This window comes from Dendrobates tinctorius, unplaced genomic scaffold, assembly GCF_039654945.1.
Source record: "Dendrobates tinctorius isolate UK_male_01 unplaced genomic scaffold, ASM3965494v1 ptg000064l, whole genome shotgun sequence".
Classification (NCBI taxonomy): domain Eukaryota; kingdom Metazoa; phylum Chordata; class Amphibia; order Anura; family Dendrobatidae; genus Dendrobates; species Dendrobates tinctorius.
In genome coordinates this window covers 17,227,991-17,300,079 of record NW_027361732.1, presented here as the reverse complement: position 1 = coordinate 17,300,079, position 72,089 = coordinate 17,227,991, and positions in this window count along the sequence as shown.

Genomic DNA, 72,089 nt, shown 5'->3' with positions numbered 1-72,089 from the left:
TCATTGTCCCATCTTTGTGGGAGGGTTTTGTAGTATGTTATCCCATAGAAAATGTAGATTTTGAAAGAAAACTAAAGATTTTCTGACAAATCTGTTGAGGTTATGCTGAGAACTGTATGATAGTCTTTTTTAGCCTCTTGCAACTCAATGGATCACAACTAAATTGCCTAAGGTAGCAAATGTAATTTTGCACATTGCAGAATATGGCATTAACAAGAAAAGGATCTCATGAGTATGGACTCAACCAACTGGGCTTTGCTATAATACGTTACAGCTGTAACATAATATGGTACGGCACAATTAATCAGCGCACTGTATAACCAAAAATTGCAGCAGCTATTTTGTTGTGAATCTGTGAGAGGACATCACAACTAGATTTGAACAAATTTGATCGAGTTAGTATTTATTTGGCAAGCTATAGCTATATTACTGAATAAGCTGCAGAGGGAACTGATGAGCCTGCACCTTTTCCAGCACATGACAGCTGATCTGATCAGCTGTCATGTGCCCCTAACAGCTGATCTGATCAGCTGTCATGTGCCCCTAACAGCTGATCTGATCAGCTGTCATGTGCCCCTAACAGCTGCAGATGGAATCGCAATCCGCCCCTGGCTGTTAACGTGTTAAATGACTCTGTCAAACTCTGATAGCGGCATTTAACATGCATACGTGTGAAGCGCGTCATTAACCCCGCCCATCGGCACCCCTGTCACACGACCACAGGTCGCCGACGGGTTGACATGACAACCCGAGGTCTGCAGGAGACCCCTGTCATTGTCATAGCCAGATAGCTGTGAGCTCCACCCAGTGGTCAGCGCTCATAGCAAGTGAGAGTTTCTGCTACATAGAGCAGTGCTGCAGCCCTGCTCTATGTAGCACAAGAGATCAGACGATTGTAGCTTCTAGTCTCACATGGAGACTATTGATGCAAGTAGAAAGTAAAAAAAAAATGTTTTTAAAAATAAAATAAAAGTTCGAATCACCCCCTTTCACCCCATTCAAAATAAATCATTAAAAAAATCAAATATACATATATTTGGTATCGCTGACTTCAGAATCATCTGATCTATCAATATTTAAAGAGAGAAAAAAATCAAAACACCAGAATTATGTTTTTTTTGGTCGCCGCAACATTGCATTAAAACAGTCAATCAAAAGATTGTATCCACACCAAAAACGACAGCTCGGCAAGCAAAAATAAGCCCTCACCCTGCCCCAGATCACAAAGAATGGAGACGTACGGGTCTCTGAAAATGGCGACATTTTATTTTTTTACAAAATTTGGATTTTTTTTTCATCACTTAAATAAAAAAGAACCTAGTGATGTTTGGTGTCTGTGAACTAACGACCGGGAAAATCATAATTGACAGGTCAGTTTTAGCATTTAGTGAACATGGTAAAAAAAATCCAAAAAACAATTGTGGAATTGCACTTTTTTTTGCATTTTCACCGCACTTGATTTTTTTTCCTGTATTCAAGTACACAATATGGTAAAATCAATGGTACCATTTAAAAGTACAACTCGTCCCGCAGAAAACAAGCCCTCACATGACCATATTGATGTAAAAATAAAAAAGTTATGACTGTGGGAAGAAGGGGCAAAAAATGGAAGCGCAAAAAACGAAATACCCTGGTCCTTCAGGGGTTAAAAGAGTTTCATATTTTTAGGAGCCTGGCATATTTAAACAATTTGCCTTTTGATTTGGTTGAATTGCCTATAAAGGCTGCCACCATTTTCCACATAGCAGAAGAATTATTGACCAGTCTACGTCGAGTAAAAGATCAAGAGTAAAACAATCATTTACAGTATATCAATGTTCTGTTGGCTTTTCCATACTTTTAATATGAGAAAATAACATACCATAGTGCGAAGCTCTGAGGTTGTGGGTTGAAATAATACAGGGGCGTACACAGACTGTAGTGGGCCCCTGTGCAAGAAATTTTTCAGGCCCCCCCCTACTAGCAGCAGATCCGGCAGACTTCCGCACCTCTGCCACCTAACGGGCGACTTGTGGCACCGATCCGGCACGCCCCATTCATTCTCTATCGGGCTTGTGGCCGGTCGCGGCAAGTGCAGTTGTGCTAGATCCGCGTTACATGGTGCCACTAAAATATACAGCAGATATGCTGCATTTTTTTAGAGCGGCAAAATCTACACAATGTCAATTTTTGCTGCGGATTTTCCCACCGTAAATGTATTGTATATCTAATATTGAGGCTATGCAGGGCTGGATATAATATCTGTAGGGTGCTGCTGGGCTGTATTTATTATTTTCCAGTTACAGCCTCCAAATAACATACAGTCATGGCCAAAAGTATTGACACCCCTGCAATTCTGTCAGATAATACTCAGTTTCTTCCTGAAAATGATTGCAAACACAAATTCTTTGGTATTATTATCTTCATTTAATTTGTCTTAAATGAAAAAACACAAAAAGAATTGTCCTAAAGCCAAATTGGATATAATTCCACACCAAACATAAAAAAGAGGGTGGACAAAAGTATTGGCACTGTGCGAAAAATCATGTGATGCTTCTCTAATTTGTGTAATTAACAGCACCTGTAACTTACCTGTGGAACCTAACAGGTGTTGGCAATAACTAAATCACACTTGCAGCCAGTTGACATGGATTAAAGTTGACTCAACCTCTGTCCTGTGTCCTTGTGTGCACCACATTGAGCATGGAGAAAAGAAAGAAGACCAAAGAACTGTCTGAGGACTTGAGAAACCAAATTGTGAGGAAGCATGAGCAATCTCAAGGCTACAAGTCCATCTCCAAAGACCTGAATGTTCCTGTGTCTACCGTGCGCAGTGTCATCAAGAAGTTTAAAGCCCATGGCACTGTGGCTAACCTCCCTAGATGTGGCCGGAAAAGAAAAATTGACAAGAGATTTCAACGCAAGATTGTGCGGATGTTGGATAAAGAACCTCCACTAACATCCAAACAAGTTCAAGCTGCCCTGCAGTCCGAGGGTACAACAGTGTCAACCCATACTATCCGTCGGCAACTGAATGAAAAGGGACTGTATGGTAGGAGACCCAGGAAGACTCCACTTCTTACCCCGAGACATAAAAAAGCCAGGCTGGAGTTTGCCAAAACTTACCTGAAAAAGCCTAAAACATTTTGGAAGAATGTTCTTTGGTCAGATGAGACAAAAGTAGAGCTTTTAGGGCAAAAGCATCAACATAGAGTTTACAGGAGAAAAAAGAGGCATTCAAAGAAAAGTACACGGTCCCTACAGTCAAACATGGCGGAGGTTCCCTGATGTTTTGGGGTTGCTTTGCTGCCTCTGGCACTGGACTGCTTGACCGTGTGCATGGCATTATGAAGTCAGAAGACTACCAACAAATTTTGCAGCATAATTTAGGGCCCAGTGTGAGAAAGCTGGGTCTACCTCAGAGGTCATGGGTCTTCCAGCAGGACAATAACCCAAAACACACTTCAAAAAGCACTAGAAAATGGTTTGAGAGAAAGCACTGGAGACTTCTAAGGTGGCCAGCAATGAGTCCAGACCTGAATCCCATAGAACACCTGTGGAGAGATCTAAAAATGGCAGTTTGGAGAAGGCACCCTTCAAATATCAGGGACCCGGAGTAGTTTGCCAAAGAAGAATGGTCTAAAATTCCAGCAGAGCATTGTAAGAAACTCATTGATGGTTACCGGAAGCGGTTGGTCGCAGTTATTTTGGCTAAAGGTTGTGCAACCAAGTATTAGGCTGAGGGTGCCAATACTTTTGTCCGGCCCATTTTTGGAGTTTTGTGTGAAATGATCAATGTTTTGCTTTTTGCTTCATTCTCTTTTGTGTTTTTTCATTTAAGACAAATTAAATGAAGATAATAACACCAAAGAATTTGTGTTTGCAATCATTTTCAGGAAGAAACTGAATATTATCTGACAGAATTGCAGGGGTGTCAATACTTTTGGCCATGACTGTATATAGCCCACTAGCCCAGCATTGCCTCTAGTTGTTAATATATACAGCCCAGCACAGCCTCCAAATAAAATATGGTATACAGCCCAGCATAGCCTTCAGTTAATATATACAGCCCAGCACAGCCTTCAGGTAATATATACAGCCCACCACAGCCTCCAGGTGATATATACAGCCCAGCACAGCCTCCAGTTAATATATACAGCCCAGCACAGCCTCCAAATAAAATATGGTATACAGCCCAGCATAGCCTTCAGTTAATATATACAGCCCAGCACAGCCTTCAGGTAATATATACAGCCCACCACAGCCTCCAGGTGATATATACAGCCCAGCACAGCCTCCAGTTAATATATACAGCCCAGCACAGACTCCAGTTAATATATACAGTACAGCAACGGCCTTCAGGTAATATATACAGCGCCCAGCACAGACTCCAGGTAATATTTAATACAGCCCAGCAAACCCTCCAGTTAATATATACAGTTCAGCATAGCTTTAAGGTAATAAATGCAGTCCAGCATAGCCTTCAGGTAATATATACAGCCCACCACAGCCTCCAGGTGATATATACAGTCCAGCATAGCCTCCACTCCAGGTAATATATACAGTTCAGCATAGCTTTAAGGTAATAGATACAGTCCAGCATAGCCTTCAGGTAATATATACAGCCCAGCATCGCCTCTAAATAATATATATAGCCCAAGACAGCCTCCAGGTAATATGTATAGGCACCCCCGTTTCCCTTTGTTTCATAATGCTCTTCCCCAAATGCAGTCTACTTTTGGCATAGTGCTTCTCGCCCTATGTGGCACCCCCAGTTTATGCTGCTTCTCCCCATGTGCCCCCCCCAGTTTATGCTGCTTCTCCCCCTATGTGGGCCGCCTGATTCAGGTTTCTTCTCCCCCCATGAGCCGCCCCATTCATGAGCAGCCAAGCATCTCTCTCAAGGGCTCACCATTCATGAGCAGCCAAGCATCTCCCCCAGGGCCCCCCCATTCATGAGCAGCCAAGGCCATGCTTCTCCCCAGGCCAGGGCCCCCCCATTCATGAGTAGCCAATGCCATGCTTCTCCCCAGGCCAGGGGCCCCCCATTCATGAGCAGCCAGGCCATGCTTCTCCCCAGGGGCCCCCCCATTCATGAGCAGCCAATGCCATGCTTCTCCCCAGGCCAGGGGCCCCCCCATTCATGAGCAGCCAGGCCATGCTTCTCCCCAGGCCAGGGCCCCCCCCATTCATGAGCAGCCAAGCATCTCCCCCAGGGCCCCCTATTCATGAGCAGCCATGCTTCTCCCCAGGGGCCCCCCATTCATGAGCAGCCAATGCCATGCTTCTCCCCAGGCCAGGGCCCCCCCATTCATGAGTAGCCAATGCCATGCTTCTCCCCAGGCCAAGGGCCCCCCATTCATGAGCAGCCAGGCCATGCTTCTCCCCAGGGGCCCCCCATTCATGAGCAGCCAAGGCCATGCCTCTCCACAGGTCAGGGCCCCCCCATTCATGAGAAGCCAGGCCATGCTTCTCCCAAGGCCAGGGCCCCCCCATTCATGAGCAACCAGGCCATCATGCTTCAGTTCTCCCCCAGGACTGAGTCCCCCAAAATCATGCCTGCCATGCTTCAGTTTTCTCCCCCACCCAAGTAGCCCCCCAAAATCATGCCTGCCTCCTCGGTCCCAGTCCCTCAGTCCTGCTCAGCTCTGGTACTCTTACCTTGTGCAGGCAGGGCAGGCTAGAGGCCAGACCAAGAGGATCCACACTGTGTACACTCCACCCTCCAGTCATAGTGTCTGCACTCTGCACATTCCTCCTGACTGAGCTGCTGCTATGGGCAGGGCAGGGCATGGCCACACAGACTCAGACAGACACGTGATGTCACACACTGAACTGCAGCCACCGTCTGGCCGGCGTCACAGGGCAGGCAGTGTGAGTGACAGTCAGACAGTCTGTCTTCCCTCCTCTCCTCCCCAACGGCACTGACGCTGCTGGCTGATCTCTGATGATCTCTCACCTCAGCCCTCAGGGCTGGCTCCTCTGCACTGGGCTGCGCTGGTACGCAGCCTCAGGAGGATTGAGACCCTCCCATTGCCTCCTGCAGGGGGCTGCTCTCCTCTCCTTGCTGGCTCTGCGGGGCTCGCGCTCCACAAGCCCACATGGCTAATTTGCATGAATAATTAGCCATGTGGTGCTGGAGGGGATACCCTCTCCCCCGGGGCCCCATGCAATGAACCAGCTGCACGGGCGGTAGGTCCGCCCTTGAAATAATAACCTAGGCAGGTTTACAATGCAACTATTTTTTCTATTTCTTACGTCCATGGTCTTACAGCAATTCCGGGTAGATGGGACCAATGCAATGTCCCCAGCGCACAAGATCCCATCCTGGTGCTGATAGTTTCACTGCCCCCATACCAGGCGATATCCACTGTCTCCTAACAAGCAAATCTCTAATAAAACACAACAAGATCGACATAACCAGTGCTCCGTGCTGGAAAAAGTCTGCATTGGTCCAATAGTCTTTAGAACAAGGCCAGCTCCTCACACTCCTCCCCCACTTTTTCAGCATGGATATGGATTTAAGAGGTTTCACCTTCATGAGAACGAAACTTTGTGTCATCCAATTTGCTCAAAGCATATTCCATGTATTCCTTGTGAATAAAATCTACAATCCCCAGCATAACAGACATCTCCAGATTCTTTCATATGATTTTTCAGATCCTGCCAACTCCCCGATGGGGGAAGCCCTGAGACTAGGATTCTATAATCAGTTTGCCAGGACGGGGGTCTGTTGCTCACACAGGGTCCCCCATATTCACCCTCTGATCTCCGGTTTGACCTGGGAATCTCCACCAACGAGAACCAAACCTTTTCTTTTGTGTCCAAACACGGCGTGCTCCACATCCTGTGGCTCCTGGAAGCTGTTGAAGGCAAATGATGTAGCACCGCTCCTCCTCCCTTGTGAGTAAGGCTCTGGAGTCACGTAGCCCTGCAACCTCCACCTTTACTCAGACCAGCTACAGATGCTAGTTCATGGTCACTGAGGTGTCCCATTTAGTCCGGGACACTTGTCCTTGTACCTCATATGCCTCTTCCTGTCGAGGTAATGGGATCCTCTCTCCCACATCATTCCAGCCTCTATTGCAGCAGTGTTTACTGGTAGGGGACACTGATGATATGGGATAGAACGTTCCTGGCATTCCCTGGCAACGTGTCCCATGCGTCCACAATTAGGTTAGCTTAACCCCCCCTTGCTCTGAAGTGGGAAGCACTAAGAGGTTGGGAAACCACCCCCTCTTTGTGAAGTTCCTCTTCTCAATGGTCCGTGGGTCTTGCTGGCCTCCCTGTAACCTCATGTTCGCAACTCATTGGGATAGTTTTCATATCCTGGATCAACTGGTTGGCCAATCATCAGCCAATCTTGCAGCCTCATTCAGATTGCGTGGTTTTCTATTCGCCACCCATTCTCTTAAGTCACCTGGGAGCTTGGACATCATGCTGGAACAATTTAATACATCCAAGACAGGTTTTGCTTCAACAGCCCCCAGTCCTTCTATCCACTGAGAGCATGCTGTGCGTAATGTGTTGCCAAATTCCCATTGCCTGTGTGCACTGTGCTTGTCAGTCTCCCGAAACTACCTCCGGTAGGTTTCAGCTGTGATGGCAAATCTCTCTAGTAATGTGCTGCAAACGGTAAAGTAATATCTCTGATCACCGGAAGACAAGTTATTTAAAGCTTCTCTTGCTTTTCCAGTCAGACTAATGCTCAAAAATCTTGGCCAGTCACTGACCCATGCAGCAGGCAGAGGTTCGTAAATAACCGGAGAGATTAATCAATATCTGAGGTGTCCTCATTGAACTGTGATATGTCCAGGAACCTTAAAGATGTGTGCTCCTCTTTCCTGTTATCCACTGTCATCTGCACTGTGGTGGGTGTGGGTACTGCTACTTGCACACCACACCCAGATATTTGCTTACCACTGATGCCCACTCTATCTCCGTGGTCCACTCTCCTAGTGCTGCCAGCATCCACCTCAACTCAGTCGGTTGATCTTCCGCCATCTGGATAACAGCACTGGGCTGTGGTCCCTCCACAAAGCTGACCTCTATGTCTGAACTGACCTCCTCATGTGCGTGTTCTCGTTCCCAGTCGGCCAAGTGTTGTATTAGGGTCTTCCAGTTGTCCTCCCACAACCACTCTAGCTCTCTCCAAGAGCAAAGGGCTCTCTCCTTGAGCCTCTTGTAGATGAAGATTGCAATGTATTCTGCCAAGTCACTGATTAGTAACTCTCCCTGGTATGCTGACCAGTGATAGGTGATCCCACAGCTGTCACCACTTGTGACGATCTAAGGTAGTGGGTTGTAGTAATCACCTAGGCAGGTTAACAATGGAACTATTTTTGTATTATTATTATTAATTATTATAGCGCCATTTATTCCATGGCGCTTTACATGTGAGGAGGGGTATGCATAATACATACAGGTACAGTAATCTTAAACAATACATTTTACGACTGGTACAGGATGAGAGAGGACCCTGCCTGCGAGGGCTCACAATCTACAAAGGGATGGGTGAGGATACAGTAGGTGAGGGTAGAGCTGGTCATGCAGCGGTTTGGTGGATCGGTGGTTACTGCAGGTTGTAGGCTTGTCGGAAGAGGTAGTTCTTCAGGTTCTTTTTGAAGGTTTCCATGGTGGCGAGAGTCTGATATGTTGTGGTAGAGAGTTCCAGAGTAGAGGGGATGCGCGGGAGAAATCTTGTATGCGATTGTGGGAAGAGAAGATAAGAGGGGAGTACAGAAGGAGATCTTGTGAGGATCGGAGGTTTCGTGCAGGTAAGTATCGGGAGACGAGGTCACAGATGTATGGAGAACATGTAAATCAACAGCCGTGCAGACACCATCACATGTTTCTCAACGCAAGCAATGACTAACCAGGTCTTTCAACCGGGAAGGAACCACCACGGGAAGGGCAGTCTCCAATGAAGGAAACCACCTATGCCAAAACATGGTATCCATCCACAGACAGCTGTTTCGGGGTATTGCCCCTCATCAGTGTGGAGTAGGAAACTGGCTAGTAGGAGCAATGCCTAGTAAAAGACTGTGAAAATGAGGATGAGTGACCTCATGGATATCAACATCCAACACTGCGGAGACACCATCACATGTTTCTCAACGCAGTGATGCTAGAGCAATGCCCCCATCCCTTATGGGAAATATGCAAAACATGTAAATCAACAGCCGCGGAGACACCATCACGTTTCTCAACGCAAGCAATGACTAGCCAGGTCTTTCACCGGGAAGGAACAACCACGGGAAGGGCAGTCTCCAATAAAGGAAACCACCTATGCCAAAACATGGTATCCATCCACAGACAGCTGTTTCGGCGTATTGCCCCTCATCAGTGTGGAGTAGGAAACTGGCTAGTAGGAGCATTGCCTAGTAAAAGACTGTGAAAATGAGGATGAGTGACCTCATGGAGATCAACGTCCAACACTGCAGAGGCACCATCACATGTTTCTCAACGCAGTGATGCTAGAGCAATGCCCCCATCCCTTATGGGAAGTATGCAAAACATGTAAATCAACAGCCGCAGAGACACCATCACGTTTCTCAACGCAAGAATGAAGGAAACCACCTATGCCAAAACATGGTATCCATCCACAGACAGACTCCACACTGATGAGGGGCAATACCCCGAAACAGAAGTCTGTGGATGGATACCATGTTTTGGCATAGGTGGTTTCCTTCATTGGAGACTGTCCTTCCCGTGGTTGTTCCTTCCCGGTGAAAGACTTGGCTAGTCATTGCTTGCGTTGAGAAACATGTGATGGTGTCTCCGCGGCTGTTGATTTACATGCTTTGCATATTTCCCATAAGGGATGGGGGCATTGCTCTAGCATCACTGCGTTGAGAAACATGTGATGGTGTCTCCGCAGTGTTGGATGTTGATCTCCATGAGGTCACTCATCCTCATTTTCACAGATGTATGGAGGACTCAGGTTGTGGATGACTTTGTATGTCATGGTTAGGGATTTGAACTGGAGTCTTTGGGTAATGGGAAGCCAGTGTAGGGATTGACAGAGGGGAGAGGCCGGTGAATAGCGGGGGGACAGGTGGATTAGTCGGGCAGCAGAGTTAAGAATAGATTGGAGGGGTGTGAGAGTGTTAGAGGGGAGGCCACAGAGCAGGAGGTTGCAGTAGTTAAGGCGGGAGATGATGAGGGCATGGACTAGGGTTTTTGCAGATTCTTGGTTGAGGAATGCACAGATACGTGAAATATTTTTGAGTTGAAATTGGCAGGAAGCGGAAAGGGCTTGGATATGTGGTTTGAAAGAGAGATCAGTGTCAAGGATAACCCCGAGGCAGCGAGCTTGTGGGACTGGAGAGAGTGGGCAGCCGTTTACTTTAATGGATAGGTCCGTTGGGGGGGTCACGTGAGATGGGTGAAAGATGATTAATTCTGTTTTGTCCATATTAAGTTTTAGAAATCTAGCAGAGAAGAAGCGTGAAATAGCAGACAGACAATGAGAGATTCTGTTTAGTAGGGAGGTGATTTCTGATCCAGAGATGTAGATCTGTGTGTCATCAGCATAGAGGTGATTCTGAAAGCCATGAGATTCTATGAGCTGTCTGAGGCCGAAGGTGTAAATGGAGAAGAGCAGGGGCCCTAGGACTGAACCTTGCGGGACTCCGACGGATACGGGGCGCGGTGAGGAGGTGGTGTGTGAGTGGGAGACCCTGAATGTCTGGTCTGTTAGGTATAAGGGTACCATTACACATAGCGATGCACCAGCGATCCCGACAACGATATGGATCGCTGGTGCATCGCTAAGTAGTCGCTAGTGAGCTGCCACACAGGCAGATCTCACCAGCAACATCGCTGGGGTCGGGGGTCGCTACTTACCTGTCAGACGCGGCGATCCTGACGTCCTCCCGCCCGAGTCCACGCATCGCTCGTCGGCGCCACAGGAAGCCCAGCAGGAAGTGGCCGACGAGAAATGATCCAGGACCTTCTCGCGCGACCAACGATGAATAGCGGGGGAGCCGATCGGAGGTAAGTATCCCATGCAGCGATATCGCTAGCAATATCGCTGCAACGTCACAAAATCGGTGACTTTACAGCAATATTGCTAGCGATATCACAGTGTGTAACGGGGGCTTAACGCAATCCAAGATATGGCCAAGTCTGTGATACCAAGAGATAAGAGGGTCTGTAGTAATAGGGAATGGTCCACTGTGTCAAAGGCAGAGGACAGATCCAGGAGGAGGAGGACAGAGTAGTGTCGCTTGGCCTTGGCGGCTAGTAGGTCATTGGTGACCTTAGTTAGGGCAGTTTCAGTGGAGTAGTGTGGCCGGAAGCCGGATTGCAAGTGGTCAAGCAGGGAGCAAAAAGAGAGGTGGGAGGACAGTTCAAGATGGACGTGTTGTCCAAGTAGTTTTGAGGCATAGTGGAGAAGTGATATAGGGCGATAGCTAGATACAGAGGATGGGTCAAGAGAGGGCTTATTGAGGATAGGTGTTAAGGTAAGGTATTCCTTATGTCCATGGTCTTACAGCAATTCTTGACAGATGGTCACAAGGCAATGTCCCCAGTCCACAAGATCTCAACCTGGGGTTGATAGTTCCACTGCCCCATACCAGCTGATAATAATAATAATAATACAAATAATAATACATTTTATTTCTATAGCGCCGACATATTCCGCAGCACTTTACATTTCAGATATACACTGTCTCCCAATTTTTGGTTGACCCACAGGTTTTTGTATCTCCCGCTGATATACAGTAGTCTGCAATCACAGCCCATGCTCTTTCAGATGATGGATATCACAACCGTAACACATGTATCCACCTCCAGCCAGTAACAACCCCTCCATTTCCTTGTCAGTGTCCTAAATACCCAAGCCGCCCCCAGAAATTGATTCTGGCCCTAGGGAACACTCCCAAAGCTAACTGTGCATTGGGGAGGTACTTTTCTTAGGCCGAGCCCCATCACCTGGGACTGCATTTGAGACCCCCTGTGGTGATGGCTGCACTGGATCTACTATCCCCATCCACGTAATAGGACTAGTGACTGGAAGAACAATGGCTTGAGGCCCCTGAGACACTAACTAGAGTAATGTATTGATTCTCTTACCCGCTTACCAATCTGGTGTCTGGCCTCATATATGTATAAGATCCAGCCCACACGTCTTTCTCTACTTACTGTCACTAAATGGAAACATTGATTCCTGAGGCTGAACTGAAGAGCAAGCATCTCTAATAAAATACAATAATCAGATCAACATAATCGGTGCTCCTTGCTGGAAAAAGTCTGTATCCCTAAGAGTCATAGATTCCGTTCTTCTTTGCATTGGTCCAATAGTCTTTAGAACAAGGCCAGCTCCTCACACATATCATCTTGCAATAAGAATGTAGTAGCCGCATATAGCAACACCACCACCAAAGCTCTATCTTTGTCTCATCTATCAACAAGATGCTTTCTCAGAAGGATTTTGACTAAAGGTACTGTCACACTTAGCGATGTACCAGCGATCCCGACCAGCGATATGACGCGGTCAGGATCGCTGGTACATCGCTAAGTGGTCGCTAGTGAGCTGCCACACAGGCAGATCTCACTAGCGACATCGCTGGGGACGGGGGTCGCCACTTACCTGTCACACCAGGCGATCCTGCGTCCTCCCGCCCGGCTCCACGCGTCGCTCGTCGTCACAGCAGGAAGCGCCGCAGGAAGCTGACGACGAGAAACAGTCCTGGACGTTCTCGCGCGATCAGCGATAACCAGCGGGGGAGCCGGTCGTAGGTAAGTATCAGACACAGCGATATCACTAGCAATATCGCTATAACGTCACAAGTTATAGCGATATTGCTAGCGATATCGCTTAGTGTGACATGCCCTTTACTCACATACATTTTGGCAAACTGCAGTCTAGCTTTTTATGTCTCTGTGTCAGCAGTGGAGTCCTCCTAGGTCTCCTGCCATAGCGTTTCATTTCAATGAAATGTCGTTGTATAGTTTGCACTGACACTGATGCACCCTGACCTTGCAGGATAGCTGGAAATTGTTTAGCACTTGATGGGGATGTGTATCCACCATACGGACTTTCCTGTGTTGCAACCTTTCTTCAATTTTTCTCTGCCTTTCACGTCCAGGGAGATTAGCTACAGTGCCATGGATTGTAATTGTAAACCATTAAATATGTTGCACTCTGTCGAAAAAGGAACATCAACATCTCTGGAGATGGGACCATTTGCAGACAGTTGTATGGCTACTGGCAGTGGCAGCCGAGCTGTGTATGGCACTGAGTCAAGGCAAATCTAAAGTTGGGAATTGGGGGAGTAAGGCAAGAAGGACATTTCCCACACCGAGACAATGGCTAGCCAAAACAGAGATGAGATGCTTTGCAGAGCTGGGATCCTGGTTTCAAATCTCCCACACTCCAAATACATACTTGATGGTAATAACGATAGTATTGATAATGTCTGTAAAGTTCTGTGAAATTAATTAATTTAAAAAAATTAATGAAAACTGATGCCTAGACAATGGTAAAAATGCATCTGCTGTCATCAGGTCCCCAGGCTGACACCTTTGTGGTGTAACAACTGATTGAATATAGTTTTTTTTTATGACAGCATAAAAAAAAGCTTTGTACTAAAAAATAATTAACCCTTTTCCATCCCTTGTTTTAGCTGAAAACTCCAATGGAAACTACTAATCAATAGTGGATATATGTGCAATTTGCCTAAATAGCCTACCACGATTGATAGAAAGTGAAGTGTGCCAAGACAAAAATGGAATACAGCCTTTAAAAACTATGAATATGCTTTTCGCATAAAGCATTATTATGTTATAGATTTTTAAAGGAAACGTTTCGTAACGCTGTATGTTACAAATTAATAAATATTAAGATCTAAGCATTTAGTACTCCACCTAATATTCCTAGTTTTCATTATTTTTCATTTATCGTTGATTCATTCAAACTTTAATTTTCTACTGAGAAAATATTTATTTTCACTGCATCTACATAAAATAATGTCAAATAATCCCTACGATGTGGAATGCAGTGTCAGGAATTTGGAAATCCAAATCCATTCATAGATCCATTTGGGATCTATGGGCGGCTGAATCCTCATTTTCTTTGCAATCATTACATGCATTGTAAACACTTCATTTAAACTTCTATGTCCTGAGATTCTAGAGTATCACTTCTGCCCTGTGCAAAAAAGGAAAAAAAAACGATCAGAGATTTTCATGCAGAATTTGCTCCAGTTCGCTGCCTTTATATAAAGAATAATAGCTTCCAAGACTGAATGAACCATTTTGGAAGAACATTAAGTGGAAATCATTAATTCCCAAGGTTTTGAGAAGAATAGCCCAAGAGCACACATGTAACATTCAAACAGCGGCAACACAGATCAGGAAAGTAAAAAAGCACAGCATAAAAACACCGGGGGAACAACTACTCCTCTGCTGAGGTGCTCCTGTATTCAGGGTAATAAATCCTATATTCATTAAATGTGCACCGCATATGCGCGGCTCACTTTTGTGCCTGTTCATAATGTGCGCGGAAGAATATGCTCAGAAACTAGAGAACATAAACATGATAATGTTTCTCAGTTGGCTACTGTTCTAACATCACATTAATGTTCTAGTCAATTAAGAGATGGAACACCATGGAGCACGAGGGTCAAAAGAAACATTGTCTGGGGTCTGGCAGTGCAAGGCAAGATACAGAGTGCCGGATGCCTCAAATTAAACAATTCCCACTGATAAGGAATTTAATGATTTGATTAATTTAATATAGATTTTTATTGAGTTTGTCTCACTTCTGAAACTTAGAGACTTTAAAAAGCGCTTCCTTCATGTGCTGTGTTAATAGTTTGCCAATGTAAAGGTCTATGGCTGGTAATGTAATATATCTTCCTGCTGTAATAAACCTCTAATGTTTCCATAGAGATCAACAAAAGATGTTAAAGGGGTTGTCTGGTCTTCTGATAAAAGTCTACTATAGACTTCAGACTTCTGAATCCTTACAGCGTGTGCTTTGCACACTGTCAGGATTCACGGGTGTCGCCGGTGAGAGTGGATGATCACATGACCGCAAGAATGTGACTTAAATACATGCGGTCACATGCCAACTATACACACTCGGCCTCACACAATTCACTTGCATACAAGTCAATACAGCAAGGCCAAGTATGTCTAGTCGGTATGTGGCCGAAAGTATGCAAATCGCATACATACAATCACATGACTGCCCACTCTCACTTGTGACACTGGAGAATCTTTACACCGTGAAGTGTGCACACTGTAAGGATTCAAATGTCTACAGTCGTAAGACCAGACAACTTCTTTTAAATGGAAGCTGTTAGCATGTTTTTACTTATGGAAGTAGTGGTATAGATGTATAGACATTTTTCCTCAAATAATAAAAATTATATGTTATTGTAGAGCTGCAATCTGCCATTCATGAGAAATTTAGCATACAATAGGTTAAAGCACTTGGAGGAAGTTATATTGAAATTCCCCCTTTCCACTGTGATTTGCATACGGATTCTACGCTAGATTTCTCATGAGTGGCACGAGAGATCTTTAAAAAATGGTATAATTTTGTGTCCCTTGGAAAGTGTGCCTCAGTGTTATCATCTGACTGATAGATGTGAGGCGTCTGTGTCCGGGGGGAAAGACCTGCCCCCCGGACAAACTAGAGGTATGAGTGACAAATTTATAAAAACAATTCTTTCAGCGGTGAAAGGGACCCCAACTAAAAGAGCCACCTTGACAGAATGCAGCATTAGTGCTGCACAAGGTGGCTCTTTTAGTTAAAAACTCCTGGGGGGGGTGACAGGTTCCCTTTAAATAAAGTTGTCCATGTGCTTCCTTATAATAATGCCACCAGTGTGCCTCTTTATTCTACTATAGAAAAAGCCCCTAATTTGTCTCATTATATTAATGTCCCAATTTTGCCTTTTTATTGTAACAATGCCCTTCATTATGCCTCATTATAGCAATGACCTCAATTGTGTTGCCTTATAATAATGCCCCCTCTGTGACTTTTTATTCTGATAATGCCCTCCTTTGTGGCTTCTTATAGTGATGTCCCCATTGTATCTCATTATAATAATGTCCCCCTTTTATCTTGCTATTGTAATGATGCTCTCCACTGCATTATAATGCCTTCATTGCACCTTTTACAATAATACCATCTATTGTACATTATTTTAGTAATGCACTCCATTGTACCTTCTTGTAGGTGCCAACCTTTTTGCCTCCCCTGTAGTAATGTCACCATTGTACCTCCTTATTGTCGAAACACCACGCCTATTGTGCATTTTTATTGTAATATTGACCCTATTGTGCCAAATTGTTGAAATATTGCCCTGATTGTGCTTCCTCATTGTTAAAGTATTGCACCCCACCTTCCATTTACATTGTGCCTTGGCAAAGAATAAATAAAACTAATAGCCACCTCACCTGGCTTCTATGCCAAGCTGTGTGATGCACTTCTTTGGAAGCTCTTAGGGAATGCTAATCTCTCCAATGCAGGGCTTCACTAAGTCATTATAGATAAGGCCTCACGTGGCCTAGCCGACGATGCTGTATACTAGATTGTCCACATTGAGTCAACTCATGTCAAGCCAAACAACAGTCACCAACAACAGATCCAGAGTCACACTGCCCTATCCAGACTCTTCAATAATGCGCAGCTTCACTTCCATCTGGACTCTCCTTCGACTCCTCCCAACCACCAAAAACAGTCCCCCACTCCGACCTCTTGACTCTGCCTTCTACTGACCAGATCATATATCACATCACAAATCTCCAACGATACAGTAAGCTGTGAATTACCCTTACAAAACTAACATTACACTTTTATCCCACCCACTAAACAATAAAAAATGGATGACATCCATCTGAAGTCCATTTATTTCAGAGACCTATTGACTTGGTTTTGATCTGTAAATTGGATCACAAATACATGTAGAAAAAAAAGAAAAGAGTGAGGAAATATAAGCTCACCTTCCTTGATTCAATTGCATGGACTCCCACGGTGCAGCAGGGAAAATTTATCAAGAAAAGACAAAGTCCAACATGTTGAACATCTTTTAAAAGTCTATTTTCATTAGCAAAAATAAGACTAAAAAGGATGTATGATCCATCTCAGGAGTACAGTAAAACTGGAGTTAAAATAGCAAGTTCACAGCGACGCGTTTCGATCTGAAAAGATCTTAGTCCATGCTATACCATACTGCTATGTCGAGAGGAAAGAACACGGCGTGTGACATCACATCCTGCATACTATTTGAATCATTCTCATCATCTAGCACCTATGTTGATAATCGCTTCTAATTTGACTATGTATCCACGATCTGAAAGTAGAGGCATTTTGGACTTACCGTATTTTCACTTCATCCAAAACGCTGCATTCTATTGAACACAGGTAAATCCGCAAGTGTTCACTGAACCATGCAGATTTACAGTATCCAATAAATTCTATTGATGAAATTTCTGTTGCGGAGACTGGTGACTCCCCAAGAGAAGTTATCATGCTGTGGATCTGAAAGATGTGCCACATGTCAGTTTCCGTGGGTGATCCGCAGGTGCATATACAAGCATAATGTACATGGTATTTCTAGAAATCCCAACCACTATGCTGTAACATCTGGCCGCTGCGATTTTGATGCTGCATAAATACGCAGCATCAAAACTGCAGCAATTTCTGATCGTGGGTACGTACCCTTAAGAGCAAACTTTGGTTGAGCTCTTGAAAATGCCTGTGCAACAAAGGAAACACACATAGGGGAACATCTTACACAGGAGAAAGAATAAAAAAGAACCACAGTGTGAAGAAAAATGTCACCTGCAAAAAAACTTCCCTTTTTTGAGATGGAAATTTCATTCTCCAGCAGGACTTGGCACCTGTCCACACTGCCAAAAGTACCAATACCTGGTTTAAAAACAATAGTATCATTGTGCGCGATTGGCCAGCAAACTCAACCTGCATGAGAAACAAATCCTCCAATAGACTTTTTCATATATAAACTAATTTTTATTGAACAATGTCATTACAATTTAAAAAAGGGATGATGACACACAGAAAAACCAATGCAAAACATTGTGCAGAAGGATAAGTTTTTTTGCCCTATATATAATAGTAAACACCAAAGCCCAGATTTCCTAAAAATGATGAATGCAATAGTAAAGGATAGAACAGGTGGGATTTGGAGGTTGTAAAAATAACTAAGAGCTCAGAAACAAATCCAAAGGACAAATTGTAGGGTTAAATATTTGTGCAAACTTGCAAAAGAAAAAAATGCATTGGTTAATATTCAACAAATATGATGACGAGCCTGAAGAGAATTCCGAAAGCTGGATTTTTTTGCACACCATGGTCAAACCACATGTAAATAACCCTCATGATTTTAGAAAAACAACAGTGGTACAGCTTGAATAATAGACAAGAGGCTAAAGGGTGCAAATATTTACCCAATGTCCATGACCGCCACAATGTACCCCCTTGACGCGTGTTTCGATTTCCTCATGAGGATTATTTGCATGTGGTTTGACCATGGTGTGCAAAAAAATGCAGCTTTAGGAATTCTCTTCAGGCTCTTCATCATATTTGTTGAATATTAACCGCTGCATTTTTTCTCTTGCAAGTTTACACAAAAATTTAACCCTACAATTTGTCCTTTGGATTTGTTTCTGAGCTCTTAGTTATTTTTACAACCTCCAAATCCCACCTGTTCTATCTTTTACTATTGCATTCATCATTTTTAGGAAATCTGGGCTTTAGTGTTTACTATTATATATAGGGCAAAAAAACTTATCCATCCGCAGAATGTTTTGCATTGGTTTTTCTGTGTGTCATCATCCCTTTTTTAAATTGTAATGACATTGTTCAATAAAAATTTGTTTTTTATATGAAAAGTCCATTGGAGGATTTGTTTCTCATGTAGGTTGTCTGTTGTTCACGGTCCTCCGTTATTATTTCTTTTGGGGCCTTAACCCCATAGAGAATCTATGGGGTATTGTCAAGAAGAAGATCAGAAACACCAGACCCAACAATGCAGTCGAGCAGGAGGCTGCTATCAAAGCAACCTGGGCTTCCATAACACATCAGCAGTGCCACAGGCTGATCGCCTTCATGAAACGCTGCATTGATGCAATAATTCATGCAAAAGGAGCCCCGACCAGTATTGAGTGCATTTACTGAGCATGCATTTTAGTAGGCCAACATTTCGGATTTTAAAATCATTTTTCAAGCGGGAGTTATAAAGTATTCTAATTAACTGAGATAATGACATTTGGGTTTTCATTGGCTGTAAGCCATAATCATCAACATTAACAGAAATAAACACTTGAAATAGGTCACTTTGTTTGTAATGACTCTATGTAACACCTCCAGAATTGGTCCCTCGAGCAGTGGAAACATGTGATATTCTCAGACGAATTATCATTTACCCTATTTCCGACCTCCGGCCGAGTGTACGTTTGGAGACAGCCGAAAGAGGCATTCCATCCAGACTGCCTTCTCCCAACCGTAAAACATGGCGGAGTTTCTGTGATGATCTGAGGTGCTATTTCATGGAGATCCGCCGGGCCAATGATATCCCTTCATGGAAGAATTAATAGCCGAGATAATTTAAACATTTTGGGCGACCAAGTGAATCCTATGGTTCAAGCACTGTTCCCGGAGGGGAACGCCATCTTTCAGGATGATAATGCACCAATTCATACAGCTAGAATCGTTAAAGCATGGCACGAGGAACATTCTAATGAAGTTGAGCATCTCATCTGTCCCCCACAATCCCCAGACCTCTACATTATTGAGCATTTATGGTCGATTTTAGAGATTCAAGTAAGACGTCGATTTCCGTCGCCATCGTCGCTTAAAGAACTGGAGGGTGTTTTAACTGAGGAATGGGCTAAAATTCCTTTGAAAACAATTCACACCTTGTATGAATCCATACCTCGGAGAAAAGGTGGACCTACACCATATTAAACTAACTTTTGTTGATGTTTCCAGGTGTTTCCATTATTTTGTCCAACCCCTGTATGAGTTTCACTTTTTGTATGGAAAAACAGAAATAAATTAAGTTTTTGATGATAATCTAATTTAGTGAGAAGCACATATACGGCAAGACCTCATCTACCACTATGAATAACCTGCCTCCCTGCACAAGTTTGCTCTGTTATACAGAAATGGTTTAACATGTTCGGTATTTCTTTACTGCAAATGTTACTTTGTGCATTTTTTCTGGAGTTTTTTAATGTGTATCCATTTTTTCTCCCTTGTAGTATGTGTGTAGGGAGGAGGACCCCCACAGAGTGTCCGGGCCGGAACCAAGGGGATCGCCATCTGAGTTGCTAAGGAAACAGTACCCGGGGAACAGAGGAGGAGAGTGGACTGTTGAGAGTGACAGGACAGCAAGGGGAGGGGCGAGTATAAAAGGGACAGGGAGCGCGCAGAGGAGTCAGTTGGTGATATGTTAGACACGGAGCAGGAGATGGAGGGGGCGTGAGAGAACGGGAAGGACACTGACAGTTCAGAGAAGAGACCAGCAGCAGAGGGTAGATACGCAGTGGCCCTCAGGAAGAGGGCGCCGAGCTTACCGACAGGGGATTGCCTCCTCACCCCAATCCCAGGTTATGATCTGCCCCCGGTCATCCTCGGCCGTTACCGCTGAGCTCGAGCCCTCCGCGGCCTGCCCGCTCCCTCTCCCGGATGCTGCCATCCCCCTTCTGCCCGTGGTTGTGGCCTGTCTATCACTGCTCACAGCCGCCTTCACCCCGCTGCAGTCGGCAGATGGGGCCTGTTCCTCATCAACAGAGACACTCTGCACACAGCCCCAGGCTGTGTGCGTGGCCAGTAAACCGCCACTCTTGAGCACTGCGACACAACCCTGCTTGGGGACAGGAATCCCATTGAACTCCCCAACAAGCGCAACCCCGCTGTTACAACAGGGGGTTGCTTCATCTCAGGACTCCATCAGGGCCTGTTGTGCCCCAACTCCTCCTGGGCGCTGGAACGCCCGAAGACTGCTCCAAATCTTCAGCAGGTGGCCCAGCGGCTGCGATGCCAAGGCAGCCTCATCAAAGACGCCACAGCAGCCTCTTCAAAGACGCCACAGCAGCCTCTTCAAAGACGCCACAGCAGCCTCCTCAAAGACGCCAAAGCAGCTTCACCAGCAACGCAGCTTCCACAGAGACGCCGAGGGACGTCAGGACGGATAAGTGACATTATAGAGTATAAGGACCCGTAGACAGCCATACCATGGCCCCATAGTAACTGGTCTTGGCCGGGTTAGTCGTGTTCTTTTCAAATAGTGTTTGGTTGTACTGAGTCCCTGCGAGGACAACTGTTGTTATCCCTTTTTGGTTGCTTAGTATAGCCCTAGCGGCTTTAAATTATAAAAGTTTGTTTTTCAAAGTTCAACCAGTCTTGCGTCTCGTCACTGCATCCTGCGAACCTGCTGTTACCTACATGTGTCTCTTGTGTGTTTCATTTGTTGCACAGGCATTTTCAAGAACCCAGCAAACGTTTGTCCTTAATTAGCGATTGTCAGCAGGGCCGCCATCAGGGCATGACAGGCCTTACGTGTGTATGGGGCCCGGTGATTAGGGGGGCCCGACGACGCTGGCAGCCCGATCCGCGCTGGGGCCCCCTACATTTTATTCAGGCTTCTGCAGCTTTATTTTAAATTCAGACTCAGCGCCTGCCGGGCCCCCCGGGCCCCTCGGGCAGGCCCCCCCGCACCATGGTCCAGCCAGCGCCGAAATCCCCCCCCCTGCATAATGGTCCAGCCACAGCTCCGCCCTCACCTGACGTCACACACTGCTCTGCTCCACCACTTCCTCATTCAGTCAGTGTGCCACGTGGGACTGGGAGAGGGAGGGAGCCTCGCCGCTGGAGCACAGCCAGATAACAAGGTAAGAAGAATTTTTTTTTTTTTGAGAGCGGCTATCCAGGGGGCCCGAGGTAGAATGCTGGGGGCAGAATGCTGGGGGGCAGAATGCTGGACGCTGGGGGCAGAATGCTGGACGCTGGGGGCAGAATGCTGGGGGGCAGAATGCTGGATGCTGGGGCAGAATGCTGGGGGCAGAATGCTTGACACTGGGGGCAGAATGCTGGACGCTGGGGGCAGAATGTTGGGGGCAGAATGCTGGATACTGGGGGCAGAATGCTGGACGCTGGGGGCAGAATGCTGGGGGCAGAATGCTGGACGCTGGGGGCAGAATGCTGGACGCTGGGGGCAGAATGTTGGGGGCAGAATGCTGGATACTGGGGGCAGAATGCTGGACGCTGGGGGCAGAATGTTGGGGGCAGAATGCTGGATACTGGGGGCAGAATGCTGGACGCTGGGGGCAGAATGCTGGGGGCAGAATGCTGGACGCTGGGGGCAGAATGCTGGGGGCAGAATGCTGGACGCTGGGGGCAGAATGCTGGGGGGCAGAATGCTGGACGCTGGGGGCAGAATGTTGGGGGCAGAATGCTGGATACTGGGGGCAGAATGCTGGACGCTGGGGGCAGAATGCTGGGGGCAGAATGCTGGACGCTGGGGGCAGAATGCTGGGGGCAGAATGCTGGACATGGGGCAGAATGCTGGACGCTGGGGGCAGAATGCTGGGGGCAGAATGCTGGACGCTGGGGGCAGAATGCTGGACGCTGGGGGCAGAATTCTGGGGGCAGAATGCTGGGGCAGAATGCTGGACACTGGGGGCAGAATGCTGGACGCTGGGGGCAGAATGCTGGGGGCAGAATGCTGGACGCTGGGGGCAGAATGCTGGATGCTGGGGGCAGAATGCTGGACATGAGGCAGAATGCTGGGGGCAGAATGGACATGGGGCAGAATGCTGGATGCTGGGGCAGAATGCTGGGGGCAGAATGCTGGACGCTGGGGGCAGAATGCTGGATGCTGGGGGCAGAATGCTGGGTGCAGAATTCTGGACGCTGGGGGCAGAATGCTGGGGGCAGAATGCTGGATGCTGGGGGCAGAATGCTGGACACTGGGGGCAGAACTCTGGGGGCAGAATGCTGGACATGGGGCAGAATGTTGGGGGCAGAATGGACATGGGGCAGAATGCTGGACATGGGGCATAATGCTGAACACTGGGGGCAGAATGGACATGGGGCAGAATGCTGGACGCTGGGGGCAGAATGCTGGATATGAGGGCAGACTGTGAGACGGGGCAGAATGCTGGACATGGGGCAGAAGAATGCTGGATGCTGGGGCAGAATTCTGGACATGGGGCAGAATGCTCGAAGCTGGGGCAGAATGCTGGAGACTGAGGCAGAATGCTGGACGCTGGGGGCAGAATACTGGACATGGGGGCAGGCTGTGAGCTGGAACAGAATGCTGGACGCTACGGGCAGAATGCTGGACGCTGGGGGTAGAATGCAAGACACTGGGGCAGAATGCTGGACATGGGGGCAGAATGTGACAGTGAGACACAGGAGGGGCCAGAATGTGACAGTGAGACACAGGAGGGGCCAGAATGTGACAGTGAGACACAGGAGGGGCCAGAATGTGACAGTGAGACACAGGAGGGGGCAGAATGTGACAGTGAGACACAGGAGGGGGCAGAATGTGACAGTGAGATACAGGAGGGGGCAGAATGTGACAGTGAGACACAGGAGGGGGCAGAATGTGACAGTGAGACACAGGAGGGGGCAGAATGTGACAGTGAGACACAGGAGGGGGCAGAATGTGAGACACCGGGCATGATTGGAGGCAGATGGGGCAGGATGGATACGATTTAGACAGATTGGTCAGGAGGGGAGATCATATGGGGCAGAATGGATACTGATGAGGGTGGGATGGGAGAACATATGGCTGAAGCCAGGAATGAGACACACGGGGGTCAGGATGGGGGATGTTATTACCATAGGGGCTAATTAAGGGATATTATTACTGCAGTGATGTATTTATTTTATTTTCTTGAGGATACTGTTGTAAATGGGGGGTGGTCCTGTTACTGTGTAGATTGATACTATGTCGCCTTTTTTTCTTGATGTGGTGTAATGTAGAAGTTGGGAAAAAATAAGTAATGTGTTCTGCAAGCGGAGCTCTAGATAACTGTGTTATTTCCTGCAGAGACAAGTCCTGGCTGGAAGACGTGATGGCGATCTGTGCTGGATGAAAGATGAAAACCAAAGATGAAAGACTTCACCTAGAGACATCACTGGTGAGTTAGTGTGTTACCTGTACACTGACACTATATACAGAGGTCCTGTGTATAATGTCACCGGTGATCACTGTGTTACCTGTACATTATATACAGAGCTCCTGTGTATAATGTCATTGATCACTATATTACCTGTACACAGACACTGCATACTAAGTACAGATCTTGTGTGTATAATGTCTCTTATGGTCATAGTATTATTTTTTTTTATTAATGTCAGTATTGTAGTATTCAGTCTCCATGTGGTGGTAATATGTGGTCTGGGCGTGGTGCAGTGGTATTTGTCCCTTGTATATTCTATTATTTGGTCACTTTGTGGTGGTAATTTGCGGTCTGTTCATGGTGCGGCGGTATTTGTTCCTTGTATGTGATATTATTCGGTCACTATGGTAGTAATATGTGGTCTGGTCATGGTATGGCGGTATTTGTTCCTTGTATGTCTTATTATAGGTCACTATGTGGTGGTAATATGTGGTCTGGATATGGTGTAGCGGTATTTGTTCCTTGTATGTGGTGGTAAGTTGTGGTCTGGACATGGTGCGGTGGTATTTGTTCCTTGTATGTGATATTAAAAAATAAATAAAAATATACCTAAATTGTATTGCATATTTTAACAAATATTTAATAGGTTACAGTAGAGTAGGGCCTGGCCAAAAGTGTCTACCCTGTTATGGTGGCGGCTTAAAACAATCTTTTGGCCAAAGCAAAAGCTGCTGGCTATATGTGTGACCTGGTGATGGGAACTGTTAATGTGTGATAGGTGAGAAGTGGAGTTTTTCCAAGAGAGAGCGATGGGACTGTGGACAGTTCGAGGGGTGGAGGCGGGGCTGGATGGAGCCTGGGCGGAGTCTAAAGGGGGCCCCGAAAATTTTGCCAGTATGGGGCCCTGAAATTCCTAGTGGCAGCCCTGATTGTCAGCATAGGTGCTAAGTAATTACAATGACTCACAGTGCTTGTTCCTCTCAACATAGCAGTATGCTATAGCATGGACTAAGATCTTTTCAGATGTATATATGAACTTGTTATTTTAATCTGAGTTTTATTGTACTCCTGAGATGAATCATACATTCTTTTTATTATTTTTGCTAATAAAAATTGATTTTTAGAAGATTTTCAATTTGCTGGACATTGTCTTTCCTTCACAAATACGTGTCTCCATTTCTTTTTTCAGAAACGCAGATGTCTAAATGAGATCTCAGGGGGAGTACTCCCAGCATGCAGTTGCATTTCTGCACACCCATTGCTGCATCAGCATATGAATATATCTGAGGCTTCTTTCAGACATCATACATATGGTTTTCACAGAGAAAAAATGTATCCATTAGGCTGAGTTCACACGTAGCGTTTTTTTCGCGTTTCCCGCGGCGGTTTTAAATGCGTGATTTTGCCATGAAAAATAAGCATCCCATGCATTCTTATGGGATTCCGCAATGCTGTGCTAATGATGCGTTTTTTTCCGCTGCGGAATCGCTTCGCGGTAAAAAACGCAGCATGCTCATTAATTTAGCGGAATTGCGGCGATCCCGCACACATAGGAATGCATTGTTCTGCTTACTTTCCGCATGTGGCTGTGCACACCATGCAAAAAGTAAGCAGAACATTTGCGGATGGCACCCACGGTCCGGAGGAGAGGAGACTGTCCTCCAGGCTCTGGGTACCAAATCCCTGTAAAAAATAGAATTAAAATAAAAAATATTGTTATTCTTACTTTCTGGCGTCCTGCGCAGCCTTCCCGCCTCGCTCCACGCTCCCGGTCCCAGTAATGCTTTGCGAGAATGACTGCGATGACGTCCGTTCTCGGGGGATCGCGACGTCTCGCGGTCATTCGCGATGGCGTCGGAGCGCAACGTCATCGCGAATGACCACAAGACGTCCAGATCCCGCGAGAACGGATGCCATTGCAGTCATTCTCGCAAAGGATTACTGGGACGGGGAGCGTGGAAAGAGGCGGGAAGGCTGTGCGGGACGCCGGAAGGTAAGAACAATAAATATTTTTTTTAAATTATTTTTTACATCCTATCTTTTACTACTGACACTACATAGGCAGCATCAGTAGTAAAAAGTTGGTCACACTCGTCAAACACTATGTTTGACGAGTGTGACCAACCTGTCAATCGGTTCTCCAAGCGAAGCTACAGGTCGCTTGGAAAATGCTAGCTTTCTGCAAGCTAATTACGCTTGCAAAATGCTAGCTTTTCCGCGGGAAAATCGCAGGAATTTAAAATGCGGTTTTCCTGCGGAATGGAATCCGGAATTCTCGCAGTAACTTCCGTGAGAGTTCCGCTACTTGTACACATAGCCTTACAGTTTTTGGGGCTGTTTCTGTGTCCATGGGTTTTTTTTGGACCATGTGTCTGCAGAAAAATCATGGAAACATATTTGCTTGTTATTGGCCTCATGGCTGAAAGTCAGTGATACTAGTCTATGCGTCTGTCAAAATCACGGGCAGTGTTGTGAACTCATTTTCTGGTTTACCTCTGGCTTCTGGTGAGGGTGGTGGAGCTGGCTGTGTTGACAGAGGAGTCGTGAGTTCTTCATCCGGGCTCCCTCTAGTGGTGACAGTAGGTAATGAAGCTGATCTAAATGGCAGAGACTTGCCACCTGAGGAGGAGGACTGTGAGTGGACATCAGGAGTCTCTGATTGGATTTAAGACAGCCGACTCCCTAATTTTGTGCTGGTGATTTTTTCCTGCCCTGAGGTTCTGGTTGTAATTCCTAGTTGTAGTTGTGTTCCTGCCTTCTCAAGCTAAGTGTGCGCTGCTATTTTTTCACATGAGATTTGGTCTGGTTTACTCAGTTCTTGTGGTCAGCCAGCCCCTTCTGGGGCTGTGCTGTATTTCCATTCTTATATCTCTGTTTATGCCAGTTTACTTTTTGTCCCTCATCAGATTGGTCTCTTTTTGCTCTGTCTTCAGAATATACCAGAGTGCTGATATAGGGAATTGAAGTCTAGCGACTTCAGGGTTTTTGTTATCAGAAAGTGTTGGTCATTTTTCGGCAGGGTTTTGTGTGTGATTGCAGACAGCATCTTTCCTTTCCTGTCCTTTCTAGTTAGTGTGGGCCCCATCGTTTGCGCAGCCTATTTTTCTATCTGTGTTTGTGTTTTCATCTTGTCTCACCAACAATACATGTTTGGGGGCTGTCTATTGCTTTGGGGTCTGCTCTGGGGCAGTTTAGATTTCCCCTTTTCTTGCTTTAGGCTTATTTAGTTCTACGGCTGTGACGAGGCGTCTAGGATCATCGTATGTGCGCTCCACGGCTACTGCTAGTTGTTGTGGATAGGATCAGGGGTATGCAATCCGCTTAGTTACCAACTTCTCTAGTTTGCTGTGGCTTAGCTTGTTTTTGTTTTTCCTCCTCGGTGACTCATTCATAACAGGGCAGCACATGAGTGCCATCAGCTTTTGTAATTTATTATTTTACTAGCTGAAGAGCCCGGCGCTGCCCGGGCATAGTAACTAACTATGGCTAGTTATAACAAATTATAATGATTATATATATATATATATATATATATATACTAGCTGAACAGCTTGGCGTTGCCCGGGCATAGTAACTAACTGTGGTTTGTTATAGCAAATTATAATTATCCTTCATCCCATATTCCTGTGCCCATATACCCATCATACATATCCACGATCCCATAGGCCCGCGCCCATATACCCATCATACATATCCTCCATCCCATAGTCGAGTGCCCATATACCCATCACACATATCCTCCATCCCATAGTCGAGTGCCCATATACCCATCACACATCCTCCATCCCATAGTCCCATGCCCATATACCCATCATACATATCCTCCATCCCATAGTCCCGTGCCCATATACCCATCATACATATCCGCCATCCCATAGTCCCGTGCCCATATACCCGTCATACATATCCTCTATCCCATAGTCCAGTGCCCATATACCCATCACATATCCGCCATCCCATAGTCAACCATTATGACATCATAATGAGCGGCGGGGCTTGCAACCTATGGTGACATCAGCGTCACCATGGCAACCATTATGACATCATAATGAGGGGCGGGGCTTGATACACACTTTTTCCCCATTATGTATATAGGGGCAAAATTGGTGAATTGGAACGCGCGGGGTTAAAATTTCGCCTCACAACATAGCTTAGGACGCTCTCGGGGTCCAGACATGTGACTTTTCCAAATTTTATGGCTGTAGCTGCGACGGTGCAGATGCCAATCCCGGACATACACACACATACACACACACATACATACATACACACACTTGAGCTTTATATATTAGATATAAAGCTGAGTTTAGAGCCCTGCCCACTCTGCATATCCACATTCACTATAATATCCCACATCATCCCGTCAGCCAGAGCTACCGGATTACTACCCCTAATATCCCACATCATCCCGTCAACCAGAGCCACCGGACTACTATCCCTAATATCCCACATCATCCCATCAGCCAGAGCCACCAGACAACTATCACTAATATCCCACATCATCCCGTCACAGCTGCCGGACTACTACCCCTAATATCCCACATCATCCCATCACAGCCACCGGACTACTACCCCTAATATTCCACATCATCCCGTCAGAGCCGCCGGACTACTACCCCTAATATCCCACATCATCCCGTCAGCCAGAGCCACCAGACTACTATAACTAATATTCCACATCATCCTGTCAGCCAGAGCTACCGGACTACTAACCCTAATATCCCACATCATCCCATCAGCCTGAGCCACCGGACTACTACCCCTAATATACCACATCATCCCATCATCCAGAGCCACCGGACTACTGCCCCTAATATCCCACATCATCCCATCAGCCTGGGGTCAGAACCAGAGTGCTGAGTGGAACGGTCCTAACTTCCATACCGAGGATCCCTTTAAGAGGGCCCTTGGGTCAGAACCAGAGCGCTGAGTGGATTTTCCCTGACTTCCATACCAATGATCCCTTTAATAGAAGCCTGGGGTGAGAATCAGAGCGCTGAGGGATTTACCCTAGCTTCCATACCGAAGATCACTTTAAGAGAGACCTGGGGTCAGTACCAAAGCGCAGAATGGATTTGCCCTCACTTCCATACCGGGAATCGCCTTTAAGAGGGGCCTGGGGTCAGAACCAGAGCACTGAGTGGAATTGCCCTAACTTCCATATCAATGATCCCTTTAAGAGAGACTGGGGTCAGAACTAGAGCGCTGAGTGGATTTGCCCTGACTTGCATACCAAAGATCCCTTTAATAGAATCCTCGGGTCAGAACCACAGCGCTGAGTGGAATTGTCTTAACTTCCATACCTGGGATCCCTTTAAGAGAGCCTGGGGTCAGTACCAGAGCATTTGAAGGTAATTGGCCTGACTTCCATACTGGGGATCCCTTTAAGAGAGCCTGGGGTCAGAACCAGAACGCTGAGTGGAATTGTCCTAACTTCCATACTGGGGATCCGGATAAGAGAGGCCTGGGGTCAGTACCAAAGCGCAGAGTGAATTTGCCCTCACTTCTGTACCTGGGATCCCTTTAAGAGACCCTGGGGTTAGAACCAGAGTGCTTAGTGGAATTGCCCTAACTTCCATACAAATGATCCCATTAAAGGGAATCTGTCACCTAATTTTTGCCCTATTAGCTGCGGCCACTGCCATCGGGGGCTTATCTATAGCATTCTGTAATGCTGTAGATAAGCCCTCGATGAAACCTGAAAGATAAGAAAAACGAGTTAGATTATACTCACGGGGTGGCGCGGTGAGGTGCTCGGTCCGGTCCAGCGCCTCCAATCTTCTAGCGATGACGTCCTCCTTCTTACTTCTGCCGCAGCTCTGGCGCAGGTGTACTATATTTGCCCTATTGAGGGCAGAGTAAAGTACTGCAGTGCGCAGGCGCCAGGAAAAGTCAGAGAGGTCAGGCGCCTGCGCACAGCAGTATTTTACTCTGCCCTCAACAGGGCAGATAAAGTACGCCTGCACCAGAGCCACGGCAGAAGTAAGAAGGAGGACGGCATCGCTAGAAGATGGGAGGCGCCGGATGGGACTGTGACACCCATCGGACCGGATGCCGGGGTGAGTATAATCTAACTCTTTTTTCTTAACTTTCAGGTTTAATCGGGGGCTTATCTACAGCATTACAGAATGCTGTAGATAAGCCCCTGATGGCAGTGGCTGCAGCTAATAGGGCAAAAAATAGGTGACAGATTCCCTTTAAGGGACCCTGAGGTCAGAACCACAGCTCTGAGTGGAAGGGTCCTAATTCCATACCGGAGATCCCTTTAAGCTTTAAGAGAGGCCTGGGGTCAAAACCAAATGCTGGATGGATTTGCCCGAACTTCCATACCAATGATCCCTTTAAGAGAGGCCTGGGGTCAGAAACAGAGTGCTGAGGGATTTGCCCTAACTTCCATACTGGAGATCCCTTTAAGAGGGAAGATGTGCCTATGGGATGGAGGATGTGTGATGGGTATATGTGCAGGGAGGGGGATTAATTTCTGTCATGTGCTCTCTGCTCCTTTCTGGGGGGCAGACAAGGGCTGGGAGATTAAGTTCCCGGGAATGCTAGATTTCTCCCACAATGTCAGTGTCTGCTGAGGTGTTGTCGAGTGGGAAAACTGTTGCTCATAGCAACCAATCACAGCTCAGCGTCTTTTAAACAGCTCTGGTGAAATGAAAGATGCTTTGTGATTTGTTGGTGATACACACATACAGTTGTGGCCAAAAGTATTGACACCCCTGCAATTTTGTCAGATAATACTCAGTTTCTTCCTGAAAATGATTTCCATCACAAATTCTTTGTTATTATTATCTTAATTTAATTTGTCTTAAATGAAAAAACACAAAAAGAATTGTCCTAAAGCCAAATCGGATATAATACCAAACATAAAAAAGAGGGTGGACAAAAGTATTGGCACTGTTCGAAAAATCATGTGATGCTTCTCTAATTTGTGTAATTAACAGCACCTGTAACTTACCTGTGGCACCTAACAGGGGTTGGCAATAACTAAATCACACTTGCAGCCAGTTGACATGGATTAAAGTTGACTCAACCTCTGTCCTGTGTCCTTGTGTGTACCACATTGAGCCTGGAGAAAAGAAAGAAGACCAAAGAACTGTCTGAGGACTTGAGAAACCAAATTGTGAGGAAGCATGAGCAAGCTCAAGGCTACAAGTCCATCTCCAAAGACCTGAATGTTCCTGTGTCTACCGTGCGCAGTGTCATCAAGAAGTTTAAAGCCCATGGCACTGTGGCTAACCTCCCTAGATGTGGACGGAAAAGAAAAATTGACAAGAGATTTCAACGCAAGATTGTGCGGATGTTGGATCAAGAACCTCGACTAACATCCAAACAAGTTCAAGCTGCCCTGCAGTCAGAGGGTACAACAGTGTCAACCCGTACTATCCGTCGGTGTCTGAATGAAAAGGGACTGTATGGTAGGAGACCCAGGAAGACCCCACTTCTTACCCCGAGACATAAAAAAGCCAGGCTGGAGTTTGCCAAAACTTACCTGAAAAGCCCAAAATGTTTTGGAAGACTGTTCTCTGGTCAGATGAGACAAAAGTAGAGCTTTTTGGGCAAAGGCATCAGCATAGAGTTTACAGGAGAAAAAAGAGGCATTCAAAGAAAAGAACACGGTCCCTACAGTCAAACATGGCGGAGGTTCCCTGATGTATTGGGGTTGCTTTGCTGCCTCTGGCACTGGACTGCTTGACCGTGTGCATGGCATTATGAAGTCTGAAGACTACCAACAAATTTTGCAGCATGATGTAGGGCCCTGTGTGAGAAAGCTGGGTCTCCCTCAGAGGTCATGGGTCTTCCAGCAGGACAATGACCCAAAACACACTTCAAAAAGCACTAGAAAATGGTTTGAGAGAAAGCACTGGAGACTTCTAAGGTGACCAGCAATGAGTCCAGACCTGAATCCCATAGAACACCTGTGGAGAGATCTAAAAATGGCAGTTTGGAGAAGGCACCCTTCAAATATCAGGGACCTGGAGCAGTTTGCCAAAGAAGAATGGTCTAAAATTCCAGCAGAGCATTGTAAGAAACTCATTGATGGTTACCGGAAGCGGTTGGTCGCAGTTATTTTGGCTAAAGATTGTGCAACCAAGTATTAGGCTGAGGGTGCCAATACTTTTGTCTGGCCCATTTTTGGAGTTTTGTGTGAAATGATCAATGTTTTGCTTTTTGCTTCATTCTCTTTTGTGTTTTTTCATTTAAGACAAATTAAATGAAGATAATAATACCAAAGAATTTGTGATTGCAATCATCTTCAGGAAGAAAGTGAGTATTATCTGACAGAATTGCAGGGGTGTCAATACTTTTGGCCACAACTGTACATACATTAAATTTTATATACAGTATATAGATTTTTTCATACCTGAAAATCATTGATGAATTATGCCCACCATTCCCTGGCTCCTTTTTATTCTTTTTTCCCCATCTTTCCCTTGCTCTTTTATTTCCTAGCTCCTTTTTCTGCACTCTAGACTCATCTTTTCCTGGTTCTTTTTCCTTTTATTCACCCACCTTTCCCTAGCTACTCTTGTTCCACCCATCTTCCCATAGCACCTTTTCTCCTTTTCTCCTTTTCTCTGTACTTAGCTCCCTTTTTCTTTCCCCATCCAACTTTCCGCAGCTTCTTTCTTTCCTGTCTCTACTTATCTTTTCTTAGCTTCATTTTTCCCTACCTACTATTTTTCCCTTTCTCTATCTTCCCATCCTTTCCTAACTATTTTTTCCTTTCTCTACCCTTATTTTTCCCTCTACCCATCCGTCCCTAGATCCCTTTTTCCCTATATCCTCATCCTATCTGGTTCTCACACAACTCTACCCTCTACTGTCACATCATGCTCTTATCCCAGGAATGAATCCTTACCACTGGGCTAATGTCAGTTTCCTCCCATATCCCTCTTTGTGCCATCAATTCTTTTTCTTATTTGCTTTTAATTACTATTTACAGACCACTTGGTTGTTATTATATGAATTGTTATTTATGATCGGGGTGCTTTTTCTTATTATATTTATTGTCTACTCCTATTATGCAAATTAGGTCAAAGGACATTTTAAAGGGAATCTGTCACCCCATTTTTCGAGTATTAGCTGCCGGCACCACCATCAGGCGCTTATCTATAGCATTCTGTAACGCTGTAGATAAGCCCCCGATTTAACCTGCAAGATAAGAAAAATGAGTTATATTATACTCACCGGGGGCGGTCCAGTCTTGGTCCGATGGGTGTCGCGGTCCAGCACCTCCCATCTTCTAATGGTGACGTCCTCTTGTTTTCTGCCTATCGTGGCTTCTACGCAGGCGCACTGCACTGCCCTGTTAAGGGCAGAGCAAAATACTGCAGTGCGCAGGTGCTGGACCTCTCCCGGCGCCTGCGCACTACTGTATTCTGCCCTGTTCTGCGCAGGAGCCACGACAGGCAGCAAAGAAGAGGACATCACCGTTAGAAGATGGGAGGCGCCGGACCGGACCGCTACATCCATCGAACCAAAGCTGGACCCTGGGTGAGTATAATCTAACTCATTTTTCTTATCTTTCAGGTTACATCGGGGGCTCATCTACAGCATTACAGAATGCTATGGATAAGCCCCTGATGGCGGTGCAGGCAGCTGATACTTGAAAAATGGGGTAACAGATTCCCTTTAACTGTTTGTTGGCCCAATGAAGATACCAATTCAGTACTGAAATGCGTAATCTTCATCTTGTTAATCATAATTACATCCTCTGTTCTCTGGACAGTCATTATCAGCAGCATCCGTTCCCGTACTTTCTTTTATATTGTTGCAAAATTGGACATATCTGTGATTTTGTGCGGGTCACTCAGTTTGCCAAAATACTCGTACATGTGAATAGCTCCATAGACTATAATCTGACCCGGGGCAATCTGTGAAAAATACGGATACAACTTGCAGGCAAACAACTGATGTCTGAAGGAGTGCTTACAGGAGTCTGTGATTTCGAAGGATGGTCATCCCATTTATTTATGTTACAAGGGGCTAAGCATGGAGTAAAATATGCAGCATAAAATACAGTAACAAATGTGGCTGTTCCTTCCCTAATTATACCCTGTTCTCCAGCTGGAAGAGGAGGCATGGAGATCAGAGGAGGACACAGGCACCGCTAGGAGAGGCATGGTGGGGGATTACTTGGTGAGTATTTGTTCTTTTTACACTATGAATAGCCACTTTTCATTATAGGGTGAACTACTCCTTTAACTGTTACTATGGATTTACGGTATTTTCATTCCACCACTAAATATTTTTATATTTAGCATCTTGATGATGCTTCCAGTTAGGTTCAAACCGCATAAAATCTAAAATTCTCTGAAGACTTGATCTACCTTAGACCTCAGGACAGTAAAATCATTCCTTCTGCTGGCAAGAAATATTTTAAGAAGCTGCATGCTAACCTCAAACAATAAGGAATCGAGTAACTAGGTTGTATGGAGCAGTAAGAACCAGTTCAGTGTCCGGCGTAATTAGTCCGATGCAGCAACTGAGGTTTCTACAAATCTTCTTAAACACATATTTATAAGTCATGCAAGGCAAGAAATTGTTTTATTAATGCTTCTTGTTTATTTGTAATGTGTAACAGCCGCAGCTTAAAAGAAGAAAGTGGTGCAAAAAAGAATGTCAAAGGACGCATTCAACTGTTCGTGAATCACATACGTGTTCTATTTGTACTGTCCTTGAATAGAAATCTTCGAGTCTATGGAGTTATTCACATATCTGTATTTTCTTCTGGACTGTATGCTCGAATACAAATCATAGAGACATGTCTGTTTTTCAGCAGTGACAAATCAAAATTACACATACATGCCTATGGGTCCATGAAAATCTGTGTGTTGCCTGTGAGTTACGTCTTATTCACACATCCATGTTTAAACCGGTAAGTGAAAAAATGGTACAGGTGTCATAATTGTTTTGGATGTGTGCCTCAGCCCAACTTTCCCGGCAGATGAGGGCTTTGTCCTGACTTGCCTCTCACTCTCTTAGGCTAGGTTTACATCGCGTTAGTGCCATCCGTTTAACGGATTCGTTAAACGGAAGCGCTAACGCTGATCGCCAAAAGCTACTTTTTTCATCAATCATGTCAACGCAGGCACCCTTGCGTCGGCTGTGCATTAGACCTAACGTACCCGAAAACGCTGTTTACATCGCATTAGTGCCATCCGTTTAACGGATCCACGTTCTAGGGTGCATCACAAAGTATTGGAACATCGCTAATGCATGCCGAATTTGACATGCGTTAGGATGTGTTACTATAATGGCTGGCAATGGGTGCATTAACACATCCGTTACATAGCATTAGTGCCGCTTAGTAACGGATGTGTTAAACAGATGCCACCTAACGCAATGTGAACCCAGCCTTACACTCGGCGTCTTCTCTTCATCGCTCTGTAAAAAAAATTCCTCCTCAGCAGACGGGTCCGACAACTCTCTGCACACATTTACATTATTTAAATGAACAATAATGTTTTTGAGATCTGGTCTCTCCAGGAATCAAACCCACAAGCTCTATCTTTGCAGGCAGTAGCTAAAGGAGTGAACCACAGCCTGCATTGATCAGCATGGTAGAATTTGGCTTATTTGACTTTGCAGACATGAAACCCAGTGTCCAAGCAAAGTGGATGTTATTTTATGAAAACTATGCCTCCTGTGCCTTTAAAGATCCTGCTAAACTGCGTTTTTAGAGCTTTCTTTTCTCTAGAGGCTCCTTAAAAAACATGTAAAAAACTGCAGTTAGTTAATTAAGCACAGAATCAAAGCTTTTCTGTGCTATAATAAAAAACACTTAAAAACGCAGCTCCACATCTGCACCAAAAACGCATCAAATAAGAGGCAAAAAGCATGAAAAATGCAGCAACAAAGCAATAATCATAGAAGATTGTTATTGTGTAGTTTAGAGCGGACACCTGCAGAAAACAAGAAACACAATATTTATGCAACGTGCTGATACACGGCTTTACAGCCACAAGAAAGTCAAATGTCATATAGTGAAGCTAAGTAAAAAATGAGAAAGTTCTAGTTCCTATTACCTGCATAGGACTGGATCACCAGGACACCAGATGATTCTCCGATGGATTGTATTATGATGCAGAAAGTGTGCAACGCAATAGATAACATTGCCGTCGACCTATCAGAGGCTGGCGGCTGACACCAAAAAATGACATAGGGTCCCCCTATAATTAATAACCAGCAAAAGCTAGGCAGACAGCTGGTTATTAATTGCTGCCCTCCCCCACCCAGGCTAAAAACATCAGCTCACAGCTGCCCCAGAAAAGGCGCATCTTTAAGATGTGCCAATTGGCATTTAGCCTCGCTCTTCCAACTTGCCCTGTAGCGGTGGCAATTGGGGTAATAGTTGGGGGAGGTTGATGTCACCATTTTATTGTCATGTGACATCAAGCCCAGAGGTAAGAAATGGAGAGACATCTATAAAACGCCCTCATTACTAACCCCATAGTCACATTGTATAAAAACACACACACAGAATAAAGTCTTTAATTGAAAGAATGACACAAACTCCTTTAATAAATCTTAATTAAACCATACTTATTACATCACCCATTCCAGTGATGCCATTGTCCCCTGGAAGAGAATTAAAATAACAAACAACAATATTCCTCGTCCGCTGAGAAACTGATAATCCATTTGTCCCACGATGGGTCTAGCTCTGCTACATCTAGATGGTAGGCTGCATGGTTGCATGATGTGACCATAGAGCATGTCACCCTGCAGAGACACTGAGCAGCATCTGCTACCGCTGCTCCGTGGCTCATGGTGAACTCCGATAACCTGTCTGATGTATCCATGAGCATGAGAAAGGTCCTGGGAGTTCACAGCCAATGAATTCACTCCACCTAACTGACGTCAGTGCGAGTGCCGTGGGAACATTTTTGACAGTCTCAGGCACCTGCTAAATTTGGCTTACTGCCACCGACCCTCTGACATCTCCTGTCAGGGAAGAAATAAATGGTAAATGGATGTAGCTTGGGGTTTGGATAGTGGTGTGGTCAAAATTTGTACTGACGCGTTATGTGCTATAGGAACAGCACACGGATGCCATCTGTATGCTGTGTATGTGTTTCTCACAGATCCATAGACTTGTAGTGTTACTTTTAATCCATGATAACAGAAAAAATGGACATGTCATCATAAGTTTTGCATGGAGACATAGTTCATGAAATAACACGGACATGTGAACAGCACCATAGACTATAATTGGTACGTAATGTATCCTTACAAAATATGGGTGAAACCATACAGTACCTCCCAACTTTTGAAGAACAGATAGATGCACAAATAATATGACTTGCATAGTACATAGGGGCAAATTTTGACCTTGCCCATAGGCACACCCCAAGTCACACCAATTTACCATTTCTTTTTATGCTGGCAGGAGGAGATGTCAGAGGGGCCGTAGCAGTGAGGGACATTTAACAGACGCCCAAGACTGCAGGGCATAGACCCAAATCTTGGAGTGTCTCGCTGTATCTGGGATGGTTGAGGCTACAGATGAGCAAATTGATTCATGGGCTGCTGGTCCAGTGTCCAAGTCAGTGATATCAGGCGGCTGGAAGGGAGGCTTGCAGTAATACATTCCTGCATCCCCAATGCAGCTTTTGATTAGCCAGGACTTCAGTTACATCATCTGTGCATCCTGCTCATCTCTAGTTGGGACCTATGGATTTATTTTTTGTTCATTCATTCATAGTCGCAACAGCCAGAACTTTCTAATTTTTATATACAAATCAATATATGGCATTTGACTTTTTTAGGACTGTATGGCCTTGTTCACACGTGAAATAAATAATGTGGGGTTTTTTCTGCAAGTGTATGCACCAAACTTCAAAATGACAATCTTTCTGATTATTGCATTTTTACTGCATTTTTTCATGCCTTTTCACTCTTATTTAATGATTTTTGGTGCATATGTTAAGCCCCTTTATTTAGTACACCGATGTCAGACTTCCCCTGTTTGGTGTGGGCTCTAGCGCTGAACACACAACTTTCTGGGCCCATAACAGCTGATATATACAGCTGACACGTGCCCGCAACAGCCACGGGTGGAATTGCGATCCACCCGAAGCTGTTAGCTAGTTAAATGCGTTGTCAATCTCTGACAGCAGCATTTAACTCGTACTTCTGGCAAGTGCGTTGGAAATTTTGCCCATCGGTGAACCCGTCACGTGTTCGCGGGTCACTGATGGGTTGGCATGACAACCAGAGGTCTCCAGCAGACCTCTAAGGCTGTCATAGCCAGAATGCTATGAGCTCCGCCCGGTGGTCGGCGCTCATAGCAAGTGAGCATTTCTGCTACATACAAGCTATCTGATCATCGCCTGTATGTAGCAGAGCCGATCAGACAACTGCAGCTTCTAGTCTCCCATGGAGACTATTGAAGTATCCAAAAAGTGAAAAAAATATTAAAAAATGTAAAAAAAAGCTCAAATCACCCCCCCTTTCGCCCCATTCAAAATAAAACAATAAAGAAAAAAAATCAAATATACACATATATCACCATGTTCAGAATCGCCCGATCTATCAATATAAAAAAAATGAAGCCGATCGTTAAACGGCGTAAGGATAAAAATAGAAAATAGTTTTTGGTTGCCGCAACATTACATTAAAATGCAATAACGTGCGATCAAAAGACCGTATCTCCACCAAGATGGTATCATTAGAAATGTCAGCTCGACATGCAAAAAATAAGCCTTCAGCCTACTTGAGATCATGAAAAGTGGAGACGCTAGAGGTATCGGAAAATGGCAAAAAAAATTTTAACAAACTTTTGAATTTTTTTCAACACTTAAATAAAAAAGAACCTAGACATGCTTAGTGTCTATGAACTTGTAATGATCTGGAGAATCATAATGGCAGGTCAGTTTTAGCATTTATTGAACATGGTGCAAAAAAAAAACCTGTGGGATTGCACTTTTTTGTAATTTCACCACAGTTGGAATTTTTTTTCCTGTTTTCTAGTACACGATATGCAATAACCAATGGTGTCATTCTAAAATATACCTCTTCTCACAAAAAAACGAAAATGCAAAAACAAAAATACCTAAAAGTCATTAAGGGGTTATAGGACAGAAAACTTTAATTTTGCAAAAAAAATCTTGTCACCCGATCTAACCTTGTCCGATATGGTCATGAGGAAGGCAATCTCTGCTAAGGAAAGGCTGCTCACCACCTTGCGGCAAGTAAATTATTGTTTTGTTTGTATGTCATTAGGCCTCTTTCACATGTCAGTGTGTCCAGTACATGTGGTGAAAGTTTTCACATGTCCCGGAGACACTGACACACGTAGACCCACTCAAATGAATGGGTCTATGCACACGGACTGTGTGTCCGTGGGCAAAACACGCTGACATGTCAGATTTTTACCAGTAGCACGGTCCACAAAGTGTCCCGCACATGTGCACACGGAGAACACACATTGATGCCCTCTGTGTGACACTCATCGGCACTGGTGAAGAAGCGCTACAAGAAGCGCTGTTCACTGGTGGCAGGTGATGAAGATGCTGTCATCATTCTCCCCTGCTCTGCCGGATTTCAGCATGATCAAGGAAGAATGGGAGTTGTCTTCAGCACCTGCCACCGTGTAACTGCACTTACTGTAGCGCTTTTTCCTTGCCCGCCATCCGTGTGGTAATGATGCAGCACATGTGCCACACATACACATTGACATGGACATCTCTGGTACCATGTTTTACGGTACCGGAAATATCATGATATGTAAAACCGGCAAAGGGAACCTGTCAGCATTTTTTGCTGCTATAAGAAGCAGCCACTGCCTTTCAGGGCTTATCTACAGCATTCTATAATAAAGCCCCCCCCCCGGTCAGATAAGCAAGATAAGAAAAATAAGTAAAATAATTTTTATTATATTCACCCCTGGGGTGCTATGGTGTGATCTGATCCGATAGGTGTCGCAGGTCCAGGTCCGACAACTCCCTTCTTCTTGCAATGCCACTCTCCTGCTTGCTTCATCGCTCTACCGCACAGGCATACTTTTGTGTCCTGATGAGGATAGACCAAAGTCCAGAGGTGTGCATGTGCTGGGCCTCTCAGATCTTTCCTGGCGCCTGCTCACTGCAGGAATTTACTATGCCCTCAATAGGCCAGATAAGTATGGCTGAGCAGTAGAGTGTTGAAGCAAGCAGGAGAGCGGTGTCGCAAGAAGATGGGAGTGGCCGGACCCCCCATGCAGCTGAGTATAATAAAAAAAATGTTTTTTTAATATTTCCTGTAGGACCGGGGGCTTATCGACAGCATTATAGAATGCTTCAGATAAGACCTGAAAGGCAGTGGCCGCATATTATAGCGGCCATAACTGCTGACAGGTTCACTTACATTTTTGTGTGACATTTCTAATAATCTTTTCTTTTCCTTTGCAGATATCTGACCACAGGAGAGAGCTATACCTCACCACACCTCCAATTTAGGGTTGGTAAATCCACCATCTCTAAAATTGTGAGGTGCACATGTAGCGTGATCTGGCAGAAGTTGCATCCCATCGTGATGCCTTCCCCAACCGAGGAGACTTGGCTGCAGGTTGCAGCAGGCTTTCAGTCTGTGGCCAATTTCCCAAACTGCATAGGTGCAGTTGATGGTAAACATGTAAGGGTTCAGCAGCCGTCACGATCAGGATGACGCTTCTTTAATTACAAGAAGTATTTTTCTGTGGTCCTGATGGCGGTGGCTGATGCACATTACAAATTTGTTGCCATTGATGGTGCCTATGGCAGTACTGGGGACTCTCGGGTGTTGCTAACATCACAGATTGGTCTGTAAATTCTTCGAGATTGCGGAACGGTTCTAGCCCCACAACCTTTGCTGGGTTCCACACATTCAGTTCCCTTTGTGATGGTATCGGATGAGGCATTTCCCTTAATGACCACCCTGCTGCGCCCTTTCCCATGAAGGGGACTGGATGCCCGGTGGAGGATTTTTAATTATCTGCTAAGTTGTGCACGCAGATATGTGGAATGCACTTTCAGAATCATGACTAGTCAATGGAGGATCTTTCCATCCAGTTGGATACAGACACCATTGCGGCTGTGATTAAGGCATGCTGTGTACTCCATAACTATGCTCGTGAGTACAGCTCAGAGGTAGATGTGGAGTACCAGCAGCCAGTATTTAAAACATTGCGCAATGTGGATCAGGGAAGGCCATCCAACTCTGTTGTGTGTGTGCGAGAAACCTTTACTGAGTATTTTATGAGTCCAGAAGGTGCCGTGCACTGGCAAGACTCCTGTGTTTGTGTTGTGCAGCCTGACCAGCAGAAAAGGATGGAAGAACATTGACCGACCCAAAAGAAGATAGCAAGATCATTTAAAAAATTTTTTTTTTTGTTTTTCACAAAAATGTTAACTCTATATTTTTCTTTAATAAAAAAACTAAGAAAGTTATTTTGATGTGCTTTATGTTTTTTATTTTTGTTTAAGTGTGGTTTGTTATAACATATTATAATGATTATCCTCCATCCCATAGTCCATCCCATAGTCCAGTCCCATATACCCATCATACATATCCTCCATCCCATAGTCCTGTGCCCATATACCCATCATACATATCCTCCATCCTATAGTTCCCTGCCCATATAACGTCATACATATCCTCTATCCCATAGTCCTGTGCTCGTAAACCCATGACACAGTCAGCGAAAGAGCCCTTGTATACACCCATTATGCTAATATAGAGTTAAAAAAAGCCAAAAATGTGAAAAGATAACTTTATTTTAAAACCAATAAAAACATCATGACAAATCATGACATCATGACATCATGACGGCGCGCGAATCTGGGCTTATCTTTCATCGTTTTTAAGAAATCTCAAGATGGAAGAGGCCAGGAGCCATTTGGTGAGCTGCATTTCTTGCTACATGTTCACAGACTTACCAGTGGAAAAGCCAAACTTCACATGCCACAAATGCAAGCTTGTGTCCCTGTTGGAGGAAAAGTTGCAAAATCTCGAAGAGAGGTTAGCTACGTTGAAGATCATTAAGGAAGGTGAAGAGTTCTTGGACAGAGCAGAATTATCTCTTCATGTTACAGAAAGAGAAGAAATTCGAAGTGCACCTGAAGAAACAGAGGAATGGAGACATGTGACCCAGAGAAGCAGGAGGATCAGGAGGCAGTCAGCACCCATACTGCTCAGAAACCAGTACCAGGCTCTCACGCAGGAAAACAATGAAGAAATACATCAGGATAAGACTTTGCCAACAAGCAGCAACCTTGTACGCCTTCAGAGTCCTCCTGGATGGAGAAAGAAAAATGTTGTGAAGAAGAAACGGAGAGTGGTGGTCATGGGGGATTCCCTGTTGAGAGGAACTGAGGCCGCTATCTGCAGACCGGATATAACTTCAAGAGAAATGTGTTGTCTTCCAGGTGCAAAAATTAAAGATGTGTCTGACAGGATATCAGGACTCTTCAGACCTACAGATGACTACCCATTCCTGCTACTACATGTGGGGACAAATGACACTGCAAGAAACGACCTGGAAACCATCTGCAGAGACTTTGAAGACTTAGGCAAGAAAGTGAAAGAACTGGGAGCGCAGGTGGTCTTCTCTTCCATCCTCCCAGTGGATGGCCATGGAACAAGGAGGTGGAATAAGATTCTGCAGGTGAATAACTGGCTACGTCGATGGTGCCGTCAGCAACGATTTGGATTTCTGGATCACGGAGTGAACTACTTATACGATGGACTACTTGCTAGAGATGGGGTGCACCTTACGAAGACTGGAAAACATGTATTTGGAAGTCGCCTTGCTACACTTGTAAGGAGAGCTTTAAACTAGAACAACATGGGAAGGGAAGCAAAAGACCAGAAAAAGCCATAGACCTGACAAATGCTATTGAGAACTCTGCTATTAGAAGTGGAAAGGAAGAACAAAGACGAAAGAATCTAATTAATAAAAATATTGGAGAAAGAGAAACCAATCACAAACTAAAATGTTTCTATACTAATGCACAAAGCATGGGCAACAAACAAGGAGAATTGGAACTACTAACACAGGAAAAGAAATATGATGTCATTGGAATCACTGAAACTTGGTGGGACAATACACATGATTGGAATACAAGACTAGAAGGATACAACTTATTTGCAAGAAACAGACTTGATAAACGAGGAGGGGGTGTCGCATTGTATGTTAGAAACGCGTATATCTGCACAGAGATTGAAGCTTCAGAGACTGGGAGTTCTGTGGAAACTGTTTGGGTAAGAATACAAGGACAGAACAATGGAAAGGACACCATTGTAGGCATTTACTACAGGCCGCCTGTGCAAGCTGAAGATATGGATGAACTCTTTATGCATCAAATGGCCAAGTTCTCCAAAAAATATGACATAGTTGTCATGGGAGATTTCAACTATCCAGACATTTGTTGGGAATCTCTCTCAGGCAAAACTAACAGGTCAAGGAAATTCTTATCCTCTCTTGCTGACAACTTTATCTTCCAAAAGGTAAGGGAGAAAACAAGGGGAACTGCTACCTTGGATCTAATCCTTATAAACAGGGAGGAAATGGTTGAGGAGGTAAAAGTGGCTGGGACCCTAGGAGGTAGCGACCATGCTATTTTAGAATTTTGGATAACTAGAGGCGGAAGACCTGTGAAGACTCAGACATCAAGGTTAGATTTCAGAAAGGCAGATTTTAAGGGATTCAGAAAGAGAATTGGAGGGATCCAATGGCTGGATATCCTTAAAGACAAAAATGTCCAGGAAGGATGGGAAATCTTGAAAAATGAAATTCTCAAAGCACAGTTGTTAACAATTCCGAAAAGAGGGAAGAATAGGAAGCAGTTAAGGAAACCAGGATGGATGAACACAGAACTTAAGCACATGCTAAAAAGGAAGAAAAAAATGTTTATAAAATGGAAAGAGGGAGGCATATCTAAAGAAGAATATAATGCTGTCTGCAGAACCTGCAGGGCACAAATCAGATTATCTAAAGCTGAAAATGAATTGAGGCTTGCAAGAGATGTCAAAAGCAATAATAAAGGATTTTGGGGATATGTCAAAAGTAAAAGAAAAGTCAAAGATGCTATAGGATTTTTACAGGATGAAAATGATGAAATGGTAAGACAGGATGTTGAGAAGGCTGAACTTTTAAATTCCTATTTTGCATCTGTTTTCTCTCAGAAAGGAAATGTAACATCAACTGTTATTCACTGTCCTATTAAGGGAATAGAAGAATCCAGGATATCTATAAACAGAAAGGTAGTGAGGAAACACTTAGCTAGCCTAAATGAATTCAAGTCTCCAGGTCCAGATGAATTACACCCCAGAGTACTGAAGGAGATAGCAGAAGAAATTTTTGAACCCCTCTCTATAATCTTTGAAAATTCTTGGAGAACAGGAGAAGTGCCAGAAGACTGGAGAAGAGCAAATGTTGTTCCTATCTTCAAAAAGGGGAAGAAGGTGGACCCAGGTAACTATAGGCCGGTGAGTCTGACTTCTATACCAGGAAAGATCTTTGAACAAATTATTAAACAACATGTATGTCAATACCTGGATAAGAATGAAGTGATTAAACAGAGTCAGCATGGGTTTGTAACTAATAAGTCATGTCAGACTAACTTAATTTCCTTCTATGACGGTATCACTGATTGGGTGGATCAAGGAAATGCTGTAGATATAGTATATCTTGACTTCAGCAAAGCATTTGACAAAGTCTCTCATACAATCCTTATTGAAAAAATGATTAAGTATGGAATGGACAAGGCAACTGTTAGGTGGATTCATAACTGGCTTAGTGATCGGACCCAAAGAGTGGTCGTAAATGGCTGCACATCCAGTTGGAAGAATGTCTCAAGTGGGGTACCACAGGGCTTTGTCCTGGGCCCTGTATTGTTCAACATCTTTATCAACGATTTAGATGAAGGAATTGAGGGTAAACTGATTAAATTTGCTGATGACACAAAGCTAGGAGGGATAGCTAATACTAGAGAAGAGAGAGAGAGGATTCAAAAAGATTTAAATAAACTGGAGAAGTGGGCAGCAACTAACAGAATGGTTTTTAACAGGGAGAAATGCAAAGTACTACATCTGGGCAATAAAAATGGAAAAAACATATATAGAATGGGAGGAATAGGGCTAAGTGACAGCACATGTGAAAAAGACTTGGGTATACTAATAGATCACAGACTGAATATGAGTCAACAGTGTGATGCAGCAGCAAAAAAGGCAAATGCAATTCTAGGATGTATTAACAGAAGCATACAGTCTAGATCACGTGAAGTCATTATTTCCCTCTACTCCTCTTTGGTCAGACCTCATCTGGAATATTGTGTCCAGTTTTGGGCACCACATTTTAAAAAAGACATCAACAAACTGGAGCAAGTTCAGAAAAGAGCGACCAGAATGGTGACCGGTCTGCAAACCCTGTCTTATGAGGAAAGGTTGCAGGATTTGGGAATGTTTAGTTTGCAAAAGAGAAGACTGAGAGGAGACTTAATAGCTGTCTACAAATATCTAAAGGGCTGTCACATTGTAGAAGGATCAACTTTATTCTCATTTGCACAAGGAAAGACTAGAAGCAATGGGATGAAACTGAATGGGAGGAGACACAGATTAGATATTAGAAAAAACTTTTTGACAGAGTGATCAATGAGTGGAACAGGCTGCCACGAGAAGTGGTGAGTTCTCCTTCAATGGAAGTCTTCAAACAGAGGCTGGACAGACATCTGACTGGGATGATTTAGCGAATCCTGCTTTGAGCAGGGGGTTGGACCAGATGGCCCAGGAGGTCCCTTCCAACTCTACGATTCTATGATTCTAAACATTGTCATTTTTTTTAACAAGAATGTTGCCTTGCTTCCAAGAAGGTGATTGGTCTCTTGGTGGTGAAGTGGGCCTTGTAATGGCAGCGTAAAACTTGGTGTGGCAGACTTTAAACATCTTGGAATGGCTTGATGGATGGTCTGCGACACTTGTCATGAATCAACTCAACTTTCAACATAATGTAGTGGGCACGAGAACGATGGTGTGCACCCATTGTTATTTTAAAAATTGGTATTCAGGGCAATACCCATATGTTGTCACTGGATCAGAACTGAAAGTTGCAGTCGGTGAGAGGCCCAGCCTTTGTGCGCTGTCTGACTCCGAATATTGTGAATACATGCTGGCTGGTCTAGTGTATCAGTAGTCGGATTCTCGTGTAGGTGGTTGTGGTTTTGGGTGTACTCTACAAATGACCCCCACCAAAATGTCATGCAAAGATGAAATTGGAGCAGGGTCCTCCAAAGCTGCAAGTGTCGTATGGACAGTACTCATAAAGATTGACTGCCTATCCGGTAGCAGTAAGCGAGCCTTGCTTGCTACAGTCAAAGCAAAAAAATCAAAATGATCCTCTGTAGTTGATTTTTTTTAATCAAATCCAGAGTATAATTTGCAATTTTTACTGTATCAGCATTATTTTGTTTTTTACTTTTTGTTTTGCTGGGCTCTACTGACACCGGATAGGCAGCTCTTTCTTTCCTCGCTGTTACATCTGCTTCTGCTGAAACTGATGCAACAACAGCTGCAGAAGCAGATGTGCCAGCAGCTGCAGAATATGTGGCACCAGCTGCAGAACAAGTGGCACCAGCTGCAGAAGATGGTCCTGTTGCCTCTTCCGAGTTGTCTTCCTCAGGCCCAGGAGGTCAAATGTTCCCTTCAGTGCTGTGTGAATAAAAGAAAACAAGTCTTCATTATTAGGGTATGTTTCCATGCTGCATAGGAACAGCTCTTTGGATGCAGCTGAAAGCCCGCTCCGCCAAAAGCGCTGCCACCTTTTTTTACGTGCGGTGATAACGCATGTTTTAATTTAACACATGCGGAATCACGGCATCCTAACTGTGCTATTTGTCTCTCAGAGAATGAATGCCTCCGCAAGATAAATAGACATGCTGTGGTCTAGAAAGACACGCCACATGTCCGGTTACACAGGTCTGCCACCTGCGTCTTTGTACGCATAGTGTAGATGGGATTTCATAAAATCCCCTCCACTATGCTGTAACATCTGGATGCTGTGGATTGAACGCTGCGGCTGTACGCAGCAATCAATCCGCAGCCAATTCTGATGTATTACGCCACGTGGAAACATACCATTAAGGCTATATAAATACAGTATGTCTTTAATTACTGATTTCTCACTATTATAAAAAATTACAGCTGGTGATGAATTTGTGCAACCTGTCCCTGACCGACCGCCACCTCTGTTTAATATCTTTTTCTAAAAAAAAAAACGAAAAAAAAAACAACTCACTATTATCAATCTCAGTCCATTTTTTTAAAAAATATAATATTTAATTGTTAAATAATGTTTATAATTACCAATTTGCAACTGCCTGGAATTTGGGCATGCATCCCATTCGGGATATAGTTCCCAAAAAATTTTCATCCAACAAATGTCCTAAAAGTATTTGTCCTTGTAGGACTCTGCTGTGGGATAGCTGGAAAATCACGTACCTACAATGTATACAATAATGTCATTAGATACGATATTCAACACCCAAATAATATGAAAAAAATAGATATCTATCTATCTATCCATCTATATATATATATATAGATATCACAGAGATATGTCACACAAAATACGTAATAAGTAATATTTCCCACGTCTACTTTACATCAGCACAATTTTGGAAACAAAATGTTTTTTCAGTTAGAAGGGTTAGTTGACCTGCGATTTCTCATTTTTAAAACACCATTTTTTTATGTACCAGATCACATTTGAAGTCACATTTGAGGGGTCTACATGAGAGAAAATACCCAAAAGTGACACCATTCTAAAAACTGAACCCCTCAAGGTGCTCAAAACCACATTCAAGAAGTTTTTTAACCCTGCACTTGCTTCACAGGAAAAAATTAACATTTAAGTTTTTAGATAAAAAAAAATTACATCAGATCCAATTAGTTTTATTTTACCAAGGGTAACAGGAGAAATTGAACCCCAAAAGTTGTTGTACAATTTGTCCTGAGTACGCTTATACCCCATATGTGGGGGTGATGCACTGTTTGGGCGCACAGCAGAGCTTGGAAGGGAAGGAGCGCCATTTGCATGTCAAATGCAAAATTGGCAGGAATTGACATCAGATGCCATCCCAGGCCTAATCCCAGGCCTAACCAGAACCCTACCCCCAACACACCACTAAACCTAATCCCAACCCAAACCCTAACTCTAATCCAAATCCTAACCCTAATCCCAAAACTAAACAGAACCCTAACCCCAACACACCCCTAAACCTAATCCCAACCCTAACCCTAATCCAAACCCTAACCCTAAACCTAATACACACCCTAATCCTAATCCCAGGCCTAACCAGAACCCTAACCCCAACACACCCCTAACCCTAATCCAAACCCTAACTCTAATCCAAACCCTAACCCTAATCCCAACCCTAAACCTAGCCCTAACCCTAATTCCAGGCCTAACCAGAACCCTATCCCCAACACACTCCTAACCCTAATCCAAACCCTAACCCTAATCCCAGGCCTAACCACAACTCTAACCCCAACACACCCCAAACACTAATCCCAACCCTAACTCTAACACTAATCCAAACCCTAACCCTAATCCCAGGCCTAACCAGAACCCTAATCCCGACACACCCCTAACCCTAATCCAAACCCTAACCCTAGCCCTAACCCTAATGTGAAAATTGAAAAAATATTGTATTATTTTGCCATAATTAAGGGGGTGATACAAGGGGGGGTTGATTTACTATTTCATAGCAGGATTTTTATATTTGTTTTCCTTTTTTATGGTGTTAACAAAAGGGGGTTTTATATAAAATGATGTGGGCTCCCGCGCAATTTTATGCACCAGAAAGGGAAAGCCGGCAACTGGGAGCAGATGTTTATAGCCTGGGAAGGGTTTAATACCCATGGATCTTCCCAGGCTATGAATATCAGCCCACAGCTGTCTGCATAGCCTTTACTGGCTATAAAAATAGGGGGACCCAAAAAAAAAATTATGTGGGGTCCCCCTATAAATAATTGCCAGAAAGGCTATACAGACAGTTGCGGGCTGATATTCATAGCCTAGGGAGGGGCCATGGATATTGGACCCTCCGGCTACAAACACCAGCCCGCAGCCGCCCCAGAAAAGGCGCTTCTGTAACATGACATTAAGCCCGGTTAATAATGTGCAGGTGTCAATAAGACACCTATCCATTATTAAGCCTATAGCATTAAAGGGTTAATAAAACACACAGACATTAGAAAAAAGTATTTAAATTAAATAATTACACACACTTTTTGACAATATTTTATCACCCAATCCTAGCAAATCCCTCATTCTCCTGTAAAAAATAAAAAAACAATACTATACTTCCTGGTCTGACGCAGTCCCTTAAAAACGAGTGTCCCACAATGATTTCCCATGGAGAACAGTCACATCAGAAGATGTGACTGCTCTCCACGGCTCCAGAAACACACTGACAGGAGCTAAGGCTCCTGCAGTGTATCTCTACACATGCGCGAGAGTTTACCGGAGTTCATTCACTCTGGTGTTCTTACTTTACGGCATGGCTGCGTGGGAAAATTCTCATGCAGCTCTAGTGCCATAATTGGAGAACTCAGCGATACACTGACAGGAGCATAGCTCCTGGTAGTGTATCGCCAACGGACGTGGGAGATCGGCGTGGGCCACTCGTTTTATTGGATTACGGCGGACCAGGGAGTATATTATTGATTTTTTGGTGGGATTTTTTTCCAGGGGAATGAGGGCTTCAGGGAATTAGGTGTGGTATATGGTGAGTATGTACTCTATGTTGTATGTACTGTCTGTAATGTATGTTATATGTACTGTATGTTTATTGTATGTATTGTATGTCATTATGTGTTTTGTGCTTAACTAACAATTGTACTCAGTCGCTGGACAATGGGACTACTCTCCCATCATAATAACCTTATGGGAGCAGTAGTCCCATCCAACTGAGTACAATCCCTGTTGCACTATCCTCGCATGGGGACAGACAGACAGACGCACACAGACAGACACATACCAAATCAATCAGACGCCCGACATCAATCCCCATGAGACTATAGCCCTCCATTTTGGCTCGTTCCAACATGGTGACTTCCTTCTTCCATGACCACAACATTACAAACTCCGCCCACATTCTTCCTCCTGCCTGACATCAATTCCCTCTGCAGCGTTTTTGACACACTAATCCGCAGCAAAACTGCAGATCTTTTTTACATTTGCGGTTTTGCAGTGGATTTGCCAGAATCAATGGAAGTCAATGGGTGCAGAAACGCTGCATATCCGCAAAAAGAATTGACATGCTGTGGAAAATAAAACGCTGCGATTCTGCATGTTTTTTTCCACAGCATGTGCCAGGAATTTTGGATTTCCAATTGATTAATATTGTGTGAACTCTACACTGCAGATTTGATGCAATTCCACGCGTCCGAAAATGCTGCGGAAACGCATCAAAATCCGCAACGTGTGCACATACCCTAATAGAACATGTACATAGAATGTTAAAGTTGGAAAGCACTTCCTGGGTTATCATGTCCAGTCCCCTGCTCAATACAACACGGACATCTGAATGACGGCTAACATTGTACTTGATTGAAAAAACTGTACAGTTTTTTTTTCATGAGAGAAAATTGCTGATGAAACATTGATGGTAAAACCTGACACATTCACCAAACACTTTTGAATATTGGATCCAAATCACTGATGAACCTATTTTTCTTATGTGAAAAATCACTGTCTGAATAAGACCTTAAAAAGAAAAAAAAATAGTTCAAACAATGGCCATAATTGCAATATTGAATTAGGACCAAAGCATCTATGGCGCTATTGACACTCCAATACTCTCTGTGCAAGCGCTGCGCACATGGCTCTCCCGTGTGTCTGGGGTCTAATTCTATGTTATCATTAACAAAATGCTGTGAGAAAGTTCCAACCAGAAAAGTGAAAGTCCAATCATTTAAAAACTAGAAAAGCTTCGAATTTAATAAAGTGATTTGAAGGAGTTAGCGGCATTATCCACTGAGCCACAATCATCTATATCCTCCTGCTGCAAATTAAAAGCAAATTAACCTGTTTGTGGGTTGCTTTAGGTTGGAATGCCAAGTAAGGCATAAGAATGTTTTGTCACATCTGAATACGTCTCCTATTTATAGCTCTTAAAATGGCAAACAGCGGTTCTTCTTTTACTTCAAACTCTCTTAAAATGTCTATCTCTGTAGATAATAAAGGTAGGGGCCAGAGCGAGCCGCAAACCCTCCACCCAGCGGCGTAAGTGGAGGCACACATGACAGTGGGTTGGAGGTAGGGGGTTAACTGTCCCGGGGGAGTGGGGTATGTAAATAAGGGGGGTATTTGAGGGGTTGCTTATGGGGCGGTTACCTCAGTTCCCGCTCCTGAGCAGCAAAGATTGTCTCCTCATCGCCTGTTGAAAGCATGGAGTCCATAGCAAAAGTTCTGGAGAGGCTGCGTGCTGCAGCTGGGTTGCAGCCTGCCAGCTGGCTCGAGGAGCAAGTCACGGGGATTCTCGGTGGAGGTAGCAGGGCGGGCGCTGAAGATTCCCCCCGTATGAGGCGACTGGTGAAGCCCCCGGAGCAGTTATCCCCCAACACACCTCCCAGGACCCAGCACCGTCGTAGGAGCCCCTCCTGGGACCAGCGGCGGTTACAAGGACTTCTCCTCAGGCAGCGCGAGGGGCCTGCACGCACCGGGTCGTCAGTGAGCAGTGATGTCACGGCAGGCCACCATGGAGCTGGGCGGTCTGCCTCCTCTTCTCGGGGCAGCAAGGAGATTTTCCTGGAGGGGGTGCCGTCGGGCAGCAGCCCCCATTGGCTGGGGCTGTCTGCTATGCCCAGTACCTCGGGCCCACCAGCAGGAACGATGGCGGTGGACCATTCTGGATGCCAGGTGATGCAGTCGGCGGGGGGAGCAGGCGGAGGGTGGGCACAGGTGGAAGCACCCTGGCTGGTGTAGCCCGCTGGCCCCAGTGGGGGCCTAAGAACTGTGGAGTCCAGAGTGGAAAGGTCCGGGAGGGTGGCGGCATCTAGGGAGCCTGATTCTGAGATTGACGGACCTCTGGGGCCAGAGGGTCAAGCAGGAAGAATCGGAGTGGATGGACAACTGGATACGGGATCAGCAGCTGGAGTAGTCACAGCTTCCTCGCAGCCCGATGAGTATGGCTCCATGTCTTGTTTGTCCTCGTCCCTAGTTAGGTCCCCTGTATATGGGAGTGGCAGGGGGGCCAGCCGGTGGCGTTAAGTCAGGGTGTGGGGGTACAAGTTCCTTCATGGAATGGGGGGCTGGGTGAGATTTTGGGTTCCATGCGGGATTTGTTGGCGTGTCTAGAAGGAGTTAGAATGGCCCCGGCGCATCTAGCTGCTTGGGTGGGGTCACAGGATCTAGGGTCTAGTTTGTCTGGGGCGGGTACTGGGGTTTCCAGTGGATGAACTGACCATGTGTCTGTTTCGGTGCAGACTGAAAAGGAGAGTGACTGTCGGATCCATTTAGACGACAGGGCACATGGGGAGATATATATGCTTTGAGGGCCCGCTGGGTTTTCATCTTAAGAAGGAGGTGCATGAAAAGATCTGGAAGGATGAATACGTCGAGATTTTTTCATTGCTCCGTTTGGAGAAGTTTAACTTGGACAAAGGAAAGAAGGATGATGGCAAAAAGGAGGAGGAAGAAAAACGGAGGTGGCGGTTGATTACGCAAACGTTTGCTAATTGGCTTCAGGCATTCGCCATTTTGGCTAGCGTGGTCGGAGAAAAGGTGCCTGAGAATTGCTCTCCTCTTTTTTGCTATATGGATTCGATCGGGGATGCGTATAGGGTCTACAGGGGTCAAGCTTGGCTCCGATACGACGAACAGTTTAGGCAGAGGAAGGTAGTTCGTCGAGCAATTCAGTGGGACCAAAAAGATATTAGTCTGTGGTTGAAGGTTATGATGCCGACCAAGTTCGACAATTCCTTTCCTGGGGGGACCGGGGGGAGGGGCCAGCCCGTCAAATACTCAAGGTAGTGGGCAAGGGGCAGGTGGTCAGTCAGGGCAGCCGGGAACCCAAAAGCAGGGTCTCTGCTGGCATGCAGAGAGTACTAATTCCAAAGGGGAGACGCCGGTGAAACTGGCCGCGATGGTCCCTTATCTAAGTAGGTTTTCGGATGGTGTTAAGGCGGAGTTGTTGGCCGGTTTTAGGGACGGTTTTAAAATTCCCGCCCCCCCCCTTTTGAGATACCATGGGTGCTTAAGAATCTTAGGTCGCCTAACCAATTGTCACGTCCGCCATGTCTGCCATGTCTGTTTGTCTCAAGAACTCCTGGAGCGATGTGCATGCGCATGTTTTGTCTGCTGTCCTGCATGTTCGCTAGAGCTGTGTGCAGACTCACCTCATGTCTGAGCTGCAGGATCCCTGCGTTTCTGCTCTGCCTTCTGTGATCTTCTCGTCATGTCTGGAGTCCTTGATCATGTGATGTTTCTTAAGATCCTGCACTGTCTGGTTCTGCAATCATCTCGTCATGTCTAGAATCCCGGATCATGTGTTCTTCCTAGGATCCTGCACTGGTTGGTTCGGTGATCATCTCGTCATGTCTGAAACCCTGATCATGTGACGTTTCCTAAGATCCTGCACTGTCTGGTTCTGCTATCATCTCGTCATGTCTAGAATCCCGGAAGTTCTCCCCTGGTCCTGACCTGGAGGAGGAGGTGCTATGCCCTATATCAGGCCGCCTCTTCCTATGCTCAGGTCCTGATTATTGTGTTGCTTCCCTGCAAGGCTCTGGGTCTGTGGGGTTGCTCCCTCTATTCTGTGCCCTTGCACTTTGCTCTGTAGTGCGTCTCTGCACACGCTCCGTGCTCGTATTCCGCCTCTTGTCTTGTGCCATGTCTTGTGTTGTCTCTCGTGCCATGTTTCTCTTTGCCTTGCTTTGCCTTGTAGTCCTTCTGCTGTTCTTTGTCTTAGTCTGTTTTGCTATGTCTCGCCTTAGCTATGCTTTGACTTGTAGTCCTTCCTGTGTTCTCTGCCTCGCCTGTTTTGCCATGTCTTGCTTTTGCTATGCTTTGACTTGTAGTCCTCCCTGTGTTCTCTGCCTTGTTATTCCTTGCTTTGTGTTCCTCCCTATGGTCTCAGTCTTTGCTTGCTCTGCCTCGCTCTCTCCTATGGTGCTCTGTAGTGCTCCCTGGCACACGCACCATTTCTCCTCTCCTTAGTGCTCGTTTCTTTGTCTAGTCCCAAGGTCTTCCCTTGGCCCGGCTCTGGGCTTCTGCCTACGCTCCGCTGCTAGACTCTGTCCTCGCTCTGACCTGGCTCTGTTTCTTCTTGTTTCCCTGCCTTGTACTTGCATTGAACCCCGGCGTGGGTTCCCCTTGGCCGTCTCCTGTGCCGTGGTAAGTGCCACGTGTTTGTGTACAGCCGTGTGTACTGGCCAGTGTGGCGTGCCCCCTGCGTGGCTCCTAGCATGCAGCCCTTCCTTGTGCCCTGGCGTGGCTCCTAGCACGCACCCTGCCTTGAACCCTGGCGTGGCTACTAGCACGCACCCTGCCCTGAACCTGGCGTGGCTCCTAGCACGAAGGTTCCTTTGCCCCCTCCTGTGCCTTAGTCGTGCCTCGTGCTGGCGTTACAGCCGTGTGCATTGGCCAGTGAGGTGTGCGTCCCTGCGTGGCTCCTAGCACGCAGCCCTTCCTTGTGCCCTGGCGTGGCTCCTAGCACGCACCCTGCTCTGAACCCTGGCGTGTCTCTACACGCACCCTGTCTTGTGCCTTGGCGTGTCTCTACACGCACTCTGTCTTGTGCCTTGGCGTGTCTCTACACGCACTCTGTCTTGTGCCTTGGCGTGTCTCTACACGCACTCTGTCTTGTACCTTGGCGTGTCTCTACACGCACTCTGCCTTGTACCTTGGCGTGTCTCTACACGCACTCTGTCTTGTACCTTGAACCTTGGCGTGTCTCTACACGCACTCTGTCTTATACCTTGTACCTTGGCGTGTCTCTACACGCACTGTCTTATTCTATGCTTTGGCGTGGCTACACACGCACCCTGTCTCGTTTGCGAACCTTGGAGTGTCCCCTACACACGCACCTCGCTTTGAACCCTGGCGTGTCCCCTACACACGCACCTAGTCTTGAACCCTAGTGTGTCCCCTACACACGCACCTAGCCTTGGACCCTGGCGTGTCCCCTACACACGCACCTAGCCTTGGACCTTGGCGTGTTCCCTAAACACGCACCCTGCTTGGATATCTGTCGTGCCTCCTTGCCTGAACCCTGGTTTGCCTGCCGGATGCCCGGAACCTGCCGACCGTTGCCAGAGGTCCGGAACCAGATGACTACGGCCTGATGTCCGGAGCTGACGTCCGCAGCCTGATCCCTGGACCCTGTCGGTTTGCCAGCAGTCCGGAGTCCGATGCCATTATGCCATTACCTGTGCCTAGGCGTGCCATCTGGCACGTACCATGTTATGGACCTTGGCGTGCCCACGCGCGCACCTTGCACGTTTTGCTTGTTTTCTCTGTATGTGATCTTGTGTTATTCTAATGAAGATACCTTGCACCTACGTCTAGTCTCGTCTTGCTTCCTGCTTGTCGTCAGACACTCGTCTAGTGTCCCCTGAGCCGGCCGTCTGGTCCCAGCAGTCGTGGTGGCTCACCCCCTTGGTCTTGCCCCTGACACTCCCTGTATAGGGGGTGGATTCTCACAAGGTCAGCTCGCCCTCGGTGGGTGGGTGCCACGACCCAGAGGGTCCACTCAAAAAATGGGCTCAGCAGGAGCTGAGTCCGTCACACCAATATGCTGAGGTGGTATCGGAGAAATTGGATAAGGAAGTTAAGTTGGGCCGTATGTCTGGGCCGTTTGAGGACTTGGTCGTTTTGCCTCTGGGTGTAGTGCCTAAGAAAGAGCCGAATAAATTTAGGCTCATTCATCATTTGTCTTTACCTTGTGGTAGGTTGGTGAATTGCGGGATTGACCCAGAGCTCTGTTCTGTGGTTTATACATCATTTGATGAGGCGGCAAGGTTGGTCCGAAAATGCAGAAAGGGGGCACTTTTGATATTGAATCGGCGTTTCGGTTGCTCTCGGTTCATCCTGACAGTGTTAAGTTGTTGGGGTGTTACTGGGGTGGGGAGTTTTTTGTTGACAGGTGTTTGCCAATGGGTTGCTCAGTGTTTTGTGCATTTTTTAAAGCATTCAGTTCCTTTCTCGAATGGGTTACCTGGGAGATATCAGGTTTTGATTCCTTGATTCATTACCTGGATGATTTTTTGTGTATCGGTCCGGGTGATTCGGGTTGTTGTGAGAGGATGCTTAGAGCGGTGGAATTGATGGCGGAGCGCTTTGGTGTAAAACGGAGGGCCTTGCACGTGCCTGTCATTTTTGGAGATCGTGATTGATTCGGTGAAATGGGAGTTCTGTTTGCCAGAGGATAAGGTGAAGGCGTTGCGGGATGAGGTGGCTCGGGCCAGATGGCTGAAGAAATTGTCGTTGAGAGGTTCAGTCGCTGCTTGGGAAATTGAATTTCGCTTGTTGCATTATTCCAATAGGTAGGGTCTTTTCTCGGCTGTTGGCGAGCGCTACTGCTGGAGTCCGGGCTCCACATCATTTTGTTTGGTTTTCTGGTGAACATAGGGCTGATTTGGAGGTGTGGGACAAGTTTTTGGAGCAATACAATGGACGTTCTTTGCTCATGGAGGATGCAGTTGTAAACAGTGAGTTGGACTTGTTCACAGATGCGTCTGGTGGCGTTGGTTTTGGGACCTATTTTAAGGGACAGTGGTGTGTGGCTACGTGGCCTAAGGAGTGGTTTCAGCTGGGCCTTGTCAAGAATGCCACATTGCTGGAGATTTTTCCTATCCTGGTGGCGGTGAATTTATGGAAGAGGGAGTTTCGGGACAGGAGGGTCCGTTTTAATTGTGACATCATGGGAGTGGTGTGTTCTATTAACAGCCTGACGGCGTCCTCTCCTCCAGTGATTCGAGTCTTGCGGCAGTTAGTTTTGACCTGTTTATTGTTGAATGCTCATGTGACGGCTTCTCATGTGCCAGGTATGAAGAATTCCATTGCTGATTCTTTACCTCGTTCACAGTGAGAGCGTCTTCGGTCCTTGGCCCCGGATGCGGAAGAAGCCGGTTTGGCGTGTCCAGCCGGGCTCTGGAAGGTGGTCTCAGGGCTACAGGACCTTTAATACGGGCATCACTGGCTTCTAGTACTTGGTCGATCTATCAGTCACTGTGGAATTCTTGGGAAAGTTAGTTGGGGGCGCGTGCATGTGAGGACTCTGTGGAGGATCAGTTGGATGCTTTACTGGTGTGGTTGGGTTTGGGGGCTGACGAGGGTTGGTCAGTGTCTAGGGTATCACAGGTCAGGGCTTGTTTAGCTTTTGGGTTTAAATTGCGGGGCCAAGTTGATTTGACCAAGTGTTTTTTGGTTAGCCAGGCCATTAAGGGTTTCAGACGTCGGGGTAATCGGGCGGATATGCAGCGCCCGCTGTCATTTAGCATTCTGGAACGGTTGGGTGCAGTGTTGGGCGAGATTTGTGTATGAACGTTTGAGAGTTTTCTTTTTCGTGTGGCATTTTCCCTTGCCTTCTTTGGGGCATTAAGGGTGGGGGAATTGGTATCTCCTGGTAGGTATTCAGGTGGGGGTTTGTTGGCTAAGGATGTAGTGGTGGTTAAAAGTGGATTGGAGTTTTGGATCAGGAGGTCTAAGACCGATCAGGAGGGTAGGGGAAAAAGAGTGGTTTTGGAAGCAGTGCCAGGATCGTTGATGTGCCCGGTGCATTGTTTGCGGGCTTATAAGTCGTGTCAGCCAAGTGATGGGGGCCATTGTTGTGTGACGCTGATGGTTCCTTTTTGTCAAGGTTCCAGTTTGTGGCAGTTTTTCATAAGGGTTTGACCAGATTGGGTCTTGACGCATCCAGGTTCGCCTCTCATTCCTTCAGAATTGGGGCAGCTGAGGAAGCGGTGGTTGGGGGTTTGGGATCGAAGGTAGGGCTACTTTGAAGAACCTATATACTGTATGTTTTCACGAATATTTGAGGCCATGGATCCATTATATGTCCATTTTGCAAGCCGGCGAGAAAATCTCACCATATGGATGACACACGGATGCTTACATGCGAGAAAATCGCATCCTCGCATTGTAAACGGATGACATATGGATCACTGTTCAGGGAACATTTCTGCGATTCTCAGCCGTAAAAAACGGACCATATTTTTATGCGTTAAGTGTGACTCCAACCTAATAGAAACACGTCACCACTTCTGTATTTATCACCAACTCCTGGCTTTGGTTACAAATACTGATGTAAAATACTGACCAAATACTGGTTGCATTCACGTGGAATAGATAACATTCTGACTGATTTTCATCATTTTTTGGAGCAGATTTTCATTAGTGTTAGGTTGGAGTTACTTTTTACTCCCAGAGATTCAACAGTTTTTATCGTGTGAAAAAAAAAATGATGGAAGATTTCTCGAGCTTCTCCTATGGTCTCCCTCACACTAGCATACAACTCTGACGGTTGCTTTCTGCTGTTTTGTCGGATAGCAATCAGACCAATGTTGTACTATGGGGCAGTGCAGATGCACATGTTTTCTACACACTGAAAAGGTGGCTCTGAGTAGCTCGGCACTTTGGATCACACCTAGAGCGTCCTCGGAGAGGCAAATGAAGAGTAATCAATGCTATTCTTTTATCTGCTTGGCTTCTTTGGAAACCTGAAGAAATGGTTAGAAGACTGAACATATGAACAACATGTAGTTTTACATAGAAATGCATATGTTCATTCTTCTGAGCATATTCTGGGAGAGTACTCAGGTGGGTTTCAGAGCAGACCCAGCTGAAATAGATGTTATGTTTACTTATCTTACCTGTTCATGCCCTTATATAACAAGCTGTAGCCACAACTAAACTTTGTTCATAATATTTGAATGTGGTACTACAGTTGGTGCTGTAAAGGGTGTAAGGATAACCCTTCAAATTTTTTACATTCTTTGAACTTAGTGCATAGCCTTTACGAGTCACTACATGACAATTTAAACATGTTATGAGGAACTCCTTTATGTCTAATACAGGGTATATCTGAGTTCCTCTTCCATACAATTTTTGGCAGTTCTTGCTTCCTTCATAAATTACACGGACATTTCCAATTTTTTAATGAAGATTTCAATTTTGGTTTACTTAAATTCTTTTTTTAAAATCCTTTTAAATTTTGCTTAAATACAAGTCATTATACAGGAAAGAATGTTTTTTAACTTTTTTTTTTCCTGTAAACTCAAAATTAGCATTGATTTTGAATCTTTTTTTGTCAGTCCTTAAAGTAGAGTAAAAGTGTGACACCAATGATCTTCCCCATACTATTCTTCTTCCATTTAGCACTTTTTCCATTCATTTCAACTTTTTCACTGCTCCCCAGACCTACTTGTAGGGTTTGCTGGAAAAATGCTCAGATTTTCCATAGTCTCCCATTATACTCATGACTCGAAACTAGCATCTGAGCGTTAGGAATTGCTTGGTTCGAGTAACGAGTATCCGAGCATTTTAGTGCTCGCTCATCCATAGAATTTATAAAACGCAGTTTTTATTGCATTTTACAGAGGTTTTCAAGGAACTATTATAAAAATGTAGGTGATAGATGGAGATATGATACAACTATAAGAGAAAAGTATTTCTAACATGGAACCTGGTGATTACTCAGTGACTATCCTGCATTAATGGGAAAAATGTACATGTAACCATCATAGCCAATCACTGACCTCAGGCGGCATGCACACTACGAGACCACTGAGACCACTGATGGGCTGCAATGACAACATGCACATGCATAGCAAATCAATACTACAAGTCCAAGACTGGTGGGTCCCTACAAAGAGGAAGAAGTACTGGAGCAGCAGGGGATTTACTAGATTAGGCAGGTTTCACATTAGCGCTTTTTAAGCGCACGCACGGCCGGGGGTAGCTCCGCCCCTGAGCCCTTGCTTGTAGCGCCGCCTCCTAGCGCACAGCGGCGCCTGCGATCGGCGCACCCTATCTTTAGCATAGGGTGCGCAGATCGTGCGCAGGCCGTGCGCTAGTTGCGCTTTGACCTGCGCTGTGCACTTTTGACGGTGCGCCGTGCGCGCCAAAATCAAACTTTTCGGATTTTGGCGTGCTCGGCGCACCATCAAAAGTGCGCAGCGCAGGTCAAAGCGCAACTAGCGCACGGCCTGCGCACGATCTGCGCACCCTATGCTAAAGATAGGGTGCGCAGATCGCAGGCGGCGCTACAAGCAAGGGGCGGGCACGCCGGGCAGAGAGCCGGCTCGGGGGCGGAGCTACCCCCGGCCGTGCGTGCGCTTAAAAAGCGCTAATGTGAAACCAGCCTTAGTAATCATTTTTAGAAAAAAACTATAAATACTTAACTGTTTCCTCCCTTTTGAATCCTCTTAAAGAGAATCTGTCACAAGGTTTTGATCACCTAAACTGAGAGCAGCATAATATTGTGACAAAGAAATTAATTCCAGTGATGTTTCCCTTACTGGGCCTCTTGCTGTAGTGTCAATAAAATAACTTTATCAGCAGGAGATTGTTACTAAAAGATTAGAAAACCTGTTGCCATGTAGTCCTCTATAGTGGGGGAAAATAAGTATTTGATACACTGACGATTTTGCTAATTTTCCCACCTACAATGAATGGAGAGGTCTGTAATTTTTATGGTAGGTATGTAACAAGATAGAATGGGGTGGTTGCCATGGGCGAGTCCACTAAGGCACACTCAGTGAGCACCCTGGCCCCTTGTACATAAATAGACAGTTCTGGTCTGGTCCTTGTCCCGGTTTACAGTGGGTTACCTCAGATATATGGCTGCTCTATATGCTTGAATGGATGCACCACACATCACACTCTTTAATGCCAAACAGTGGCAACTTGTTTAATGAAGCTGAGGTAGAGAAAAAAAAGGAAACAGTTCCTGAACTGTCCCTATTCACAGCACCGGCTGCAGAAACAAAGGCAGTAGCTCCCAGTGGGCACCCAGGAGCTGAAAGTCTCTCAGTGAGCACGTGTACAGTCCCTGTGCCCGCTGCCAGACAGTCCACTGGCAGCTTGGTTTCCCTCCAGGGGTATGGCCAGCTCCCAGCAGGGGAGCACATCCAGCCCCGGGTGAGCCTGCCCAAGCACTAACTTTTTAGGCTGCTGAGTCAACCCCCTTGAATTATCCATTACCTATCCCTAAGCTAACATACATATATTACATGGTACAATGGTAAAACAATAAAACAAGGCAAACACAGCACATACATTAATATACATAGCAAACAGTATAGTACAAAACACATAAATGACCACATACCTGGAAGGAAAGGGGGAGGCAGATGGGGGTCCGCCATCTCCTTACACCTACACTTCAACTGTGAGGGACAGAATGTCATGGTTCCAGGTAATTTCCGTGCTTCTTAACTCAGCTGTGTCTCCCAGAACTCTGCCGGACGTACATTCAGCTTGTGAGGTTTGTTCTCCTGTGCCTTGAGTTTTGTATGCTTGATCTGTTGCATGACCTTGTACTTCATTCCGACCATCTGCCTGTTTAACCCCTTCAGCTCTGATCCGTTATCCTCAAAGTACACTGACCTCGGAACATTACGTAACTAAGCTTTTGCCTCTTCCTTCTGTTTATGACATACCCTCCTGGCTTCTGACCTTGGACTCCTTGACCACTCTGACTCAGAGTTTGGCCATGTGAAGTGACTAGCATCACACAGAATCTTTGGTACAGAAACCTTTGTTTGCAATTACAGAGGTCAGACATTTCCTGTAGTTCTTGACCATGTTTTCACACATTGCAGAAGGGATTTTGTTCCACTCCTCCATACAGATCTTCTCCAGATCTTTCAGGTTTCAGGGATGTCTTTAAGCAACATTACTTTCCAGCTCCATACAGAGTTTTCTATAGGATTCAGGTCTGGAGTTCAGCTAGGCCACTCCAGGACCTTCATATGCTTCTTGCAGAGCCACTCGTTAGTCTCCCTGTTTGGGTGTTTTAGGTCATTGTCATGCTGGAAGACCCAGTCATGACCCATGTTCATTATTCTTACTGAGGGAAGGAGGTTGTTGGCCAGAATTTAGTAATATATAACCAAATCCATTCTCCTTTTAATACAGTGCAGTCATCCTGTCACCTTTACGAAAAAGCATCCCCCAAAGTATGATGTTTATCCCACAATGCTTCAAGATTGGGACAATGTTCTTGGGGTTGTACTCATCCTACTTTCTCCAAACACAGCGAGTGGAGTTAACATCAAAAAGTTCTATTTTGGTTTCATTTGACCACATGGGCTTCCTCTGAATCATCCAGATGGTCATTGACAAACTTCAAACGGGTCTGCACGTGTGCTGGTGTGAGCAGGGGGACCTTGCAGGCCCTTCTCCATTTTAAACCATGATGACATAGTGTGTTGCTAACAATAATGTTTCAGACTGTTGTCCCAGCTCTCTTCCGTTTATTGACTAGGTCCTACCATGTAGTTCTGGGCTGATTCCTGAGCTTTCTCAGAATCATCCTTACTCCACTATAAAGATTCCGGACTATGTAAGTTCAGGTCGTGTGCTCCTCTTTGCCTGATTATTTTGTTGCTGTTGGCTCCTGAGATCCTGCTGCTGCTCATTACTCAGTTCTCTGCCTCTCCTCTTCTGCTGCCTACAGTCCTTTGTGCATCTCCCTGATGCTGTCTGTGCTTAACTACGGTCTGGACTTCTAGTTGGAGCTATTCGCCCCTGGAACTGCTGTGGCCTGTAAGGAATCTTGACATCATCTTCTCCTCTAGGCCTGTGTTTGTGTGGGTTTCTGTGCATTACTTGTGCAGGACTTACAGCCCAAAAGGTACACATAGTGACCTCTTGTTACTGCCACTCCTGTATAAAGCTGGACTTCCACGTTTAAGTGCGGAGTGCATTCCCACCTTTATGATTACTGGACTTCTACACTTTAGTGCTGTGTGTGTGCTCATTCTTAATATCACTGGACTGCCTCATTAAATGCGTTGTGCTTACTCACATACTTTCTGCTGGACTCCTTCGTTTAGTGCCTTGTACACACCTGCGTTATATTCAGTGGCGGATTATAATGAGGTCAATTTGGGCAGTTGCCCCGGGCCCAGTGGGGTTAAGGGGCCCACAGCCCAGGCCAGTAAATTGCCCCATTATAATCCGCCACCGCGCAGGGCCGGATTATAGGCAGGGCAGGCGGGGCTTCAGCCCCGAGGCCCCCACCACAAGAGCTTCTAAGGGGGCCCCCACCACATTCCTGCTGGCTGCTGCAATGGCACTCCATCTTCTCCCCACCTAAAAGTGAGTGACCGTGGGGGCGGCATTATGTGCTCTGCTACCAGCAGCATCTACAAGTAGCGTGCAAAGGCTTGTGATGAGATCACAGGAGGTAAGGTGTCAGGGCCCCCGATCATGTGACCCCTGTCTCCTCCCCTCCTGTGACCTCATCACAGGTCCTGTGCGCACAGCACAGAGCACTGAGAGCAGCCATGTATGTGGAGTGCGGCTCTGCGGGTGGAGGGCGGTGCTGGAGGCCCCATTATTCTCTATGTGGAGTGCGGCTCTGCGGGTGGAGGTCGGTGCTGGAGGCTCCATTATTCTCTATGTGGAGTGCGGCTCTGCGGGTGGAGGTCGGTGCTGGAGGCCCCATTATTCTCTATGTGGAGTGCGGCTCTGCGGGTGGAGGTCAGTGCTGGAGGCTCCATTATTCTCTATGTGGAGTGCGGCTCTGCGGGTGGAGGTCGGTGCTGGAGGCTCCATTATTCTCTATGTGGAGTGCGGCTCTGCGGGTGGAGGTCGGTGCTGGAGGCCCCATTATTCTCTATGTGGAGTGTGGCTCTGCGGGTGGAGGTCGGTGCTGGAGGCTCCATTATTCTCTATGTGGAGTGCGGCTCTGCGGGTGGAGGTCGGTGCTGGAGGCAGCATTATTCTCTATGTGGAGTGCGGCTCTGCGGGTGGAGGTCGGTGCCGGAGGCCCCATTATTCTCTATGTGGAGTGCGGCTCTGCGGGTGGGGGTCGGTGCTGGAGGCCCCATTATTCTCTATGTGGACTGCGGCTCTGCGGGTGGAGGTCGGTGCCGGAGGCCCCATTATTCTCTATGTGGAGTGCGGCTCTGCGGGTGGAGGTCGGTGCCGGAGGCTCCATTTTTCTCTATGTGGAGTGCGGCTCTGCGGGTGGAGGTCGGTGCTGGAGGCTCCATTATTCTCTATGTGGACTGCGGCTCTGCGGGTGGAGGTCGGTGCCGGAGGCTCCATTATTCTCTATGTGGACTGTGGCTCTGCGGGTGGAGGTCGGTGCTGGAGGCTCCATTATTCTCTATGTGGAGTGTGGCTCTGCGGGTGGAGGTCGGTGCCGGAGGCTCCATTATTCTCTATGTGGACTGCGGCTCTGCGGGTGGAGGTCGGTGCTGGAGGCTCCATTATTCTCTATGTGGAGTGCGGCTCTGCGGGTGGAGGTCGGTGCCGGAGGCTCCATTATTCTCTATGTGGACTGCGGCTCTGCGGGTGGAGGTCGGTGCTGGAGGCTCCATTATTCTCTATGTGGAGTGCGGCTCTGCGGGTGGAGGTCGGTGCTGGAGGCTCCATTATTCTCTATGTGGAGTGTGGCTCTGCGGGTGGAGGTCGGTGCTGGAGGCTCCATTATTCTCTATGTGGAGTGCGGCTCTGCGGGTGGAGGTCGGTGCTGGAGGCTCCATTATTCTCTATGTGGAGTGCGGCTCTGCGGGTGGAGGTCGGTGCTGGAGGCTCCATTATTCTCTATGTGGAGTGCGGCTCTGCGGGTGGAGGTCGGTGCTGGAGGCTCCATTATTCTCTATGTGGAGTGTGGCTCTGCGGGTGGAGGTCGGTGCTGGAGGCTCCATTATTCTCTATGTGGAGTGTGGCTCTGCGGGTGGAGGTCGGTGCTGGAGGCTCCATTATTCTCTATGTGGAGTGTGGCTCTGCGGGTGGAGGTCGGTGCTGGAGGCTCCATTATTCTCTATGTGGAGTGTGGCTCTGCGGGTGGAGGTCGGTGCTGGAGGCTCCATTATTCTCTATGTGGAGTGTGGCTCTGCGGGTGGAGGTCGGTGCTGGAGGCCCCATTATTCTCTATGTAGAGTGTGGCTCTGCGGGTGGAGGTCGGTGCTGGAGGCCCCATTATTTTCTATGTAGAGTGTGGCTCTACGATTCGTGACCCCCGTCACGTGACGAGGGGGGCCCACAGAGTCTGAACTGCCCCGGGCCCTGGCTACCCTTAATCCACCCCTGGTTATATTACTGCTGAACTGGTTATATTAGCGGTCGCACCCCACTCTTCAATTACACTTGACATTTCTATATTGAGCTGTGTTTTCATTACAATTACAGGAAGTACTCTGTTAGATTTGCTTTACTTGCATCATTCCATATTGTGCTGTGTTTCCGTTACTATTGCAGGAAGTGCCCTGTTAGTTTTGCAACACTTGTTAAATATACTTATTTGCATTAACTTTGGTCTCAGTGTCATATTATCCCACGCAATCAGATTACGTAGTATCATAGAATCATAGAATGATAGAGTTGGAAGGGACCTCCTGGGCCATCTGGTCCAACCCCCTGCTCAAAGCAGGATTCGCTAAATCATCCCAGTCAGATGTCTGTCCAGCCTCTGTTTGAAGACTTCCATTGAAGGAGAACTCACCACTTCTCATGGCAGCTTGTTCCACTCATTGATCACTCTAACTGACGAAAAGTTTTTTCTAATATCTAATCTGTGTCTCCGCCCATTCAGTTTCATCCCATTGCTTCTAGTCTTTCCTTGTGCAAATGAGAATAAAGTTGATCCTTCTACAATGTGACAGCCCTTTAGATATTTGTAGACAGCTATTAAGTCTCCTCTCAGTCTTCTCTTTTGCAAACTAAACAATCCCAAATCCTGCAACCTTTCCTCATAAGACAGGGTTTGCAGACCGGCCACCATTCTGGTTGCTCTTTTCTGAACTTGCTCCAGTTTGTTGATGTTTTTTTTTTTTAAATGTGGTGCCCAAAACTGGACACAATATTCCAGATGAGGTCTGACCAAATACTATTGGTACACTCCACAAGATGAGATCTTGAATGGAGCCCCAGACCAAGGAAGATTGACAGTTATCTTGTGTTTCTTCCATTTTCTAACAATTGTGGCAACAATTGTTGCCTTCTCAAAAAGCTGCTATTGTCCTGTACCCCTTCCCAGCCTTGTGCAGGTCTACAATGTTGACACTGAGGTCCTTAGACCGCTCTTTGGTCTTGGCCATGGTGGAGAGGTTGGTGTGTGATTGAATAAATGTGTGGATGGGTATCTTTTATACAGGTAAGGAGTTGAAACAGGTGCAATTAATGCAAGTAATGAGTGCAGAGTAGGAGGGCTTCTTAAAGAAAAACTAACAGGTCTGTGAGAGCCAGAACTCTTGCTGGTTGGTAGGTGATCAATATTTATTTCATGCAATAAAGTGCAATTTAATTATTTAAAATTCATACAATGTGTTTTTCTGGAATGTGCTGCTGACATTCTGTCTCTCACAGTAGAAATGTACCTACGATGACCTCTCCATTCTTTGTAGGTGGGAAATTGCTAAGGCTACTTTCACATTAGCGTCTTTTTGCTACACTACTTTGTGGTGTGGGGTGCAGGTGTTGGAGCGTGGCCAGGATTCTCCACCTTACCTGGATGGTGGGGTACCACACCTCAGGAAGAGGTTTAAAAGCATATGTGACATGCACAAGTGTGAACAAGTCGGTCAGACAATGCTCACACCACCCAATGGCTGAAACACAACAAGAAAACACAAAATGACAAACTTGCAAAAATACTTTGCAGTAAAAAACATGACAGTAATCAGCAAGTTCTGTATAATGAATACAGAGTATTTAGTCGATACGTTTTTTGCAAAAAATGTATACCAAGCCGCTTCACCACGTCATGGTAACCCTTCACGAAGCAGTCCCTATCTAATGTATTAAAAACCTGAACATGTAAACAGTGTCTAAATGAACAGGATACAGACAGGCGCCTCCTAGCATAAGGGTTTGTGGTGTAAGACAGCTCATTTATGTGCATGTCACACAGGAGAGGGGTGGGGTCTCCCAAACCATGCTGAGCAAGGAAAAAATGGATTTAAAAACATATGTGACATGCACAAGTGTGAACAAGTCGGTCAGACAATGCTCACACCACCCAATGGCTGAAACACAACAAGAAAACACAAAATGACAAATTTGCAAAAATACTCTGCAGTAAAAAACATGACAGTAATCAGCATGTTCACATGTTCAGGCTTTTAATACATTAGATAGGGACTGCTTCGTGAAGGGTTACCGTGATGTGGTGAAGCAGCTTGGTAAACATTTTTTGCAAAAAACGTTTCGATTAAATACCCTGTATTCGTTATACAGCACTTGCTGATTACTGTCATGTTTTTTACTGCAGAGTATTTTTGCAAATTTGTCATTTTGTGTTTTCTTGTTGTGTTTCAGCCATTGGGTGGTGTGAGCATTGTCTGACCGACTTGTTCACACTTGTGCATGTCACATATGTTTTTAAATCCGTTTTTTCCTTGCTCAGCATGGTTTGGGAGACCCCACCCCTCTCCTGTGTGACATGCGCATAAATGAGCTGTCTTACACCACAAGCCCATATGCTAGGAGGCGCCTGTCTGTATCCTGTTCATTTAGACACTGTTCACATGTTCAGGTTTTTAATGCATTAAATAGGGACTGCTTCGTGAAGGGTTACCGTGACGTGGTGAAGCAGCTTGGTATACATTTTTTGCAAAAAACGTATCGACTAAATACCCTGTATTCATTATACAGCACTTGCTGATTACTGTCATGTTTTTTGCTGCAGAGTATTTTTGCAAATTTGTCATTTCGTGTTTTCTTGTTGTGTTTCAGCCATTGGGTAGTGTGAGCATTGTCTGACCGACTTGTTCACACTTGTGCATGTCACATATGTTTTTAAATCCATTTTTTCCTTGCTCAGCATGGTTTGGAAGACCTCACCCCTCTCCTGTGTGACATGCACATAAATGAGCTGTCTTACACCACAAGCCCATATGCTAGGAGGCGCCTGTCTGTATCCTGTTCATTTAGACACTGTTCACATGTTCAGGTTTTTAATACATTAGATAGGGACTGCTTCGTGAAGGGTTACCATGACGTGGTGAAGCGGATTGGTATACATGTTTTGTAAAAAACGTATTGACTAAATATTGTGTTTTCTTGTTGTGTTTCACCTCAGGAAGAGGTGCAGTACCTCTGCGGCGACTGAACCCTCAGGGGCGCCACATATATATTTGCATCTGATGGCTCTACATAACATACACTTTCATCTTGGGATTGTTAGAAAAAGTAAACTCAAGTTGATCGATGTTTTCATGCATTCTATACTTTAAGATGTTATTTTATTCCATTTTCTGGGTAACTGGCCTTTCTATGTAAATACCTTTCACAGTTAAAATATTCTGATTTACTAGAATTATGAGCTAGTAACAATCAGAGGAAGGTAGAATAGCCTGCGTCAGCATACGTAGTCTTAATAACACAATCCTATGCCCATGAATTCTTTTTGGTGATGAAGGGTAAAATTATGAGGTTGTAAAATATAAATATAGATTGAAGCGGTTCTCACATTGTGCAATGCAATCTACTCATACTGTAGTGTTATGTTAACCGAATTAAGTGAAATGGAATCTTTCCAGATGATGGTACCTTTTATTGGACCGACATAAAAATGATTAGAAAGCCGTAAAATTAAATGTCAGTTTCTAACATTCATTTAATTAAGCTATAGCACAATTACATTATAGCAATCTCTAGGTATAATTTTTATTTTGGACCATAAAATGATACCTTAACCTGTAGCAAAACGATTAAAAACATTATTAGTCATAATTATTTACCTTTTGACTGATTTATGCGAATGATGAAATATGTCTTACAAAAAGATTGATTCAGGAATCTCAACTTTCATTGATTAACACTGTTACCATTCTGCTTTGAGGACCTAGATTCAATCCAAGCAGCAAAAACAGGAACTTGTATGTTCCTCCTGTGTTTGTGTCGGTTTCCTCTGGGCAACTCCCATCTTCGAAAAAGCACAGCTATAGGAAACTAATTGCATGTGTGCGTGTGTGTGTGCACTGACGTGTGTAAATGTATGCAATGTGTGCACTGTATAGTAAAATAAGTAAAGGCTATATGGCGCAATTAAGTACACCTCTTTGCCCCTCACCCCTTTAAAAAAACACTAAAGCATAGTATAACTTTTACTTTTATCGTAGCTCACCAACCATGCCAGATCCATTGGGATATTCTTGATTTTGGATGGCTGTACCAGGAGGTCAGTGTATGTCCCAACGTCAATTGTATTTGTTCCCTCAAATCATAAGATCCTCCATTCAGCCTGGGTAGAGACTGATGGACCTGCATTATACTGTGTGGGGGGCTGTGAAAGTATCATGCTGTGGTAAGGTGAGCATATTACTGTGTGTAGGACTGTGGAAGCATCATACTGTCTAGGGGGCTGTGTAAACATCATACCGTGTTGTGGTCTGTGGTGTGGATGATACTGTGTGGAGGGCTGTGGTGAGCATCACTGTGTGGCGGGCTATGGTGAGCATCACATTGTATGGGGGCATCATACTGTGTGGGGGATTCTACTGTGAGGGTATCAAATTGCGTGGGGGAATATATTGTGGGGGAATTATACTGTGTATGAGGAAATCCATCGTGAGGGCAGCAAACTGTGGGTGATTGTGAGGAATCATTCTATTCACGGGGTATGGTGATGGCTTCATACTGTGTGTTGACGCTGTGGGGGCATCATACTGTATCAGGGGCTGTGGAGTAATCATACTGTGTGAAGAGGAACATACTATGGGGGCATCATATTGTGTGTTGGAGAATTACTGCATATGGAGAAATCTACTATGCTTTTATGATTCTATGACAGTATCATACTGTGTGGGGGTGGTGGGACATCAAATTATGTGTGGAGGATTACAGAGGCATCATACTGTATGGGAGATTCTGAGGGCATCACACTGTGTGTTGGATGGTTTGGTGAAATAACGCTATGTGTAGGGGCATCATAAGTGGGGGGCTGTGAGGTCATCATACTGCGTGTGGGGGAAATTATTGTGGCTGTTTCCCACTATATAGAGTTGCATTTTGTATGCAAAATTGGCAGAAAGCTTTCATAAGTAAACCACGCACAACAGAAATTTCTTAAGTGCCTTGAATGCCTTATAGGGAAGGTGGACTGTCGGGCAGACCTGTTTGCAGTGGGAAGGCACAGGTGTAGTGTATTGTGTGTGGACTGTTAAAGGGAAAGATGGGAAACAGCTGGAGATAAAGAGGAAGAGTGTAATATTGGAGTTTGAGCATTAGAGGGCAGTGGAGAGTGCGAGGATGGGACTGAACAACTGCCATTGGTTAAAGAAACTGTCAAGTCAAGGGGCGGGGTTACCAGAATGGGACGGATAAAAGGCTGACAGAAGGTTCTGGAAAAGTCAGTCAGTGAGAGGAGCGCAGGAGGCAGGAAGGTCTGCTGAGGAGAGAGGACAGAAAAGAAGCTCCGGAGGCGACTGACAGTGGAAACAGGTCACGGGGGGTGGCCCTGACAGGATGGGCTGCAGACAGAGACAGACTGGGGTACCATGAAACGAACGGACTCTGACTGGTAAAACGCTGTGGTGGTAGACCTAGGGCAATCACAGTGGAAGAGCCGCGGGGGACATTAATTAGCTAAAGGAAGAAAGTGAAGGTACCCGTGCCTGTTTGTGAAGTCGAGCAGCTGCTGTGTGGAGCTGTGGGTCATGGAAAGTACGATCAATAAAGAAGACCTGTTGGATACGATCCTGTCTCTGTCTCGAGTCAGTCTGCGGCCAGTAACGGACCACCCCCCTGTCGGTTGCCCCTACCTACAGCCTCATAACTATTCTCTAATGGATCTTGTGTATGAAATCTAGTGTCAAAATGAAGATTATAGTCGATTCACTCTTTGCCTGGATAACTCAATTCTTCTTACATACCTAAGTTAGTAAATATCTGTTTTCTTTATGAAATTGCAATTTTGGTCTCTGTGTGGAGCTGTTACTGTGTTATTACTCCTTGAAATGTATACATTGATAACTAAGTGTTGCAATGTGGAGGTGTATCCCTACATAATTTGACACTGTCTAATCAAAGCTGACATTTTAGGGATCTGACAACACCTAGATGTCAAATTACAGTATTGAAATATTTCCACAAAAAGGAACAGAGAATGTTAATGTAGTAAAGTTATTTAATGGGGAATACAAATCTGTACTATAACACACATGTCAGGGGAGCCGACTGACCCTCTTAAAACATAATGATAAATATCAATAACATTTTGATATATGCAAGTCTCACATCTGAGGCCCTAGCTTACTGAAACAATGTGAAACCCCATTGGGTGATTGTGTAAGCAGGTGGTGGGATACAGTGACAGACAGAAGGCAGAGCAAGGGTTAACAAATTTAACAATTTTAATTTAATAGGGTGTTAACTCCTCGAAGTGAGATGAAGGGTTAAATGGGTGAATAGCAGTCCAACTGCAAAGAATATGAAGGGTTAAACAGTTCAATGGCAAGCAATAGGCAAAGGTAATGAGTAGTGTTGAGCATTCCGATACCGCAAGTATCGGGTATCGGCCGATATTAGCTGTATCGGAATTCCGATACTTAGTTCCGATACTTTTTTCATATCGAATACCGGAATCAGAAGTTCCCATAATGCTAGGAGCCCGCTCGATTTGATTCAGCCAATGGGGATCCTCAGAAGTGTGGGCACATCCTGTTAGGCATGTAGGCATGTTAACTACTGGCATGGCTGTGATTGGCTGCTGAAATGATGTCATGATGCACTATAAAAACCGCTGCAGCCGCCATTTCTGGTCACTCTGCTGTGAATTCAGTTAGGGACAGGCTGCTGTTGAAGACTGTGAGGGACAGTTAGAAATAGCGATTCTAAAAACAAT